The sequence below is a fragment of the Sorex araneus genome, chromosome X, assembly GCF_027595985.1.
Source record: "Sorex araneus isolate mSorAra2 chromosome X, mSorAra2.pri, whole genome shotgun sequence".
Lineage (NCBI taxonomy): Eukaryota > Metazoa > Chordata > Mammalia > Eulipotyphla > Soricidae > Sorex > Sorex araneus.
Window position 1 is genome coordinate 178,711,459 of NC_073313.1, and position 72,089 is coordinate 178,783,547.

General features: G+C 37.8%; 1 pseudogene; it reads right to left on the bottom strand.

Annotated features, from left to right (window-relative positions):
* Positions 1-44,772: 44,772 nt before the first annotated feature.
* On the bottom strand, positions 44,773-44,903 carry LOC129400294 (U2 spliceosomal RNA; annotated as a pseudogene).
* Between the last annotated feature and the right edge of the window lie 27,186 nt (positions 44,904-72,089).

The window sequence follows — 72,089 nt, forward strand, 5'->3', positions numbered from 1 at the left end:
GTGTTACATGTGGTGAAGTTGGGAGGATATACTTCAGGATACTTGAGGTTCACTTTTGGATATTGGATACTTGATCAAAACTCTCATGATAAATCGAAGTTATACTTTAAAAAGCCCCCAACTGTTCTCTTTATCAGCCATAACAGCAAGTCTAAAATCAAAGATGCCAACATTGAAGCACAAAAATTATGTGAAGTGCTGAGTGATAACTCAAATTGTATAGCACATGTTTATCATGTGAAAAAACCCGTGTTTAATCCTTGTCGTAACATGGGTCCAACATACAAATGGGATTTCTTCTTCCATCCAAGTGTGTCCAACTTGTGCCACCACTGAGCTCTTTGTTAAAGTGGACCTAAGAACCAGAGTACCGGCAGTTGTGGTATCCATTAAAATAATAATTATTATAGATGTATATTCATATATGTAAATATATAGGTGACGACTACAACCAGCTTATCCCAGATGGAAGTAGAACAGATCCCTGTTATTTATCAGTAGAGAACAAATATGGTCAATTTTGAAAACCAAAGAGAATAAAACAATTTTTACAGAGAGGATAATCTGGGAAATTGGAGGTAATCGGTATAGACTCAGTTAATACCTAAGGGGGAACTTCTAAAAGAATTTCTGCTTTAGGAAATAAATTGGTCTGGATGTCCTTAAGATTTATAGCATCTCTCTGTATGAATACAATTACATGAAAATTCATGTAATCTAGAATGTATACTTGCTTTTAAAAAATTATAAAAAGAAGTATTTTGGAGTGTATAGATGCATATCTTTGGTACTTAATAAAATCATATTTTATTTGACAATCTGATTTTCTTTGATCTTTTATAATAGTTTATCAATAACACGGCAAAGAGTGATGGAAGATATGAAGAGAACCCCAGCTGACATAAGTGATATTTTGACTCTGTGATTAGTACCTAAACAGAACTAAAACTGTCAAGAGACAGAAAGTTCAACATGAACCCAGGTATGATTGGTAATTCTCAACATGTACCCAGGTATGGTTGGTAAATCTCATCAAAAGTAAAAAAGGGCTAACCATTTAGTTAAAATAAGAAGTATATGAATACCCAGAACCCAAGATAATAACAATGTGAAGTTTTGCAAAGGTTTAAAAATGTTGTATAGCAGGGCCAGAAAGAGCACATCGCTAAACCTTACCTGGCACAAAACACACCCCACTTCAATCCCAAACACCTCATGAGTTCTTTCAAGCACTGTTTGTGGTCCCTGAGCACAGAGCCTGAGCATATCTGGGTATGACCCAAACCCCTCTATTCTTATCCCTCAAAAAATCTTTTGCAAAGAATAGTTAACTTGGATCCAAAATTATGGATTTATAATATTTTTATTACAGATGTAAAGTTTTTGTGTGTGTGTGTTTTGCTTTTTAGGTCACACCTGGCGATGCACAGGGGTTACTCCTGGCTCTGCACTCAGGAATTACTCCCATTGGTGCTTGGGGGACCATGTGGGATACTGGGGATCAAATTCAGGTCGGCCACATGCAAGGCAAACATCCTACCCACTGTGCTATCGCTCCAGCCCCAGAGATGTAAAGTTTTTTGGATTGAGACTAAGGATGATGAAAATAACCAATATCCATAAACCATAAAGTATTTTTTACTAAAGAATGGAAGAATAATTATTTAGTGACCTTTGATGTTGAATGAATGGTTTTAGTCCTTCTGTACGTTAGGCTGTCTTTGACTTTGTTTTAGGCAGAGAAGCTAAACCCTGTACTGATTAACAATGACTTTGAGGAGCTATTTTTATTTGCTTTTTATAAGTGCTGTCCAATATCCACTCTACACCCGGTATATGCTTATTTTTGTATATTTATACAGTGTAAGGGTTCTAATTCCAAATCTTATATAGGCATGATAGCTACACTTGAGTTCAGATCTTGAGCTTTTTTTCTTTTCTCTCTTTCTCTTTTGCAGCCAAAGTAAATACTATAATAAATGTTCATATGATCATTTCCAAACTCATAAGATGAAAGAAACCTATTTCTTTTTACAGTGTTTTATAAGTACTTTAGCCTCTGAGGGAGAAATAATAGGGGAAAAATGCACTATGGTGTTTTTTTTTATGGCATTTTGTTATTGAGATGTTAAAAGTTCTGTTTCTTTTCCCCTCAACATTCCCCTTTATTGTTTCTGTCCATCAATTTGTTCTTTCTCTTTCTTCTACAGCTAAACTTTAATTTAACTGGAATAGCCATGAAGTACCTAGTTTATTTTTCTTTTCTACCGCCTTTTACCTGTGTGTATGATGCCTGTAAACATAAAGACCTGAACCAGTAGAGCAGAAGCCCTCTCACTGCCAAGAATTTCAACTTATTCATTCAATATGAAAGAAACAAAACCTGAAAAAAAAGCAGTTAGGTACTTTCTTGTTACACTCAAACTACAAACAGCTATTTATATGTATAAAAATACATGGAAGAAAACGCAGATTAGTCTCAAAAAGACAATACCAACTGTGTATACAAATCAGTTTTTAGACTTAAACCTTCATGATGGCTCAGTATAAATGCTAACTGATCATTCACAATCACAGCTAACAATGAAGATATTTTAAACACACACACGTACACACAACCATGCACACATGCATTCATGTGCACACACAACTAATTTTTTGTCTGAAAATTAGCTCTCACATAATTTTATTTTCTGGTAATCACCATTTTGTTTATTTCTGATAACATTTTAGAACATCTTCCCCAGACTTACTAATGACCTACTAATGAACCGACACAGTCTGTACTTACGTAAATTACGGAGTTGCTGAACCTTGAGTTAAAGTTTGGTACATATCAAGGATATGAAATCAATCATCCTGATGGTTATAACTGTCACCTATCTGCCCTTCATATCCATGCTACTTCATGGTCTCTCCACCTTGATGTGTCATAGGTGACTTTAAAAGCATGATATTCTTTGAAGTAATTCAACTATTTTCTGTAAACACTGGTTTCTAAATTATTTCTCCAGGACAGTTGTTTGTGGTGTACAGACCCTTCAGGTATACAAACAAGGTTTGTATACATATGAATACAAACGTAGTCTACAGAATATAAAATAGAAGATGGTATCGGTCCAATCTGCCAGAAAAAAAAGCATGTCATGAAAATTATGAAGAAAATAGTAAGGAAAACCTAAGGCTTCATATGTCTATTCAAGCTACCAACATTCAGACATTCTGCAAGAACACCGTGAGTATCCACAACTAATGCCAGGAAATGTAAAGCAAATTGTTGGTTATGTGCTCAATCCATTTTTTTGAGACAGTCCAAGAGGTAAAAATAATTATTTTTACAAAGGGCTTTTAAAAAATGTCAATATAATGCTAAAATTAAAGAGGCATGTAAAATAAAGAAATATTTTCCCTTTGTCCTACATTAATTGAGTCATTGGAATTATCACTAATAAAAACACAAAAGAAAATAGTATGAAGGAAAAATTACCATAACACAAGCAGGTCATTAACCAAAGGGAAAAATTATTAGATAGTAACATTTCTATTCCTCAATAGTATCTGGCAACTTATGAGAAAATGTCAATAAGTTGTAATAGATAAGTTTATAATACTTTTGTGTTTTCCAGTTTGACTGCTTCACCCATTTAACAACATGCTGCAGTTAATCAAGACAAAGAATTCTAGAACCAGACAGGAATTTCTTAATATTTCAACTTCAGTTTTCACAAAGCATCATGTGCATGCTCTTTCTGTATGTCCTCTCTCTTTTCTTTTCTATCAAAATCTAATTGTTTTTAGATTTTCATGTGAATTATATTTCGAACTCACTTTTTAAAAACTTCCCATTAGAGTAAGAGGGATGAATATAGATTAGAAGACAAAATAAAATATGAACTGTGTAACCCATAATTAAATTGTGAAAAGGATCACCTTTAAAATATTTTAATTATTTCCCAACAAACAATTGAGACACTCTCCTATCCCCCACCCCGAGGACACACACATGCAACCAAAATCCCCCTTCCTTTTGAGATCAGGTTGCTGTCCTTGGAACCAGTTTTCACTACTGCTCCTAGAGTTCAATTCTCTAGTTGCTTTTCCTGTTTTTACACCCTGGGCTAAGAAATGATTTCAAAAATTTGGAAAAGTTAGTTATGTATGCATACCGGCTTATCAATATAAGAAGTCAGCAATATAAGAAGTCAGGGACCAGAGAGAATGCATCTTCTATCCCAGAACCCAGTCAGGAGATCTGGAATAAAACAAATGGAACACTTTAACAAAGCAAGTGGAAGTCTGCTAGTCACAGGCTTTCCTGTATTGATACTCTTCTCTTTCTCAAACACATTGGTAAATCAGAAGCTATAAATTATAGGGGAAGAAATGTTTTTACATAAGAGATGACCAACAAACTCTTTTCTTGTGGGGAAGAAAAGCACAGTTCACTTCCTAATGTTGCTAGAATATATAATGCAGTATATGAAGATGTATATAAGAGATAGAAAGGTCATCATCTTCAAACATGTTGCTATGTTGACTATATGTCATTGAAATTTATATTATGCATTGACTTATATTCTGCATGTAAATTCTAGGCTACATTTGAGTTATAAGAAATATTGTTCAGTTGAGGGTGGCACCCAAGGACAGTAGATACGAGGGCCAGGAGGATTGCCCCATAGCTGGAAACCTGCTTCATGAGCGAAGGGGAAAAGACAGATGGAACAGAGAAGGGATCACTAAGGAAATTATGGCTGGAGGAGTCAGTCAGGATGGGGAATGTGTGCTGAAATAGAAAATGGACCCAACATGATGAAGTCTCAGTGTCTGTGTTGCAAACCATAATGCCCAAAAGTAGAGAGGGTATGGGGAATATTTTCTGCCATGGAGGCAGTGGGAATATGGGAAAGTGGGGGAGTGTACTGGGGATATTTGTGGTGGGGAATGTGCACTGGTGGAGGGATGGGTGTTTGATCATTGTGTGGTTGTAACTCGAACATGAAAGCTTGTAACTATCTCACAGTGATCTAATAAAATTTTAAAAAAGAGAAGAAATATTGTTCTTCAGTAAGAACAAGAGGACCCTTTGTTTTTTATTCTTAAGATCTTTAAAACTTACTTGAAAACAAGTTATTTGGTATCATCTAAGAATTAGATGTGCCTTGTGCTGTGGGTACAAAGATTATAAAAACAAGATTCTCATACACACAGCCATCTAGTAGGAAGAAGAGACAAAAATATGAGATAATAAAAAATTGCAAAAATATTTATGTGAAACACTGCTGAAATACAAAAGAAAGAGCAAATAACTACTCCATGGAAACCGGAAAATTTTGAAAGTAAGATGTATTGAGTTGAATAGCAATAGCTCTGCTCAAATTCTTGTCTGGAGAAACCTATGAATGCAATCTAATTTGAAACTAGTCTCTGCAGATATAATTAAAATGTAAGTCACAGTGGATTAATGTGGGTTCTTATTGTAATAACTGTATTTTACAAGAACATAGAGCCACAAAGGCAAAGATCCACAGAGAAGACCCCATGGGTGAAGATAGAGCTATACAGACCCAGAGTTGTGGTCCCAGACACTGACTGATGCAACAAATACCAAAAACTGGAAGAATCAAAGGAAGAATTATCTGCTTAAATTTCCGGAGGGGGGGCAATAGCACAGCATGTAGGGCATTTGTCTTGCATGCGGCCAACCCGGGTTCAATTCCCAGCTTCCATATAGTCCCCCGAGCACCGCCAGGAGTAATTCCTGAGTGTTGAGCCAGGAGTGATCCCTGGGTGTGTCAGAAAGAAAAAAAAATTCTGGAGGGAAAGTAGCCCATCCAGTATGTGTTTCTGTAACTGAGAAAACTAAATTTCTCTTGTAGCAAGTCTTCCAGTTTTTTTACATAATCCAGTTCATTAATAGACAAGTACCTGAGAGAGTAGAAAGGTTTGGGGGTATGTTTTGCGAATCTTACACAGAATTTTGTTTTAGGAATGAAGAATGGTCACTGCAAAAGGGGGATAGGATGTTTAAATCATAAAGCTGAAAGCAATGTGGCCTGTGTAAGGAACAGAAGTGTCTTGGCTAAGGCTGTGCCTGGCGTTCTTAGCTATAGAGGTGGACAGACATATGCTCCACTATTGGCTCTACATGAGGAGTCACAGTAGATGGACATGTGTTTCAAAGTGCAAATGAAAAATCAAAACTCTCAGCGTTACTTCCTGTATTACCTAATTGCCCAGGAACATTTCAATTCATCCTTTAATTATTATTATTTGTGTTGCTGTTGTTGTTGCTGCTGCTGTTGTTGTTGTTTTTATATTGATTCCTTCATATCATACTGTTTCTGTTTTTTTCATGTTTTTAGTTTTTTACTTTTTGTTTAACTGATGTTTCCAGTGTCTTGGATACTGAATTCTTCCTTGACTTTATGTCTTCCTTTCAAGATATCCTTCTCCAGTTTGTGTCTTATTCACTAAATTCTGAGCTGATACACACATATTCATATATGCCCTTTATAGACCATAAAAGTCCCATCCTAGTTCCGTAGGAATCATGCCGATTCATATAAGTTCAATGTAAAAGGATACTACAATGTAGAAGGATGGTTAAAAAAGGGGAAGTGGAGGTGGCAGGAAAGATAGAGAGGAAAACATGTTTGAAACAAATTTTCAGACGTAAAGACATTATGTTCACCTAGGAATCAGTTCTATCACTCAAACTTTTTCCACTTTAGACTTCTTTTTATCAGAATTTTTTATGAGACCCTGATCATTATAAAGTCTGTAAAAGAAACATATAAATACACTATTTCCTGATAATAAATCATAAGGTTTTTTTTTAAGTTATACAGCTTATGAAGTTAAGAGTTTAAGGCAAGAAGAGTAACATTGAGAACTGATCTAGTAAGACATCCTTCAAAAGGAACAGGATTCCTCTAAGGGCTAAAGGAATAGAAGGTGTGAATGACAGTGTCATTTATAAGACCTACAGTTCCCATTTATCTCTGTTTCTCCTTCTTAAATAAGGTTTGATGCAAGGAATATAACACAAGATTTTTAAAGGTGAGAAGTGAATCATGGTGAAATTCTAAAATGTGGGTTCTATAATCCATAAAGACATCCCTCTTGACTTATGATTTGAAAATTTTTGGAACCTCTTGATTTTGTAGCTCAAGAAATGACTCCATCGTGGGGAATTTTGAGCTTCCAGTGAGGTAGAGTCTGAACTTTCCCTGTTCATAGCTGTTCATGTAGTGCTTTTTGCCTTTGGTAGTCTAATTCTTATGTGAATTACTAGGAGGTTAGTTCAGGTAAAGTTGTTCCCTGATGAGTTTATTTTATGGTCCCGTGCTCAAGAAAAACTGATTAAAAGTATTTAAAAAAAAAAAAAAAATCTCCAAAACCATTTCATATATTGGTCTCAAAGTTTTCCTGGCATTCTGAAGTATTTGAAAGCTTAATGGAATTTGGCAAGTTTAAATATTTTATAAGTATAAATACATATTTATTATATATTTATATTTATTTGTGTGTACAAATATGTATATTTGGTATATCAAAGAAGTAAAGTTGAACATTTTTCTTTTCAAATAAAAATGGACTCTTCACTGAGAAATTAAAAAATTATACACTCTCAGGTCTATTGACAAGTTCCAATAAATACTTGGTATACTGATATTAAAGATTGAGACAAATAAAATTGAAATATGTTTGCTACAAAATTCCTAGTTTTTTAATTTTCTTTATCTTGCTACTATTTTTAAAATTACTACTTGTTTATTTACTACTATTTGTTTCATTTTACATTTTTCAAAAGTATATTGGCTATTAAGAACAGATAATGAAAATGTATTTAATGGCCAATCAAATCTTGTTTTGTAATTATCCATGCTCTTAATAGAAACAGTTTTGAGGGCACCACATGCAGGAATGCTCAGGGCTTACTTCTGACTCTAAGGTAAGGGATCACTCCTGGTAGAACTTATGGGGTGCTGGGGATCGAATGTGGGGCAGCCACATACACAGAAAACACTTTACCTACTATACTATCTCTTAGGCCCTCTTCATAATAAATTTAATATAAAGCCTCAAGTAATAAAATGCTTTATATCTTAAATATTTATTTTATCAATTTGTTTCTATAATTACAAGTATTGAAGCAGAATTTCATTCCTCTAAAATATATTCACCCTTGTCCTCGCCCCAAGGAGACCCAGAGTTTTAAATGGCTCCTCCGGCTCTTGAACGGCCATGATCTCAGAGGCACACAAACCAATCTTGAAATCCAGCAGCTTCTGGCAGAAATGCATCTGGACTGTGCATTAAACTGTGGCGCCATGCCACCCACCCCGGGTGGAGAAAGGTGCTGTCCCTTCCGCCTCCCTCCTCCAAACCCCCCCGCTGGCACAGTGGCCACCATCTTTCAGAGCCTAAAATAAAATAAAATAAAATAAAAATATATTCATACTATCTGGTTCTGTATAATATTTCCTAGATTGAAGAATAACAAACTTTAAGTGATCATGGAGTGTTGAGATTTAAAACAGTGGATTTTTTTCAGTATTTGAAATTTAAATTTGAAAAATATTATAAAAGAGCCACACCAAAGAATTCATTTTACACAAATTGAAGAAAACTAAGAATGATAATAAAGTGGGTAGGGTGCTTGGCTTGCACAAAGCCAACTCAGGCTCAATCCCTGGCACCCCATATGGTCCTGCCAAAAGTGATCCCTGAGAGCAGAGCCAGGAGTAACCCCTGTGCACCAATGGTTCTAGCCCCCAAACCAAACCAAAGAAATAAACCAAACTAATTGTAAATATTCCGCTGCTTCTTTATATTTTTCAGAGAAAACTATCACTGAGACAGATATTTATAATTTCAATCATATAATGGTGTACATTTCTTGATCAATCTTTTCCAAACTCCCCGCTACAAGGACAGTGTGCAACAAGCCTTTCTCAGGGGTATAGTGAGAAAATGTCCTGTGATTAGAGTTGCAGGGAGAAGACATTCAAATGCAGGAAAATGGAAGGAAGAATGTTAAATGAGAGAGCTTAGACACATCCAGAAATATTCAAAGATCTTAAAAATAGAAAAATTTCCATTGTTTTTTAATAAAAGTAAAATGTTTTATTTGATCCCCAAAGCGTAGTGAACTTAGGCATGGTAGAGTTAGAGGTGCATACTTTTAGAAAGACACTGCAAGAAAAAATAATTAGAAAACTTTATCATTTTAAGAAAAACAAACAAAACAAAGAAAAATCCCACTTTCTTCTAGCTTTTCACATATTCCAAAATATTATGTAAAAGAATGTACAATTTAATCTTCTCCTAAATTATATTGTGATACCATTGAATCATTAGTATCCTTATGCTTTCCAGTCACACCACTCGATTTATATAACTACATAAATAATGATGTCTATAGGTCCCAGCATTTAAATGACTACTATGACTTCTTTAGCAGGTCGCTCTGAAATGTACTGTAGTTTCCTTCACCCTCTGGGAATCTCTAGTTTCTCACTCTGATGATGCATTAATAGGGCCTGACCGATAGTATAGAGGATAGGGCATTTGCCTTGCTTGCAGCCTACCTGGGTTTTATCCCCAGAACCCTGTATTATCCTGAAGTTATCACTGAGCACAGAGCCAGGAGTAATCCTGAGCACTTTCCGGGTCAAAACCATATAATAGTAATGAAATCCCTGTTACACTCCACAAGAACATTGGAAATTTAGAAGAAATAAAGTAACAGCTAAGCAGATTTTTCAATTGCTTCTCAGATGTTTAAATTTTAAGTTATCTAGATATCTGTAAGCAAGAGGTGTGATAGTTACATAAACTGAGAATAGGAAGCACAAGAGAGAAAATGATAAAAGTGAAATGGAAAGATAGAAACTGAAAATCACAAAATAAATAAACACCAATCATGGTTAAAGGCATGTGAGAAATCTGTGAGTAAATGGACAGTTTAGAAAAACTTAGGGTACCATGACAATGTTGCAAAGGGTGTTGTTATTGTCTAGTTTCTGCTCAGCTAAATCTAACTTTTCAAACTTAATTTCTACAGATCTGTAGTAAGGTCTATTTGACTCAAACTTTGACCAAAATAGAACCTACAAGCATCATTTTTCCCCTCCATTCACTAAAATACCTCTTAGCATCTTTTTGCTTTGTTTACTTGGGCCACACCCAGAAGTGCTCAAGGGTTACTCCTGTCTCTGTGCTTAGGGATCAATCCAGGAAGAGTTTGGGGAACCATGTGGGATACTGCAAAATTTAACCTGGGTGAGCTGTTTCCAAAGCAAGTGTCCTACCCACTGCATTATTGCTCCAGCACCACCCCTGTCGCCCAACACGCCTGAGCATCTTCGTAATCATCTGGAAGGATACCAGGAATAGTGCCTCCTTTGTTGCGTGAATATTCGTTCAGGTGGAGGCGCTGAGACAAAAAACTCGAAATAAATTGATGTGACAAAAGTAGAGAGCCCTGAACTCTCCTTTTATTACCATCCTACAGTTCACAGGGCTCAATACAGTGAAGTCAGCAACAAAGGAGTTACAAGAAGATCATGCAAAGTTCTTCTGCATTCTAGAAACAATGTAGGATCTGCATACTGACAATAAACAGGTTAAGTAGAACCAGGGATCTGTGAGAAAAGGAAGACTCACAATTTTGGTATAATTTAGGAACTTATTTACTAAGGCAGCCAAAAGAAGCTGTTCAGCCTCATCCAAGCCAGTCAGGACACAGGAAAAATCTCACCCATTTTCTTGGGTCCCTATGTTCCTGCCCTTGTGTGGAGCAGTTTACATGGGCTCATCTCATACCTCAGTCCAGCCCCAACATCTCCGTATTCTACAAAAATTAGAATGAATATTTATAAATTCCAAGACAGAAGGTGCTCTCTGGACTCTGTCACAATTCCAGAAATAAAAGTGCCCTTCTCAGACCTTTGTAACCCGCTCTCTAAGAACAATCTTCATACCTAGTATCATTCCTGCTGGATCTTTTGTACCTACTATTCCATCTAGTCTTATTGAAACCCCAGAGTACTGTTCTAGAGTTTTCAACTGGTTCCTTGGCTTCTTCGTAGTAAACTACAGGAAGTTCTGGAAGAAAGACAAGCATCTGCAATCTTTTAGAAACATTAGTATAGCCTTTAATGGGAGAGTAAAGTAAAACGGAGAAATTAGTTATAAAGTGTGCAATCACCGGGCAGCTAGGGAACCCTCCTGCCACCTGTGTGCAGTGGGCTTGGCCACTCGCCTACCCGGGATGGTGATGCCATGAGTGGACAAAGGAGGAAACGAGGAAGTCAGGCTGGTTGGTGATCAGTTGCCATTTATTCATTCTCCGCATGTAGCTGTTTCAGTCTCACTAAGCTCCCCATTCTAGTCACACACTGCCCCTCATTCTCATCTCCTATCTCTCCTGCTCATCTCTCCACACTCCCTCTCACAGCCACGTCTCTCATCTCTCCACGCGTCTGCTCCTGCATTCTTCCCCTACATTCTTCTCCCTCTGTCCCCCTTGCTAGTCTCTCCGCAAGCCATCTTCCTGCTCTGGTCTCTCTCTAGTCTCTCACTATCTCCCCGCATTGGGGCTAGACAGAACACGCCTGTCAAGTAGCAAAATCAGCATATAAAAGCCCTTCTTCATGTGGATCAGGCTCAAGGGCAGAAATACCACCTAGGGGTGTTTCTCCTCTCCTTAGTCCAATAACTTGATCAAAATCATAATTAACATCTTAATTCTACTTCTTAATATTAGTTATTTTTGTATAGACACAGTAAGAGATACACTGAGTTTGTAGGGTGGCTCTCCTGGGGACATCTTGCTGTAGATCTCAGACTACAGTGCTCAGGCCAAATTAATCTTTCCTAACTCTAACAGGGTCCTAATGTAGTTGATACTTTTTGGATCATGACAGATTTTGTCCATGACCATGCTCTTAACTTGTAGTTAAGTATTATGGGGCTTTGGCCAGGCCCATTTTGATGCCAGGGTAGCTCCCAGTTTTCCCTGGGTCCATCCAGTTCCTCGTCACTGCTTTTGGAGTGCTAGGAAGTAAGGGCAACTGAGGCTTAAGTCGAGAGAAAAGATGTGGAGGATGAATATCATTCAGAGTCAATTAACTTCCAAGTCACGAAAGCATAGCATTAACTGTCTTCCTGCGTCCATACAAAAAGGACATTGCTCTGAATAAACTATCCAAAGGACTTAAGGAGAAGAGAAAAGAAGTATTTACAAATTAACAGAGCACAAAGAAAGAGGTTATAAATAAACACAGAGGAATGGGAGCACTGTGATGAGAGTAACCCAATAAACCGAAGCTCCCTGTGGTGAGGCAGAAAGTACAGCACAATGTTATCCTACAAAAAGTAATAATAAATTAAATTTAAAGATGTGTAAACAGTCTTGCTTTGAAAGAATTCTGACTATCTTTCTTCCCTCTCCCGCAAAGAATTCTATATAGGTCATTTTTAAAGTACATTTTTACCTAAAATGCAATCCAAATAATTAGAGGTATCTATATGAGTTTAAAAGTATTAACAGAATAAAATATCCATTGACTTGTACTCATGTTATCAAGAATTTTTTTAAGTACAGTGTTAGCACAGCGGGTAGGGCGTTTGCCTTGCATGTGACTGACCTGGGTTTGATTCCTCCATCCCTCTTGGAGAGCCTGACAAGCTACCAAAAGCATCACACCCACATGGCAGAGCCTGGCAAGCTACCCGTGGCATATTCAATATGCCAAAAACAGTAACAAGTCTCGCAATTAAGATGTTACTGGTGACCGCTCGAGGAAATCAATCAATGAACAATGGGACGACAGTGTTACAGTGTAGTCAAATTTCTGAATATAGTAATTTCATACTAAAGATTATAGGTTGCCTGTGTTTAGCTTTCTCTCTCTCTCACACACAAACACACACAGACACACACACATACTCTACACACACAAACATACACACACACTCACAGAATTTGCTCGGTGCTCTCTTTGATATATGCCTTCTTGAAGTGAACAAAGTATCTCAAACTTCCAACCCTGGACAATTCCAGTATTTCTGCTTAGAAAAAACTCCTCTACACAACTGCATAAACAAATTATTATTAACAACTCCATGAAATATTCAATGGAAAGCCTTAACGAATAATTCATAGTTATGCCAAAACATTAAACTGAGTTCTTTTTCTTTTTATTTCTCTTCAATCTTTTAATCTCCTCTCCATCTTTCTCCATATTTTTAAACTATTAAGTCAAACTTTCTATGTATAATGAAAGATTAAATTGAGTTGTCTTTATTTTCCTGTAAGATTCTATTACAAAATGTGTGCTTGCATCTGTATTGTGCATGTATATTTGTTTTTATGATCATTGTGCTATTTATAGAGGATACATTTTGATGTAATTTATTGGAATGCATATGACATTTCTAGGCCATGGGACCCAATGTGGAGTTCTTTGGGTGACCTTCTTGGTCCTATCTTGCCATTAAAATCACCGACAATAATCTTGTAGAAAGTGCAGCCTTCTTTCTAGAACTTCTCCAGCTCCATGTAGAACTTCTCAGGTTCTTCTTCATTGTAGTTGGATGTTGGTGCGTAGACAACGAAGATGAAAACTGATGTCAGTGAGTCACATCTATTCAAGCATAATTGTCTGATTCGAATTGTTCAGCATTTGAATGAATCAATGCTCATGGCCAAGTTTGTGTTGATAAGGAAACTGACGCCACTGACGCCTCTATTGTCACATGTTCTGAGGAACAGTTTTTCTCCAGTGTTGAAAATGGCATGATGTGATTGATGCCTTCTTGTTTCCGTCAGACCAATGATGTCATATTTGATCTTCTGCGCTTGTACCATCAGGTCCTTGATGGATGCTTCCGATGCCAGCATACATAAGTTGAAAGTACAGACAGTCATTTTAGTCCTTCTTGGTTTTGGCAGTCTAGTTCGTCCCTGAGATTTTATCAGCCTTTCCTTGCTCATCCTTCTTAATGCTGCCATATTGGTGGCTCTTTCGGTGTCAGGCAAATGAGGCTCATTGTTGTTACTGTTTTTGGCATATTGAATATGCCATGGGTAGCTTGCCAGGCTCTGCCGTGCGGGCAGGGTACTCTCAGTAGCTTATTGGGCACTCTGAGAGGGATGGAGGCTTTCAGGGAGGCCTCCAATAGCCCTTACCATATTTGAAGCCCATCAAATATGGTGCAAAAATTATGTAAAATTGGTATTAAGACCTAGATAAAGGAAGACCTCAAAGAGAGAAGAGCAGCAGTGTTGGCCGATGCGGTAGAAGCCAGGAAAGGTATTCGCAATGCTCACCTGTCCTTTGCCAACTACAAGACCAAGATGACTGCCTTTCGATGTCCTGATGGATCTATCACATCTTCCAGAGGGCAATAGAGAGGATTATTCACAACTTCTACTCAGATCTCTTCGACAGCCATGTCTACCTGCCACATACCAAATTCCGCAAGATGGATATGTCATTCCCAACATCCTCCTTTCTGAAATCTGACAGTCCATTTTTTCGGTAAAGACGCATACAGCACCCGGTCCTGTTAAGGTCAGACCCAAGCACCTGAAAATCTACCACCAGTACTCATCAATACACTGGTTCGAGTCATCACACGGTACCTGTCTAAATGCGAGGTTCCATCCCAATGGAAAACCAGCAGGACCGTTCTTTTGTACAAGAAGGGAGACATCCACAACATTGAGAACTATTGCCCAATCAGCCTCTTGTCCATCATCTACAAGTTGTTCACTCGAGTCATCCTGAATAGAATAGGCAGAACACTAGATGGAGGACAACCATGTGAGCAAGCTGTGTTCCGAAAAGGATTCAGCACGATTGACCATATCCACACAGTGACCAAGCTCATTGAAATTTCGAGAGAGTTCAAGATGCTGCTCTGTCTAACATTCATCGATTTTTTTTTTCTTTTTGGGTCACACTTGGCGATGCACAGAGGTTACTCCTGGCTCTGCACTCAGGAATTACTCCTGGCTGTGCTCAAGAAACATATGGGATTCTGGGAATCAAACCCAGGTCGGCCAGGAGCAAGGCAAATGCCCTACCCGCTGTGGTATTGCTCCAGCCCCAAACATTTATCGATTTAAAGAAGGCCTTTGATTGTGTTGAGACTGAAGCTGTCATCAAAGCCCTAGCCAAACAGAATGTTCAAACTCAGTACATAAAGATCCTCAATGAGCTGCATTACGGATTCACCACCAGGATCTCACACTTCTACAAGGAAGTGATCATCAATGTAAAGGAGGCGTTTGGCAGGGTGATACCATTTTACCAAAACTCTTCAGTGCCACCCTCGAGAACGTCATGAGATGATTGGAATGAGAAGGAATGGAAGTGAAGATAGATGGTCGGCAAGTATACCACCTCTGTTTTGCTGATGACATCATTCTTATAATGCCAAACATTAGCTAAGCGGCACAAATGCTGGCCCACTTTGACTCTAGGTGTGGAAAGGTTGGACTGCAGCTGAATCTCAACAAAACAATGTTCATGAAAAACGAACTAGTCCCTGATTTATTCTCAATAGAAAGAACATCTCCGAATGCAGCAGCTATGTGTACTTGGGTTGAGAACTGAACATGAGGAACGACTTGGCGCCAGAACAGAGCAGGAGGAAGAGAGCAGCATGGAACACCTTCAAGAGCGACGAGGAAGTGGTTAAGTGGACGAAGAACTTCCGGCTCTGGGCACATCTTTTCGACTCCACCATTCTTCCTGTACTAACAAATGCCTCAGAGACCTGGACCCTAGGCAAACAGGATGAGAACGCTATTTGGGTATCCTAAAGAAGAATCAAAAGAGCTATGCTTGGAGTATCACATTTCACTCAAGTGAAACAAGAAATCTGGAGTTCCAACCTTCGTCCATGATCAAGAATCAGGGACACTGTCTAGTTTGCCAAGGCGTCAAAAATCAGATGGGCAGGACACGTAATGCGATTCAGAAACGACCGCTGAACTTGAGCTATTACAGAGCGGATTCCACCGGACATCAAAAGACCGCATGGCCACCCACCAATGAGATGGTCAGACGTCTTCGTCAAAATCCTCAATGAACGGTTTGAGGCTCTTCCTATTCCTGGAGCAAGTAGATATCACTGGGCTACACTAGCACGTGACAGGGAGGAATGAAGATATTACTGGTGCCTGCTCAAGCAAATCAAAGATCATTGGGATGACAAGTGATACCAGTGATGTATGACATTTATGTCTTTTTTTCCATTTTAAAATATACTAAAAATGAAGACCTTCAGAAAGTATTATTATCTAATTAAACGTTTATTTCTTTATACTTTTAATATGCTAGTATTTCCATGTAGTTTTATCTCTCCAATATTTTAATTGGGTATATGATCCATGAATAATACAATCTCACTGAAGAATAAAAAATACATTATTATGAACACTGTAGAATGAATGCTAGAAATATTTTCAGTATGTTGTCACTGAAATATCACACACAAGTTAGATATTGTGTAATGTGTATGCCAGCTTAGAACCATATGTTTGGAAGTTTAGAAAGTATAATTTCTAAGTTCAACAGAATAGAAATAAGATATCTATTTTCTGAGTGTAAATATATTTCCTAACACTGGCAGAGTGACATATATTAAAATGGAATCTGTATTTCCAAAGTGACAGTGCAGGATAACATAAAAGTTTGAAAGTCAGGACAATTGAGCAGAAGATCTGCCAATTTGCCTTGTCTTATGGTTTATTTCAATATGTTTTGCCTGCTATTTCTATTTTGCAGTTTTGACAGGTTTTAAAACCAAAGTGTGGTAAAAATATGTTCCAATTGTGATTGTGGTTGTATCAGAATAAAAATAAATTTTATTTCCATTTTTGCTTTCATAGAAAGAGATTGCTGAACAAATAAGTTATAGTAATGGCTATCAAATACTCACCTGTGCAATTTGATAAAATCTACTGTGGTTCAGTATTTCTTATATAAGAAACCTATGTATGTTATGTTTTTGACTACAGCCAGATTGTATGGAAGAGAAGACAATGAAATGTAGATTCAAATCTGACACCAAAGTACATGGTATTTTTTTCTGCCATAATAGCTATAATTAATTTCAGTTAATATAATAACTCAAAAGTGAATATATGCATATTAAGACTTCTTATTGATGTCTAAATCATACGAATTAGAAAATCCTGTCATCAAAGCTATTCTTATCTATATTCTGCTGGATGATGAATCTGAGAAAGCTATCACTAGTTAGCCAATGAAAGATTCTTTATATTTCCCTTTATCCAATAAGACTTAATTCCCATTATTCCCTCTATAGTGGAATTGAATCCTAGCTCTATTATTATAGAATAAAAATTTTATGTGAATTTAAAAGATTAAATAGAAATTATCTGGTACTGAGGAGTTTTTAAAAATCTATAAACACTATAAAATAATTTTAATTTTACCGTATAAGATTCTGAACATTCAAGGTTTCCAGCATTCAAAGAAAGTTTTCAAGTACTGAACTATATCCATGACCTCAATGTCAGTAGGTATTAATATTTGATTAATAGTTTTAAGTAAAAAGCTGTACATGAATCTTAGTATGAAAAGCATCATATGATGTAATAATTAGTTTATTATAATTTAATAATGTCATTTGCAGCATTAAAATTATAAAACATACATTTAAGTAGACAGCAGAAATTTTAAGTGTGTATGCATTGTCTAACAGTATATTTTCCAAATCAATCTGTATAATAAAGACAATGCAAAACAACAATAAAATATATCAGGCCAGCAAAATAGTAGAGGGGTTTAGTTTCTTGCATAACACTAGGCTGATCTTGATTTAATCCCTGGCTCCATATATGGTCCCCTGAGGATGACCAGGAATGATCTCCAAGCATAGAGCCAGGACAAGCATCTGAGCATAGTCAGATGTGACCCGAAAACCAAGAAGAGGAAGCAAATACTAAAAAAATTAAATTTTAAAATTAAATTTAAAAATTAAGGAAACACAAAGAAAACCAAAAACTAGAATGCTAAAACCTTAGATTTATAAAAACGAAATGTATTCCATTGTGTAAATATACCAGAGTTTCTTTAGCCAATCATCTGTTTTCGGGCACTCTGGTTTTTTCCATATTGTGGCTATTGTGAACAGAGCGGCAATAAACATGGAAATGCAGATGTCATCTCTACTATACCTTTTTGCCTCTCCGGGATATATTCCCAGGAGTGGTATTGCTGGGTCAAATGGGAGCTCAATTTCTAACTTTTTGAGAATCGTCCATATTGTTTTCCAAAAGGGCTGAACCAGTGAGTTTTTGTTGAAATATTGTATGCAATCAAAGTGAAAGTAAAGTGAAATTTATTAGTTACACAGGCGGGGGGGGTCTTAGGGTGGGGGGGCTAGGGGCGTGGGGGGGTTTGGGGTGTGAGGGGGCGGGGTGGAGCTATACTGGGATTCTTGGTGGTGGAATATGAGCACTGGTGAAGGGATGGGTATTCGAGCATTGTATAACTGAGATTTAAACCTGAAAACTTTATAACTTTGTAACTTTCCACAATAAAAAATTAAAAAAAAAATTAAAAAAAATAAAAAGATAGCTTGAAAAAAAAATAAAAAAAATAAAAAGCCAAAAAAAAAAAAAACGAAATGTAAAGAACATCAGATCAGATAAGCTCTGTTAAAAAGAATAATATGAGGCCGCCTGGACTCCCCGAGACCTTCCAGCCGCCCCAGCCCGTGTCCTCTGCGCCCCGGCTCCTCCCCGGGCCCCCTAACTGCGGCCCGCCCTCTCAGGTACCTTCCCGGACCCTCGGCCACGCCCTCCCGCGCCCCGCTTCCCGCCGCCTGGACTCCCCGAGACCTTCCAGCCGCCCCAGCCTGTGTCCTCTGCGCCCCGGCTCCTCCCCGGGCCCCCTAACTGCGGCCCGCCCTCGCAGGAAGACACTGGGGGCGTGTCCTGTATGTTAGTGGGTGTGGTCTAAAGTGGGCGTGGCCTCCTCTCAGAGTGGCTCTTTGTTACCTCAGCTCAATCAGTACTTGTATGTTTTTGAAAATTCACTTTTGCAATCTCTAACACACAAAATAGCCATTAGCTTAGTCTGACACTATAAAAGCTCTCAGTTAATAAGGGAAGTTTAGCACGATCAGAAAACCTTCTTTCCACAAGAAGGAAAAAGGAACAAATAACTACAGAGCTCCAACTCTATACTTCCGTAACAATATGAAGAAGCAGCGAAAATCCCCTCCACCAAGAGAGGGAGAAGAAAAAATTCCAGAAACATCAATGGGGGCTACTCACATCTATGACCTCTCAGATAAACAATTTAGAGAGGAGATCTGGAGGAGAGTCGACCTACTCCAAGCAACCATGGAACAGACATCCAATAAACTAAGGGAGGAGATGAATGAAGCGCTGGAACGGTCTACCAAGAAAATTCAGGAAGAAATGAGAGCAGAAATGAGAGCAGAAATTTCAAATCTTCGAACGGAAATCTCACAAATAAAGGAATCGGTAGATGAAATAAAAATCTCACTAGATGCCCTCAACAGTAGAATGACTACAGCTGAAGAAAGAATCAGCGACCTGGAAGATGAGCTGCAGAAAGCTTATAGACAACAACAAATCATGGCCAAAGACCTCAAAATGGCTATAGAGCGAATCAGAGCCCTGGGGGATGACTTCAAGAGAAACAACATAAGAATCATTGGAGTACCAGAACCACAGGGAAGTAACCCCAATGAAAAAAACACAGTCAAAGACATCATTGCTAAGAAATTCCCAGAGCTGGAGAAGGCAGGCATCCAGATACAAGGAGTCCGAAGAGTACCAGCAAAAAGAGACCCGAATAAAAAGACTCCAAGGCATATCATAGTCAGAATGACGGATGCTATGGATAGAGACACAATTCTGCAAGCAGCAAGGTCAAAGAAGGAAATTACATACAAAGGAGCACCCCTCAGATTTACAGCAGACCTGTCAGAGGAAACCCTCCAAGCCCGAAGACAATGGTGGGACATAGTGAAAAGACTCAACGAAATGAATGCCTCACCAAGAATACTTTATCCGGCTAAACTCTCACTCAAACTCGAAGGAACCATACACTACTTCTCGGATAAACAACAGCTCAGGTCCTTCATAGACTCAAAACCAAACTTGAAAGAAGGTCTCAAGGGGCTACTGTAAGACAAGGTGGAGCCACATAAAAACAACAAATACCACAGAAATATGACACAAAATCCTATCACAATAATCTCTCTCAACGTCAACGGCCTAAATGCACCCATCAAGAGACACAGAGTGGCAAAATGGATCCAGAAATTAAACCCATCATTCTGCTGCCTGCAAAAAACACACCTGAACAAACAGAGTAAACATAGACTCAAAGTCAAAGGATGGAAAACAATCCTGCAAGCAAACAACCCCCGTAAAAAAGCTGGAGTGGCCATCCTAATATCCGACAACATAGATTTCAGGTTGAAAAAGATTAAAAGGGACAGCGAAGGTCATTTTCTGTTTATCAAGGGATATGTTCAACAGGAAGAAATCACACTCTTAAACATATATGCACCTAATGAGCGACCAGCTAAATATTTAAAACGACTCCTAGCAGACTTCAAAGAGGACATCACTAACAGCACAATAGTAGTCGGAGACTTCAATATGGCCTTATCGCCTCTAGATAGATCGACAAGAACAAAACTCAACAAGGAAACACTGACTCTGAAAGAAGAAATTGAAGAGAGAGGCCTAATAGACCTATACAGGGCCTTACACCCCCAAAAGAAAGAATACACATTCTTTTCCAGTGCACACGGAACATTTTCTAAAATAGACCATGTACTGGGCCCCAGAACATACCTCAATAGAATCGGAAAAATAGAAATTGTATCAACCATCTTTTCAGACCACGATGCGCTGAAGATAGAAGCTAACCACTCACTGACACGGAGAATCAAGTCAAACACTTGGAAATTAAACAATTCAATGTTGAACAATGAGTGGGTCAGGAAGGAAATCAAGGAAGAAATCAAAAAATACTTAGAAACAAATGAGAATGAAGACACGAGCTGCCAAAACCTATGGGACGCAGCTAAAGCCCTGTTAAGGGGAAAATTTATAGCTCTCCAAGCATTCCTCAGGAAGGAAGAAAGGGCCCACATAGACAGCTTGACTTCACGACTCAAGACCTTAGAAAAGGACCAGAAAAGGGAACCCAAACCAGATCGAAGGAAAGAAATAATAAAAATTAGAGCAGAAATTAATGACATGGAAACCAAAAAGACAATCCGAAAGATCAATGAAACAAAGAGCTGGTTCTTCGAGAAAATAAACAAGATTGATAAACCGCTAGCAAGACTCACAAAGAAAGAAAGAGAAAGAACCCTAATAAATCGAATCAGAAATGAAAAGGGGGACATCATAACAGAAACCAGTGAGATTCAAAAGATCATTAGAGACTACTTCGAAAGTCTATATGCCACAAAACAGGAGAACCTAAAATAAATGGATGGATTCCTCGATTCTTACAATCTCCCAAGACTGAACAAAGAAGACTTGGAATACCTGAATAGACCCATCAATGTTAAGGAAATTGAAGCTGTGATCAAAAACCTCCCCAAAAACAAAAGCCCAGGCCCAGATGGCTTCACTGGCGAATTCTTCCAAACATTTAAAGAAGACCTGCTGCCTGTTTTCCTCAAACTTTTCCAGGAAATTGAAAAAACAGGAAATCTCCCAAACAGTTTCTATGAAGCACACATCTCCCTAATACCAAAAGCAAACAAAGACATCACTAAGAAAGAAAATTACAGACCAATATCCCTGATGAACACCGATGCGAAGATCCTCAACAAAATACTGGCAAATAGGATCCAACAACTCATCAAAAAGATCATACATCACGACCAAGTGGGATTCATCCCAGGGATGCAAGGATGGTTTAACATTCGGAAATCAATCAACATAATCCAGCATATCAACAAAAGTAAAGATAAAAACCATATGATCATATCAATAGATGCAGAGAAAGCATTTGACAAGATCCAACATCCTTTCATGATGAAAACCCTCGCCAAAATGGGGTTTGGAGGAACTTTCCTCAAGATAGTCGAAGCCATCTAACACAAGCCTACGGCAAGCATTATCCTCAACGGGGAAAAACTAAGGGCCTTTCCTCTGAGATCAGGCACAAGACAAGGATGCCCACTCTCACCACTCCTCTTCAATATAGTACTGGAAGTACTTGCGATAGCTATTAGACAAGAAAAAGAGATTAAGGGCATCCAGATAGGAAGGGAAGAAATCAAACTCTCACTATTTGCAGACGACATGATACTATATCTAGAGAAGCCTAAAACCTCTACTAAGAAACTCTTAGAAACAATAGACTTATACAGTAAAGTTGCAGGCTACAAAATCAATACCCAAAAATCCATGGCCTTCATATATGCAAACAATGAGGCAGAGGAAAGGGACATGAAAAAAGCAATCCCATTCACAATCGTGCCCCAGAAAATCAGGTACCTCGGAATCAGCTTAACCAAGGAAGTAAAAGACCTTTACAAAGAAAACTACATAACGCTACTCCATGAAATCAAAGAGGACATGAGGAAATGGAAACATATACCCTGCTCGTGGATAGGGAGAATCAATGTTGTCAAAATGGCAATACTCCCTAAAGCATTATACAGATTCAATGCGATCCCTATAAGTATACCCATGACATTCTTCAAAGAAATGGATCAAGCAATCCTAAAATTCATATGGAATAACAAACGTCCAAGGATAGCTAAAACAATTCTTGGGAAAAAGATGATGGGAGGCATCACCATCCCCAACCTCAAACTTTACTACAAAGCAGTAACAATTAAAACAGCATGGTACTGGAACAAAGGCAGAGCCGTAGACCAATGGAACAGGGTGGAATATCCCTACACACAACCCCAAATGTATGACCATCTAATCTTTGATAAGGGAGCAAGAGATGTGAAGTGGAGCAAGGAAAGCCTCTTTAACAAATGGTGCTGGCACAACTGGACAACCACATGCAAAAAAATGGGTTTAGACCTTGACCTGACACCATGCACAAAAGTCAGATCAAAATGGATTAAAGACCTCAACATTAGACCACAAACCATAAGGTACATTGAAGACAAGGTCGGCGAAACCCTCCACGATATTGAAGATAAAGGTATCTTCAAAGGTGGCACGGAACTAAGCAATCTAGTAAAAACAGAGATCAACAAATGGGACTACATTAAACTAAAAAGCTTCTGCACCGCAAGAGATACATTGACCAGAATCCAAAGACTATCCACAGAATGGGAAAGGATATTTACACAATACCCATCAGATAAGGGGTTGATATCAATGGTATATAAAGCACTGGTTGAACTCTACAAGAAGAAAACATCCAACCCCATCAAAAAATGGGGCGAAGAAATGAACAGAAACTTTACCAAAGAAGAAATATGAATGGCCAAAAGGCACATGAAAAAGTGCTCTACATCACTAATCATCAGAGAGATGCAGATCAAAACAACCACGAGATACCACCTCACACCACAGAGACTAGCGCACATCCAAAAGAACAAAAGCAACCGCTGTTGGAGAGGATGTGGGGAGAAAGGGACCCTTCTACACTGCTGGTGGGAATGCCTACTGGTTCAGCCCTTCTGGAAAACAATATGGACGTTTCTCAAAAAATTAGAAATTGAGCTCCCATTTGACCCAGCAATACCACTGCTGGGAATATATCCCAGAGAGGCAAAAAAGTATAATAGAAATGGCATCTGCACATGTATGTTCATCGCAGCACTGTTTACAATAGCCAGAATCTGGAAAAAACCCGAATGCCCAGAACGGATGACTGGTTGAGGAAACTTTGGTACTTCTATACAATGGAATACTATGCAGCTGTTAGAAAAAAGGAGGTCAAGAATTTTGTAGTTAAGTGGATGGGCATGAAAAGTTTCATGCTGAGTGAAATGAGTCAGAAAGACAGAGACAGACATAGAAAGATTGCACTCATCTATGGTATATAGAATAACAGAGTGGGAGACTATCACCCAAGAACTGTAGAAATAAGTACCAGGAGGTTGACTCCATGGCTTCGAGGCTGGCCTCACGTTCCGGGGAAAGGTCAACTCAGAGAAGCGATCACCAACTACATTGTAGTCGAAGGCCATGTGGGGGAAGGGATTTGCGGGCTGAATGAGGGCTAGAGACTGAGCACAGCGGCCACTGAACACCTTTATTGCAAACCACAACAGCTAATTAGAGAGAGAGAACAGAAGGGAATGCCTTGCCACAGTGGCATGGTGGGGTGGGGGGGAGATGGGATTGGGGAGGGTGGGAGGGATGCTGGGTTTACGGGTGGTGGAGAATGGGCACTGGTGAAGGGATGGGTTCCCGAACTTTGTATGAGGGAAGTATAAGCACAAAAGTGTATAAATCTGTAACTGTACCCTCACGGTGATTCTCTAATTAAAAATAAATAAAATTAAAAAAAAAATCAAAGTGTTGACTAGACAACTACCCCTTGGAGGAAATATATATATATATATTTATATATATATATATATTTTGCCTCTTCTTCCCTTCTATTAGCAGTGACTAAAATTTTTTACTTCTGGCTATATTATTCTCATCTAAGCCAATGTTATTCTCTTCAGGTGTGAATATTATTTTCTTTTTATAAGGACCCCAATCATTGGATTAGAACTTGCCTTATATTAATGTAATTGCTTGTACAATAAACATTTTGCTTAATTAAAAAAAAAAGAATAATATGATTAGTAATATGATTAGTAAAACAGTTCTAGAAACAACAGGAATTATACCGCTTGTATAATTTTTATACAACTTACATAATTTTTTTTAAAAAGAGGCAAAGAATAATGCTAACTGTATTGAAAGACAGCAAAGAAGCACCTGGTAGATGTTTTTGTTCTAGGCTGTGTTCTGTGTCTTGATACACTTGGTTGCAAAGGTGCATATACTTCTTCAATATTAATTGATTGTTGTAATTTTTATGAAAACAAAATCATAGTGTATATGTATGTTTCATAAAATATTTTTAAACGGCAAACATAGTTGTGATAAAATCAAATTAATAGAATGTTTATGAATCAAGTCAGAAATAGTACAGTGGTCAGCACACATGCAACACATTGATTCCCAATGTCATGGGGTGCCCGAAGCACCCCTGGATTCATGCCTGTAAGTCTCCTGCAACCTAGGGCCTAAGCAGCACAACATCCTCATTCCCTTGCACTGGATCACCTCCCTCCTCAGCAGAGAATCATTGGTGAGCCAACTATACCTCCAGAGCACTGCTTGGGAGGTCTCCAGGATATCATTCATGAATTACCATAAACATTACAAAAACTACGTAGGAATTTGGAACAAAGCAATAAAAGCTTTGCTAAGCATGTAAAAACTTGAATAATTCCCTGTTCGTGTGATTGGATCTATGTTACCAAATTGGGTAAAATACAGCATTTTATCTCAATGGACATATTAAGGAGCCATAATAACTTCCAGATAGCATCATGACTTCCAGAAAACATATGAAATTAATAACAAAAGGAGAAGTGAAAAAATGTGAAACTGACTTAAAAACCAAGTTCTTAAACAAATAATCAGCTTTAATGGCACACCACTCTCACTCTGAGTATGGCAACTGTTTGACACCAAACTCCATGGTAAAATTGTTTCAGTTCCTTATCTATGATGTGTGTGTGTGTGTTTGGGCCACACCTGATGATATTCAGGGATTACTCCTGACTCCACACTCAGCAATTAAACTTGTGGCTGTCCCTGGGCAACCATGTGGAATGCCAGGTATGGACCCTGGTTGGCCATGTATAAATCAAGTGCTTTACCTGTTGCACTATCTCTCTGGCACCAGATGTTCTTAGAAAGATACTACAATCATCATGCACTGAGAATTTGTGTTCTATCCTATTCATATGTTGAAACCCTATCTTTTTTCCTCCATGTTTGCCCCTTATATGATATTTGGAGGAAATATATTTGGGTTAGAATTACATGAGTCATGATTGTAGAACCATTATGAATTAGATCAATGTCCTTATCAAAGGCAAAATTTTTTCTACTATCCTTTTTGCTCTGCTGTGTGATGATAATAATTGATGATTGGAGATCTGAAAAAAGAGCTGTCATCTGAACCTGTGTTGATTTTCAGCCATGGATATTTAGCTTTCAGAAATATGAGAAGTGACTATATATACATATACATATATATAAGCAAGAGCTATAGCACAGAAAGGGGCAGGGCGTTTGCCTGGCACCTGGTTGACCCGGGTTCAATTCCTCTGCCCTTCTTGAAGAGTGGAGCAAGGTATGGAGAGTATCTTGCCCACATGGCAGAGCCTGGCAAGCTATGCGTGGTGTATTCAATATGACAAAAACTGTAACAAGTTTCACAATGGAGATGTTACTGGTGCCCGCTCAAGCAAAAAAATGAGCAATGGGATGATAGCAACAGTAACAGTGATATATATTATTTAGTCCCGTTGATCTTCAATTTGCTCGAGCGGGGGCCAGTAACGTCTCCATTTGTCCCTGTCATGAGCTAGTGCAGCCCAGTGATATCTGATTGCTCCAGGAAGAGGAAGAGCCTCAAATTGCTCATCCAGTGATTTGGCGAAGAAAGAAGACCAGGTAGTTGGTGAGTAGCCACAAGGTCTTCTGACGTCCCGTGGAATCCAGTCGGTAACAGCTCTAGTCCAGCGGTTGTTTCTGAATCACATTAGATGACCAGCCCATCTGATTTTTGATGCCTTGGCAAACAAGACAGCATCCCTGATTTTTGCCCATCGACGGAGGTCAGAACTCCAGATTCCTTCTCTCACATGAGTGAGACTTGATATTCGTAGCATAGCTCTTTCAATTCCTCTTTGGGATACCCTAATAGCATTCTCATCATGTTAGCATAGGGCCCAGGTCTCAGAGGCATATGTTAGTGCAGGAAGAATGGTGGAATCGAAAAGATGTGCCCAGAATCGGAAGTTCTTCGTTCTCTTAACCACTTCTTCAATGTTTTTGAACGCATTGCACTCTGCTCTTTTCCTCCTGCGCAGTTCTGGCAACAAGTCGTTCTTCATGTTGATTTCTCGACCCAGGTACACATAGCTGCTGCATTCGGAGATGTTCATTCCATTGAGAGCAAATGGAGCTTCAGGAAACAGTTCGTTTTTCATGAACATAATCTTGTTGAGATTCAGCTTCAATCTGACATTTCCGCACTCGTGGTCAAAGTCGGCCAGCATTTGTACTGCTTGATTTATGTTTGGTGTTATGAGAATGATGTCATCAGCAAAGAGGAGGTGGTGTAGTTGCCGACCATCTATCTTCACTCCCATTCCTTCCCATTCCAGTCGTCGCATGATGTTCTCGAGGGAGACAATGAAGATTTTCGGTGAAATGGTACCACCCTGCTGCACCACTCTCTTTACATCAATGATCACTCCCTTGTAGAATGGTGAGATCCTGGTGGTGAATCCTTAATACAGCTCGCAGAGGATTTTGATATACTGAGTTTGAATGCCCTGTTTGTCCAGGGCTTCGATGACCGCCTGAGTCTCAACAGAACTGAAGGCCTTCTTTAAGTTGATGAATGTTAGACAGAGCAGCATCTTGAACTCTCACGAAACATCAATGAGTTTGGTCAGTGTGTGGATATGGTCTATCGTACAGAATCCCCTTTGGAACCCGGCTTGCTCGCATGGTTGTCCTTCATCTAGTGTTCTGCCTATTCTATTCAGGATGACACGAGTGAACTTGTAAATGACAGACAGCAGGCAGATTGGGCGATAGTTGCCTATGTCGTGGATGTCTCCCTTCTTGTATAAGAGAACAGTCCTACTGGTTTTCCACTGAGACAGAAACTTGCATTCAGATAGGCAGCATGTGAAGATCTGAGCCAGTGTATTGATGAGTACTGGCAGCATATTCTTCAGGTGTTCGGGTCTGACCTTGTCCAGACCAGGTGCTATTCACGTCTTTACCAACGAAATGGTGTGTCGGATTTCAGAGGGGAGAATGTTGGGAATGACATATCCATCCTGTGGAATTTGGTATGTGGGCAGGTAGGCATGGTTGTCAAAGAGATCCGAGTAGAAGTCGTGAATGATTCTATCCATTGCCTTTCTGGAAGATGTGATAGATCCATCCGGACGTTTGAGGGCAGTCATCTTGGTCTTGTAGTTGGCAAAGGACAGGTGAGTGTTGCGAATACTTTTCCCGGCTTTTGCTGCACTGGCCAACACTGCTGCTCTTCTCTCTTTGAGGTCTTCGTTTATCGCATCTCTGCACAACTTTGTGAGCTCGGACATTATCTATGGTTGCCTGAGGCTCTCGCCAAACCACGTTGATGAATGAGCTCAAGAGTTTCCAAAGATAGGCGTCTGTTTGTGGCTTTCTCACTCTTGGCAGTCTTCGCACAGACATGGAGGTGCTGAACCAGTTGATCGTATTCCTCATCGATGTTGTCTAGGATGGCATCTTCCCATGTTGTTGCAGTAGTGCCAAAGAGCTCCCAGTTGGTGGTCATTCTGGAAGTTGCCTTCTTAGATTTAAATTTTGCAAACTTTTCTCCCTGCTCTGTGAAGTAGAATTTCGCACGAAGTAGACAGTGGTCCGATCCCTTTTGGAATTTTGGGACAACAGTGACATCGGTCAGACAAAACCTTCGATTGAATATGATGTGGTCAATTTCACTACATCCACTACCCAACCACCGCCATGCTCCAGGCCGCTCTCAGGACCGTGTGGCCACTTCGTGGCTGCGAGACACACCATAAAATACTTAATACCCATTATTCCCGCATCATATTTGCTAGGGTTCAAATTTGGTGTTACCATGCTAACACCTCTAAGGGCAATTAGAGGCCTCCCTAAAAGCCTCCGTACCTCTCAGAGAGCCCAGCAAGCTACCGAGGTTATCCCGCCTGCACGGCAGAGCCTAGCAAGCTCCCCATGGTGTATTCGATATTCCAACAACAGTAACAACAATTGGCCTCATTCACCTGTCACCGAAAGAGCCCCCAATATGGCAGTGTTAAGAAACATGAGCAAGGAGAGGATGAAAAAATCTCGGGGACGAACTAGACTGCCAAAACGAAAAAAGACTAAAATGATTGTACTTTCAATGCACTGACACTGGCATCAGAAGCATCCATTGAGGACCTGATGGTGCAAGTGCAGAAGATCAAGTACGACATCATTGTTCTGACCGAAATGAGGAGACATCAATCACATCACGCCATTTTTGACACTGGAGAAGAATTGTTCCTCGGAACATGTGACAACAGAGGCGTTGGTGGCATTGGTGTCCTGGTCAACACGAACTTGGCCATGAGCATCGATTCATTCGAATACTTAACAACCCAAATTGGGCGATTATGCTTGAATAGATGTGGCTCACTGCCTGCAGTCACTATCTTCGTCATTTACGCACCAACTTCCAACTATGATGAAGAAGATATTGAGAGGTTCTACAGTAACTGGAGAAGTTCTATAAAGAAGACCACACCTCTCCAAGATCATTGTTGGTGATTTTAATGCCAAGATAGGTCCAAGATAGTCACCAAAAGAACTCCACATTGCGGGGCCGGAGCGATAGCACAGCGGGTAGGACGTTTGCCTTGCACGCGGCTGACCCGGGTTCGATCCCCGGCATTCCATATGGTCCCCCAAGCACCGCCAGGAGTAATTCCTGAGTGAAAAGTCAGGAGTAACCCCTGTGCATCACTGGGTGTGACCCAAAAAAGCAAAAAAAAAAAAAAAAAAAAAAGAACTCCACATTGGGACACATGGCCTAGAATGGAACAATCAGCGTGAGAGACTGTCTGAATTCATCATGTCGACCAAAACCATCCATGGTAACTCACAGTTCCAGAAGGCCAAATCTAAACACTGAACATGGGAGTCTCCTGGCGGACAGTTCCACAATGAAATATATATATATATATATATTTATATATATATACATTTATATATTATAAACCACCTAGACAAGGCATTTCATTTGTGTTATAGCAACACAAACTAAGACACCAACTAACTGTAGCACTATAGTCCTGTGGTCCAGTTGTTCATCAATTTGCTCGAGCAGGCACCAGTAACATCTCCATTATAAGACTTGTTATTACTGTTTTTAGGCATATCTAATATGTCATGGGTAGCCATGGGTAGCTTGCCAGGATCTGCCGTGTGGGTAGGATACTCTTAGTAGCTTGCTGGGCTCTCTGAGAGGGACAGAGGAATCAAACCCAAATTGGCTGTGTGCAGGTCAACGCCCTACCCGCTGTACTACTGCTTCAGCCTAAGACACCAACTCAAGAGGGCATTAAATCAGTATTTAACCAATACTATTCTACTCTGCTATTTAACATGCATATGATAGTCTAACTCAAACTTTCCAACACCAAGAATTCTAGAATCATATAAAACCCTTTGCTTACATAATCACAAAGATATTTTTTAACGTAAAGATTACAAATCTCTGGCCTAGAAATGGCTTGCAAAATGTCTGCAAAGCAATGTTTTCCCCAGTATGTTTACAACAGGACTCCCCCAAATACAGCACATTTGTAATCATGAAGGTTTGGTTCCACTGCTGTTCAAGAGTCAAGTAAGAGGCCTGGTGACCGATCAAGGAAGGTTTTACGAACAATAATCTGATAGGCTGGAAGATAGTGGGCCCATTTCTCCCAAACAACAATCTTGTCTTCAAGGTCACAAGTAGAAGTTTTATAGAAAACGGTAATACTATAGCACATTTTTTAGGAAGTGTAGATTTATCCAGCCTGCTGAGCACCCGAGTGATTAACAATTCACTCTGGGGATAATCTGCTGAGGTACACTGGCAATGTCACTGCAAATAAATATTTCTGATTAAGGCTTGCAGCCTTTATCCATTAGGATAATATAAAGGGGGCATTCTCTTTTATTTTTAATTATCCTAAAGCAGACAGCTATTTTGATTTTAATATTTAATGCAACCCTCAAATTATATGGACTGGCTTCATTTTGACATGTGGTCTTTTTCATATGGTGATTGCCTAGTTTATTCAGGCTCATCAGAAACTTTCATCACTCCCTTGACTGATGGAGCTAATGGAAATTGATGATCTTATCCAGAAGAGTTTTAGCCAGAAGTAACCTATATAAAAATATATCTGTATGATAGAAATTTAATTATCAAGTATATGTTCTTTATTATGTAAATCCTCCTCTCTCTTTGGAGTTACTTGCCCTGATTCTGTTCCATACTTTCATATATATGGACAGATAATGTATATGTATATACTCTATCATTGCTCTTTTTGATCCTTTGGTTATTATCCAACACCCTGAAATTTGCCTGATTTTAATTTGAATAATCAGACAGCCTAAGTCAACTAGCCCAGGAAGAATCCAGGGAAAATTTCCTCACCAGACTCATAACACATTTTTTTCACCATTTAATACTTACCTTGTCCCATTAAAATGTGTTCTCCAGGGGAGTGGAGGAGTAGATGTTGTGTTCATAGGTAACAGGTCCTTTTTAGAATATAAATGATCTCCAAGATTTTATGAGTTAAGGTTCCAAAGAAACAAGTGAAGAAATTGCACTTGTATCATGATCCTTATTTTGAAACACATCCTTTACTTGAGCTTGTTGCACAATGCTTGTCCTCCATTCAGATTACAAAGAAGGGTTCAATAGTTTTAGTCAGTTTCTTTGTTTTGCATAATAATAGCTTGACTAAAAATTCTGTTCCATTTTTTTAAAGCTATTTCCCTCTGCTAAGCTAAGAAACAATACTTGTAGTATAATGTTTGATAATGAAACAATAGACTCAAGGTTAAAGTCAATAATTCTCTGACACCAATACTTAAATACAGGGTGACACCAATACTTAAATTGTCAAACCTTTTTCTTTTCATCCTTTTCAATAGTATTGAGCATGCAGGTGTTAAAAGTATGGAAACAAAGCTGCAGGGCTCTAAAGGGCACAAAATAATCAGTTGATGTAACAAAAGAAAGTCAATCCACTGGAGCTTTGACTATAAACACATGATGAGGGTCATTTTTGTTTAATGAATTTAATTCACAAGGTTATAAAAATGCAGACTTTCTTAAGTAGCCCAAGGCATTAGCCTAGTTCTTTCTTAGCTGATAGTCATTTTTTTCTATTAGAGGTCAATAAGTTTATGCTCAGACTCCTCCACTGATGAGGTGCCATTATCTTTGGCATTGTCATTTTGGCCAGACTTAATTACAAGAAAAGCTCTATAAAAGTGAAAGAAAATGATTTTCATCCCATAAGATTCCAATTTTCATCTAACATTTTCCAGTTTGAATCACAAAAGGTAAAGTTAATGACACTTTTGTATGATAGCTTCCAAATATTATTCACAAAACAATCTCTATAGTGACCATTATCTTATTTCAGATTTAAATACTTTAAGTTTTATGAAATATTTTAGATGTATACACACATTTAGGAGTTAGGTAGATTGGGTTTTAGAACAATAAGAATTGTGCAATTGAATTATGAAATAAAAAATGTACACATAAAGTGTCTTAGATTGCTTTACTCATTTCTCTAGGCAATATTTAGAATATAATAGACTAGGTTTGTGGCTGAAATGGTTCCGCCTGCACCATAGACAGATTTGCCACTAGGGTTGGGGAGAAGGGAGAAATATGGCAATGATATGATTGCAGATCATTTGAAAACAGATTTATAATTTTTAGAACAAAATTAGAAGCTCTAGCTTGACTTTGGATCCTAATTCTCTGTTAGCCACAACTTAGTGGACAGAATTTACAATAGACTATGGTACTCATGTGATCAACATCATTTTTAATTTTTTCCTGCCTGGCTAGTGAGGAGTTAGAGTTTTTGACTGCATAGTATAGAAAACATAGTGCAGTGATCACTACTCCAGACCTCGGTCAATATGAAGCAAGCAGGCAGGAAGATAGGGGAAGAGTCCCCATGGCAATAAATTCTTGGGAAATAATAAAATCAACTAGCCTTAAGACCGTCAGGACCCACCATCTGGACACAGAAATTAAGTCCTGATAAGACCTTTACCTGGTGCCAGCACAGATGCAGAAATAGCTGGACATGCCCTCCTAGAGAAGCTTCAGCAGGAATAAAGGCCAGGAAAGGAATAACAAAGTGGACCATCAACTATTCCCAACTCTATCCCCTTGGCAACTACTCTTTCAGTGGACTCTTACCTAGGGAGAGAGCCCCATGTGAGGCAGCTTGGGGAAAACTCTATAAAGACCAACTTGAAGCAAGGAAGCGTAGAAGCATATGCTGCCTAAGCCTATGTGCTGCCTGTGTGTAAGTGTTGCTGCCCAGCACAGGTGGTGCCCAAGCTCATGTGTCACCTGCATCTCCCCTCTTGAGACGTGTACGTTCATATCTAATTCTGGGATGTTTACTGGGGCTTCCTCTCCACTCTAGAGATGCCCTTGTTCTGTTCTCACTTGAGCACATTATTTTCTCTCTCTTTCTCTCTTCCTCTCTTTCTCTCTCTTTCTTTCTCTCACTCTTTGTCTCTTTTTTTCTCTCTCTTCTCTGTCTCTCTCCATTGGCTTCAAAATTCCCACATAAAATCTGTTAAACTTCCTGCTCATCTTCTAAAATTCTTTTCTGTGAGGGAAAGGCAAAGAACCCCAGAGGCCTGTGTAAGGTCTAGGATTGCCTTTACCTTCATGCCAACAGTAAGGCCCACAGCAGACTCTTATCAATCTAGATTTCCCCAGGTGAATAGAGAAAATGGCAAATCACCTTCTTGAAACTTCCACCTCTCTCCTGACATAAGCCACCCAAGGACCCCACCAACATCATATCCCTAAATAAATGGAAGTCTCTTGACTAAACTTCTGTGCATTTACTCTGATTATCTTAATTAAGTGTTTCTGTGTATACAATTGGTTAAACTTTATGGTCTCTAAAATGTAATTGTCTTCTTTCTAAATAATATTTACCACTTTAAAACTATAAATAGTAATTTTTTTTCTTTAGACCTATCAGCAAAGACATATCTTCGATGTACTACATTTTTGGAATATACCTAAGCATGTGGAAGTATAAATCAAAGTTCTTATAGCCAAATGTCTCCAAGTGAAGTTGGGCCTGTGCACACTTTCACCTTGAGATTTGTACCTTGGATGGGTGGGCATTTACTGCCCAGCTACTGCTAATAAACTGGTAGCTCTTTTATAGGGACTCAGTATTAAAATAGTCAAATTTATCATGACATGGTTGTAAAATTTTATTTCCTCAGTATTGACTTTTGGGTCATATTTAGCTATGCTCAGGGCTTACTACTGGTTCTATGTTCAGAGATCACTCCCAGAAATGCTCAGGGATCACTCCTGGAGATGCTGAGTGGTACCAGGATCAAACCTGGGTGAGCCCTATATGATGTCAGTGCTGCTTTTCTTCTTTTTTCAAAATGCCATGTGGGCTAACAAAGAAAGATGTAGGTCATGTATGTGCTATGGGTTTTCAGAACATAAATTAACTACATCATTTTTTAATACTCTACTTAATTCTCTCTGTACTCAATTTCTTGAAATTGTCACAGCTGTCCCATGTTTTAGAAACTTTGCTGAAGAAAACCTCTATCTAGATTGATTTCAATGATATAATCACATTGTGATAGGAGAAAAACAGGCAGAATGAGATCAGGAAAAAAAATACTTCCAAGGAAAAATTCCTGAAAATGGGCCACAGGATATAGAAAAGATAATTTTTTCCTCTAAAACATCTTGCTTTTCCTCAATTCCCTTATTTTTCCATCTTAGATATTTTAAGCCTAATTCAGACTGTTTATCCACCCTCCTAACAAAAAGAACAACGAGGAATTTTTACTTTTCTTGGGATACATACTTAAGAATACCTCATTTCCTAGCTTTGCGCCTTTCCCCCTCCTTTTTCTCAAATTTTTTTCCTGAATTAGTTGATCTGGTCTCCAACACCCTGCTTTCATTCTTGACTGCTAGAGGACAAGAACCTGAGTGGCTATAATATTACAATCAGCAACATTAACATAACTTGTGGATTTTTGTTGAAAATGAACATTCTTAAATTTATATCCTACTCCTCCTGGGTCAGAAACAGGAAGGCTCAATATCATGTATATTTTAAAGTTCTATATATGATATTTGGCTAGGCTCTAGAGGTCTTCGGCTGCCAGAACTCTCCTCTGGGCGGGGAGGGAAGCTGGAGCTCACGCCCTCCTAGAGGCCCCGTGGAAGACAGCCAGGCTAGAGGGCAAGAGACCCTCTGCAGCCTAGCCACAGCCATGCTCAAGGCTCCTCTCCACACGCTTAGATGAGCCTCACGCATGAAGGTATAAAGGTACCAGCAGAGGAACCCAGGTGTGTGGGAACCGGGATTGAGACCTCCAAGCCTACGTGGATCAGGACTGGGCCTCTTCCGCACAGATTCCCCATTTTCCAGTAGCTAGGTGTCACACCCAAGGACTGCCCCCAGCTCCATGTAGTCCCACCAACGGCCAACACCCAGAGACTTAAAACCAAGCTTATGGAAGCGCTCGGCCATTCGACATCTTATAGCCTACTTCTCCCTCAGGGAGAACCTGGCAAGCTAACCGAGAATTCCTTGCCCACATGGGAGAGCCTCGAAAACTCCCTGTGGCATATCATATGCCAAAACCAGTAACAGTGCTGGGTCTCATTCCCCTAACCCTGAAAGAGCCTCCATTGTGGCATCATTGGGAAAGACAAGAAAAAAGAGGCTTCTAAAATCTCAGGGTTAGGACGAATGGAGACGTTACTGGGATTGCTCGAGAAATTTGACGATCAATGGGATGATGATGATGATGTCTGGTTCTGAATGAAGAGATTATTTATGATGGACTTAGGGAATAAACCTGGGTAGGTTGTGTGCAAAGCTGTACTATTATTGTTACTCAGACCCTAACATACTTGATATCTTAGCTAGGTAGACACTAGTCTACTTGTGATATATTACTAAGACTATATATAACTGTTAGAGACAGAGATAAAAATATGAGATGTCGGCAGGGAGAAATGATACATCTGGCAGAGCATTTACATATAAATGATCTAAGTTCGAACCCCAGCACCCAATATGATTTCCCTAGCACTGCCAAGAGTAATCCTTGAACACAGAGAAAAGAGTAAGCCCTGTACATTGTATGTATGGCCCTAAAACAAATATACCAAATATGTATGTAAATATGTATATATATGTATATATATAAAGTAGTGTATATATACATGTATAGTGATCTTTTATTTTCAAAATCTAGCAAATATAACTAATAGACTGGTAATCAGGAGAAAAAATAAATAAATTGAGAAAAGTCAATAAAATAGAAAGCTGAGAAGATATTTAAGAACAGCAGAAGCACATAATAAACAAAATTCAAAAGCAATTAATAGAAAATTTACTTGTATATCAGCAAAATGTTTCATGAATCCGAATATACTTATATTAAAAAAGTGTCAAAAAATTATGTTATTTCACCACATATTTATTTAAATGAGAATAACAAGAGCATACATACAAAAATATGAAAGTAAACATCTTATTTTATTTCTTTCTATTTATTTATTGCTTTGGTAACCATACCCAGTGGTGTTCAGTGTATATATCAAAAAATATTTGCGATTAAAATTGTATTGCATAATTATTAACTAGCTTGATATAAAATCTGAAGTCTACATATGTTAGAGAATATAATTTCATTTCATGTTTAGTGAGATGCTTTCTAAATGTAAAGGAATTCCTCAAATACACTAAATGTTTCTTGTTTTGTGCCTGCCCTCTTTCCCTTTCTCTTTCCTTCTATTCTTCCTCCTTCCTCATCTCCTTTCTTTCTTTCTTTTTTGTCCTTCCTTCCTTTTTCCTTTCTATCTTCCTTTCTTTCTCTTCTGCTCATTCTCTTTCTTATTATTTTTATCCTTTCTTTCTTTCCTTTCTTTTCCTTCCTTCCTTCCTTCCTTCCTTCCTTCCTTCCTTCCTTCCTTCCTTCCTTCCTTCCTTCCTTTCCTTCCTTCCTTCGTTCCTCCCTTCCTTCTTCCTTCTTTCCCTCCTTCTTTCTCTCTTTTTCTTTCTTTCTTTCTTTCTTTCTTTCTTTCTTTCTTTCTTTCTTTCTTTCTTTCTTTCTTTCTTTCTTTCTTTCTTTCTTTCTTTCTTTCTTTCTTTCTTTCTTTCTTTCTTTCTTTCTCTCTCTTTCTTTCTTTCTTTCTTTCTCTCTCTTTTTTTTAAGAAAATGCTTTCTACATTTTATTTATTTTTTTAATTATTTATTTTTAATTAGTGAATCAACGTGAGGGTACAGTTACAGTTTTATACATTTTTGTGCTCGTGTTTTCCCCATACAAAGTTCAAGAACCCATCCCTTCACCAGTGCCCATTCCCTACCACCAGTAAACCCAGCATCTCTCCCGCCCTCCCCAGTCCCATCTCCCCCCACCCCACACTGCCACTATGGCAGGGTATTCCCCTTTGATCTCTCTCTCTCTGATTAGGTGTTGTGGTTTGCAATAAAGGTGTTCAGTGGCCATTGTGTTCAGTCTCTAGTCTATATTCGGCGCGCATCACCCTTCCCCCGCATGACCTCAGACCACATTTTACTTGGTGTTCCCTTCTCTGAGTTGCCCAGAATGAGAGACTAGCCTCCAAGCCATGGGGACAACCTCCTGGTACTTATTTCTACTAATCTTGGGTGTTAGTCTTATAGTCTATTATTCTATGCTCCACAGATGAGTGCAATCTTTCTATGTCTGTCTCTCTCTTTCTGACTCATTTCACTTAGCATGATACTTTCCATGCTGATCCACTAATATGCAAACGTCATGACCTCATTTTTTCTAACAGCTGCGTAGTATTCCACTGTATAGATGTACCAGAGTTTCTTCAACCAGTCATCTGTTCTAGGGCATTCGGGTTTTTTCCAGATTCTGGCTATTGTAAACAGTGCTGCGATGAACATATAAGTGCAGATGTCATTTCGACTATACTTTTTGGCTTTTCTGGGATATATTCCAAACAGTGGTATTGCTGGGTCAAATGTTACTCCAACCTCTAATTTTTTGAGAATCATCCATATTGTTTTCCAAAAGGGCTGAACTAGTTGGCATTCCCACCAGCAGTGTAGAAGGGTCCCTTTCTCCCCACATCCTCTCCAACAGAGGTTGCTTTCGTTCTTTTGGATGTGTGCTAGCCTCTGTGGTGAGAGGTGGTGTCTCATGGTTGTTTTGATCTGCATCTCTCTGATGATTAGTGATGTAGAGCACTTTTTCATGTGCCTTTTGGCCATTCGTATCTCTTCCTTGGTAAAGTTTCTGTTCCATTTTTCACCCCATTTTTTTATGGGGTTGGATGTTTTCTTTTTGTAGAGTTCAACCAGTGATTTATATACCATTGATATCAACCCCTTATCTGATGGGTATTGTGTAAATATCCTTTCCCATTCTGTGGATAGTCTTTTCATCAATGGAGAAAAACTAAGGGCCTTTCCCCTAAGATCAGGGACAAGACAAGGATGCCCACTCTCACCACTTCTCTTTAATATAGTACTGGAAGCATTAGCAATAGCCATCAGGCAAGAAAAAGATATTAAGGGGATTCAGATCGGAAAGGAAGAAATCAAGCTCTCACTATTCGCAGATGATATGATACTATACCCGGAGAAGCCTAAAAGCTCTAGCAAGAAACTCTTAGAAACAATTGACCTGTACAGTAAAGTTGCAGGCTATAAAATCAATACACAAAAATCCATTGCCTTCATATATGCAAACAATGAGACAGAGGAAAGTGACATGAAAAAAGCAATCCTGTTCACAATCGTGCCCCAGAAAATCAAATACCTCGGAATCAGCTTAACTAAAGAAGTAAAGGACCTCTACAAAGAAAACTATAAAACCCTACTCCATGAAATAAAAGAGGACATGAGGAAATGGAAACATATCCCCTGCTCATGGATAGGGAGAATAAACATTGTCAAAATGGCAATGCTCCCCAAAGCATTATACAGATTCAACGCGATCCCTATAAGGATACCCATGTCATTCTTCAAAGAAACGGATCAAGCAATCCTGAAATTTGTATGGAACAATAAACGCCCACGGATAGCTAAAACAATTCTTGGGAAAAAGATGATGGGAGGCATCACCCTCCCCAACCTTAAACTCTACTACAAAGTGGTAACAATTAAAACAGCACGGTACTGGAACAAAGGCAGAGCCGCAGACCAATGGAACAGGGTGGAATATCCCCACACACAACCTCAAATGTATGAACATCTAATCTTTGATAAGGGAGCAAGAGATGTGAAGTGGAGCAAGGAAAGCCTCTTTAACAAATGGTGCTGGCACAACTGGACAACCACATGCAAAAAAATGGGCTTAGACCTTGACCTGACACCATGCACAAAAGTCAGATCAAAATGGATTAAAGATCTCAACATCAGGCCACAAACCATAAGGTACATTGAAGACAAGGTTGGCAAAACCCTCCACAATATTGAAGATAAAGGTATCTTTAAAGATGACACGGAACTAAGCAATCTAGTAAAAAACAGAGATCAACAAATGGGACTACATCAAACTAAAAAGCTTCTTTCTCTCTTTATCTTGTTATCTCTTTCGCTCTTTCTTTTTTGTAGGATAACAGCCTCAGGTAGTTTAGGTCTATTGGGTTACTCCCATTACAGTGCTCCCATCCCTCTCTGTTTATTTGTAGCTTCTTTCTTAGCATTCTGTTGACTTGTAAATATTGGTTTTCTCTTCTCCTTGAGTCCTTTGCATAGTTTATTTAGAGCAATGTCCTTTTTGTATGGACATAGGAAGACTTTGCAAATGCTTTGCTTTTGTAACCTGGGAGTGATTTCACTCTACATGATATTTTCCTCCTGGGCATCTGTTCTCTCCACCTAAGCCTCAGCTGCCCTTACTTCCTAGCACCCCCAAAAGCAGGGTCCCAACGAGGACGGGACAAAACCAGGGCAAGCGGTGCTACCCTGGCATTGAGATGGGCCTAGCCAAAGTACCTAATGTTTAACTATAAGTTAAGAGCTTGGTCATGAACAAATGCTGTCATGATCCAAATAGTGATAACCAGATTTGGACCCATAGGATTCGGAATGATTAATCTGGCCTGAGTGCTGTAGTCTGTGGCAAGATGTTACCAGGAGAGCAGCCTTGCAAGCCTCAATGTATCTCTTCCTGTGTCCATACAAAAAGGACATTACTCTGAATAAACTATGCAAAGGACTCAAGGAGAAGAAAAAAACAATATTTACAAGTCAACAGAACACTAAGAAGCTACAAATAAACACAGAGGAATGGGAGCACCATAATGGAAGTAACACAATAAACCTAAACTACCTGAAGCTATATTATTCTACACTTTCTTTCTTTCCTTCTTTCCTTCTCTCTTTCTCTTTCTTTCTTTCTTTCTTTCTTTCTTTCTTTCTTTCTTTCTTTCTTTCTTTCTTTCTTTCTTTCTTTCTTTCTTTCTTTCTTTCTTTCTTTCTTTCTTTCTTTCTTTCTTTCTTTCTTTCTTTCCTTCCATTCTTCCTTCTTTCCTTCTTTCTTTCTTTCTCTCTTTCTTTCCATTTTTTGACTTTCATTCTTTTAGTCTTTTACTCTTTCATTATTTATTTATTTCTTCCCTGCATGTACTATCAGGGAAGCAGTTCAGGTTAATTTTAGAATTTTGTTTATCTTTTATCTATTAGTATTTATTGAATTATAACCAGAAATTTTCATGTAGTGTGAGTAATCTGTTCTAACTATAGAACCAGGATTCTATATGTCACAAATGGTGAAATTCAGAATATATTGAAGAGAATTCTCAAAATCCCAAAGACTTTTAAATAGCACTAAAATGTGGGAAATATATTTATGTTTATGTGTGATACTTTTATTTTAAACTTACTTTTCCTGTTGGTTGTGATTTTCTTTAGCACCTTTTATTTGGGAAATTCATTTTAACACTAGACAAAAAAAAAGGATTAAATATGAAGAGGCACCATGAAAAGAAGCTCAGGGCCAATGCAATGGCAGAGTAACTCTCAAAAAAAATAATATTCTGGTTCCTATTAGCATCATTTATATTCAAACACAAGCTCCCTACACTCACATTTAATTTCAGATCCTAACAGCTGATTTTCAGATGCCTTTTGCTAGTTATGTTTGAAATATTGCTCAAATGTTTTATAGACTCTTCGTTCTCTTTAAAATGTTTTATGGAGGATTTGGATAATAAATATATTTATTTTCTATATAAAGAAATATCTACAAAGTTTGAATACTAAAAGCTAGAAGGTATTCTATAGGCAAACATTCAACAGGTGTTCTAAGTAAAATATCTTTAATGTTGTTTACAAATAACAGTAAGAACTGAAAAGACAACTCAGTGGGCTGGAACAAATGATTTGTATGCTGTGTACTAGGTTCAGTCCATAGTAGTACATGATCTTATAAGCACTATCAGAGCAAATACCCCCAGCACCCAACAGACACTGGGTGCCACCAGGTGAGGCCTAAAGAAAAGAAAAAAGAGCAAATAGAGGAAATCACTTATTATTTGTTTAAACTATGTTTCAATATTATATACTGCTAACAACTTTTTCAATTTTCAATTTTATATTTTATCATTCACTAGTAGATTACTGTAGCCTATCTATTTGATCTGAATGATAGCACAGCGGGTAGGGCGTTTGCCTTGTATGCGGCTTACCCGGGTTCAATTCCTTTGTCCTCTCTGAAAGCCCAAAAAGCTACCGAGAATATCCTGCCCACACAGTAGAGCCTGGCAAGCCACCTATGGCATATTTGATATGCCAAAAACAGTAACACAAGTCTCAGAATGGAGATGTTAACTGGTGCCTGCTCGAGCAAATAGATGAGCAACGGGATGACAATGAACAGTGAATTAAATGTATATGAGGATCTCTATGTGATCATTTTAAAAGTATTTTTCACAACACACAATGTCTTTTTCCATAAAACCATCTATAAATCACTACTGATTGGTTGTTTTAAAATATTTTTTAATTCTTTAGAAAATAAACTATGTGCCTGTAAGACATCACATTTTAGGTCCTTTATTCTTTGCAAGTAAGTGTGTTATGTGTCTAAAGTCATTGATCCAATCTTTAGGTTAATTGTATTAACTTAAATATCAACATTTCTCTGTTCCCTCCATTAATTCCCAAAGGGTAGCAATGCAATCAAATCAGAAACTTTATGAGAACTAAGGAGATGATGTATAAAGGGGAAAACAATTAAACTTCAAATGTTGAAAAATGAACCAATAAGTGAGAGCAAATTCATTTTCCATTTTTAAAAACTTAGTTAAGTGAATATTGCAATAATAACAGTTAATTTATAGTTTTATAATTTATAGTCTTAAGGGACATATGCAGATCTGACCATTAGATAATACTCCTCAAAAGAGCAAGGGAGAAAAAATATAGAGAATTCTTGTCTCCAAGATAAGTGGAGAAGCTACTGAGTTTGTTTTGTCTAACCTTTATCTGAATTTTGAGATTTTTGAGTAACCTATTATAGATGCATCAACTGAAACTGATATATAAGCTGTAATTGAGGAGTAATGTTTAATTGATGAAATGCAGTTTCACCAGGGAAAAAGGAACTACCCGAGAACCTCTAAGAGGGCTGCCTGACTAATGAGATAAAAACAAAGACACCTTCAAGATGACTTTCCTGGGACACTTCTCACATGATGACTAAAATCCAAAGAGGAATCATTGTAGTTCTTAGATTATGCCCCAGGGAGTATGACATGTCTGCTAGCTGTCAATTTGTATGTTTTTGGTTTTGTTTTTTCCCCTGCCCTATACTCTCTTTTAACCTAAGTAAACCTGGTACTTGGTAAACTTCACTGTGTCTCAGGAATTTGATTAGCAATATAGCAATATCAACTTAAAACCTTCATGTCAGATCAAGCAAAATTAATGTTACAGGCTAAAAGGAAGCAAGAACAGAAGTTGATTCATGCCATAGCTTACCAGAAAGTCTCACAAATGAGAAACACTGCTTCTGAGAAGTAATAACAAAACAAAATATTTTCTAAAAGTTTTAAAGATTATATTCATCCCTGTTCTTAATGGCTTTGCTAATGTAGTTTTGAGAACAATTTTTCTCATACACATTTATAGAGATGGTCTACAGGTTTACTTTCTGAAGACAAAATATTCTAATTATTTGAAAACAAAGACATGTCCAATAATTCAGAATAAAAACTGCTGATACAAAGATATTTCCACCGCTTTGAAACTTTGGACACCTAAAACAGATTGTGGGCTTGAAACAAGGAAGAAATAGTATTGAAGGTAAGGTGCGTGCTGTGCACCTGGACAACCCCAGTTCACTCTTGGACTCTGCATATGGTCCCCTGAGGACAGAGCCAGAAGCAAATCTTGAGAACTGTGAGGGCGCAGTCTCACACTCTCACCCACCTGCCACCCCTCGAAGCAGACTAAGGCAAGAATGGGGCACAATATTTTTTTTAAAAAATTAAAGTTTGTGTATAATTTTACTCTACACTATGTAATTTAATCTTATTTAGTTTTTGAACTTTATAATGTGAGATCATGCCTGAGATTGGGAGATGGACAAAAAGGAACTGTGAGTTCTCTAATAAAGCAAACACATCTCTTAAGATCATCTCACTTCTGTGGCTCACTAACTGAAGAACTCTAACCACAATTAGAGACGTTTCTAATCACTTTCAAATGAGAAAGTTTTCTCTAGATAAGTCTCAAATAAGAAACAACAAATTTCCTCAAGTATGTGAAAAACAGGGCAATGAATCTGGTATAGACAGTGATCAGTACTGAGTGGAGAAGAAAAGAGAGAAGCTAAGGAGAGAAGCTTTCAAGAGGGTGAAAAAATATATATGTATATATACACATATATACATACATACATATATACATACATACACACACACACACACACACACACACACACACACACACTGCAGAGCTCTGACAGCCAAAGACCTCTGGAACCCAGCCACAGCCATTCTCAAGGCCCCTCTCCACAAGTTCGGACGAGCCTCACACATGAAAGAAGCAGCAAAGAAACCCAGGTCTACGGGACCCGGGGCTGAGATCTAAGCCTGCTCAGAAAGGGACTGGGCCTCCTCCACCCAGACCCCCATTTTCCAGTAGCTTGGCAGTCACACCCACAAACTGCATGCAACCCCCGCCACCCTTCCCAGCACCTTGTAATCCCATCAATGGCCAAGATCCAGAGACTATAAAACAACACTCCTGCCCATATGGCAGAGCCTGGCAAGCTCTCCATGGCATATTCGATGTACCAAATACAGTAACAATGATGGGTCTCATTCCTCTTACACTGAAAGAGCCTCCAATACAGCATAGCTGGGAAGAACAAGTAAAGAAAGACTGCTAAAATCTCAGCGCTAGGATAAATGGAAACATTACTGGTGCCCGCTCAAGCAAATCGATGATCAATGGGATGACAGTGATACTGTGATCTATATAAATTTTAAGCTTTAGAAATTTGGAACTTTCTTAAAAGTGAATGCTTCCTTCAGCACTAAGTTTTCATCTTTCATTGTAAATTCTTTATTCACCATCTCTAGATCTTAACTCAGTTTATCACTTCCTGTTCTTAAATCAGATTTTTTAACTTGCTAGATCTTAGATGCATCATATGAAGTAACTTAGTAAATATACTTCATAGTGCTATTAAGAATACAATAAAATCATACGTATGGAAAACTTAGCATAATGTCTACACTTGATCTTAGCCAAAAGGCCGAGAAGCGATACTTAGCATAATGTCTAGAATGTCTCAGTTCTATTATGAAAACAGTTATGAATTTTGTGCGATTGCATAATTTCTAATGTGAACACACATAAAATATTTTACCCTTGTATTTTTATTTACTAAATGTATAAAATATATAGTCTCTATTAGGAAAACACACATCAGATATTTTTAACATTTTTGCTTTTGGAGTTTGGGGCAATATACATTTTTGTTTTCTACCCTCAGTGAGATGTTTCTAACACGTTGTGAAATGCTTCACTGTATAACACTATACCCACTCTGACAATAACATTTGAAATTGAAAAGGTAGATCCAATTATTTGACAATTCTAATATTCTGTTATATAATAATACATAAAGGTATGATATTTTTTAAGACTATGGAAGTCAATACCAAAGAAGTAGCTAAACAAGTTTAAATATTTGTTTTTTGTGAGTTTCTCAACTGTAACAACCAATGTCTTCAGATATTGCTCAGTGTTCTAAGGAGTATGTTAAGTAAATAAACAAATAAATGAGCAAGTAAACCTTTTAGGGAAGAAAATTGACATATATCTTCTTCAAATTACTCAATGGCTAGTATTACCTTCATGTGAAACTATCAATATTTTTTAACTATTTACAGATAACTGAATTTTTTGTTCCTTGATTTATGTAATTATAAATACTGAAAAACAATCTGGCTTAAAACATAATAAAAGTACTGTACTGAAAATTATTTTACATAAATATTTGCCCATGCCTTAAAATATGTGTAACAATATATACATAATAAAGGCTATTTAAATATTGTCAGTGAGTTTAAAGTGTATAAATATATGAATATGCATGTCATATGTACATGTAAATGTATATATGTGCATATATTTATAGAAAATTTTATTATCTTTAAATCTTGTTTCTTTACACCAAATCTTTTTTCAAATAAAATAAAATCATCTGTCATTTGTTGCAAGTGTTATATAAACTTGGAAGCAAGCACTTTATTTGAGAAAATATTGTCTACTAATTTTCAGAATTAGAAGTGAACCATAAACATGCTCTTGAGAACTTTTTCCTCTGGAAAGTAAAATTTAGGATATCTGCTTATGGATTACAAAAAAGCTGAGAAATGTCTACTCTTCAAATATAGAAATCTATTGGGACCATTAAGATAAATTTATTGTTTATGAGGGGCTCATATTTTAGTTCAGAAACACAGGTTTCAGAATTGAAGTTTACTTTTTTTTTTCTCTAGGAAAATCAACATGTTGATTTACTTTATACAGTTAAGTTTTTGAGATGTTTTAATTATTGGAACAGAAAAAGTACATTGCTCTAAACTTCCTTGTTTAGGGACATGTGAGTAACAGGAGTTTTATAAATAAATTAATATAAACAGCATGATAGAATAAAGCAAGCAGATGGATAGAAACAGCTTAAAGAGAAATGCCAGCAAAGGCATTTCTTTTCTATTGCTCAGACAATCAGAAAGTTCAGATATTTCCTTCCAATTAACAGAAAACTGCCCAGATGTTCAAAGCCATAAAAACACATACAGTGTTAATGAGACTGAGCAAGTACAGGTAAGTTGTCTCTGTCCTGAATATTTCATGATCTGTCACTATAGACAGTGTCAGAATTTACCTTTATTGCAGTTCTATTTCCAAAGATGTGATAAAAAGCATGCAAATAAACATTTGGCATTTGATGGCAATTTCAGCAAATATGTCCAAAGAAACTTTAATGATTTAAGGATCCATAGAGAAAACTATGGTTCGAGATAGCTATAGGTGCATTGGCTTTGTTTATTTTTCTTTCTCCACTCTCTTAATTATGCTTTCAAATTGTTTGCTTTACATGTGTCAAATGCTCATTTTCTAGTTTCTCAAAATATCTTGAGATAGCTCACTATCATCTATACTACTTATTTAGTCTGCACTTTTTTTCTGGGAGATGTCAGAAGATGTCTAGGCCATATCAACAGTTCTCAGGACTTACCTCTGTCTCTATGGTCAGCAGTCACTCCTGTGGAGCATAGATAACCATAGGTAGAGCTAGGGATTGAAGCAGTATCAGCCACATGCAAGGCAAGTGCCTTAAAATCTCTATGTCTTTGGCCACTCCACTTTCTCTGATAAATAAGTGTCTTATATAGTCTTTTACTTATCTACTGTGTCACACAGGAACAATAGAATTTTATATCAAATAAGAATGATTTTGTTACAAAAGTGATATTTTTGCAAGAATTTCGAGAATATTGATATAAGAAAATAATAAAAATGCCATATTCTTACCATCAAGAAATTCTCACCTTCTTTTTGGTTTACACTTTGATATACTATACCCTTTTGATATGCTTCTTATGCTTATATCTATTTGCGGGATTGAAACTATATGAAAGAACTAAATAATTAAAAATGAAAGTGCAGTAAATTAAGCAGTTCTACATGCTGTTTCATACATGTTTCTTCTATTAATCATCTCTACTTTTCTCTGACAATATTTTGTATATTATGCAGATTTCCATAAGCAAATTTTGCAAATTTTCTTTATATCTGGTAAGTTCTTGAGGCTGGAGCGATAGTACAGCTGGTTGGGCATTTGCCTTGCACTTGGCCAAAATGATTTGATCCCCAACATCTCATATGGTCCCCAATTACCTCCAGAACTAATTCCTGAGTGCAGATCCAGGAGAAGCCCCTCTGAATCACTGGGTGTTACCCAAAAAGCAAAAAAAAAAAAAAAACCCAAACCCAACGGATTAGTTCTTAAACTAATCCATTCTATAAACACAAAAGCCATGTGAGGTTTCATCTACCTATATCCAACAAAGCTGCTTCTATGTCAATTTATATTTTTTAGTTTTCTGTTTCAACTATTTTATATATTTAGAAAATGAAATAGATTAATGAATTCTACACTACACTGTATCAAACATCAACAATTGTGAGCAAATGCTCATTTTTTTCTCCTATACTCCCAAGAATTCTCATCTTCAAAAGAAATTTCATACATAAATATTTTAGCCTAATTTTTTTTAAGAAAAAACTCTTAGGATTACTATAAAACGATTTTATACCTAAAATTATATCAAAAATTATTTAACACATATTATTTTTCTAGTTTTTAATTTCTGACTGATTTTCAAATGTCATGTGTCTATTTACAAATTATTTGTTTTATATATTAATTTATTAAATCACCATGAGACACATAGTTGCAAAGTTATTCCTGATTATGTTTCAATTATACAATGTTCCAACACCCATCCCCTCACCAGTGTACATTTCTACCACCAATGTCTTCAGATTCCTTCCTACCTACAGATCCCTAGTTGGCCTTTACAAAGGCACTTGTTGTTTTAAAGAAGAAAATCCCCAAATTAACAACCTAGACACACTTCTTAGAAACCTTAGTGCACATAAAGCATCCAAATAAAGGACAAAAAAGTCAAATGCCTGGGCCCCAAAACGGACAAATATCAAAGGTGATTAGTACTCCTCTTTAATATGTTTAAGTTCATAAATTTTCTTCTGAGATTTTTTTTTTATCTTGAAAAACTTTTCTTTTGGTTTCAGACAATCTCTGGCTGTGCTTCCTGACTATATTCAGGGATTACTCCTGGTGGGCTCGGGAGGCCACTCGGATACAAAGGAACAAAATCAGGTATACTGCATGCAAGGCAAGTTCCCTACCAGCTATACTATCACTCTGGTTCCTTTAACTGTTTAATTGGAAAAAAATCAATTTTGTGTTTAGAATATATCCCACATTCTGAATTTTATTGATTTCACTTGTATATTTTTAATTAATCACGTTAGCTTCAGTATGTTTGGCAACATGGTCCTATAATTTTCTTTTTTGGAGTCACATTACATTTATCTATCTTATATCTCTCCTATTTCTGTCTCTAGCTGTTTCTAATCAGCCTTTATAAATGGTGGCTTTTAGATGAAGATTTCAAAAACTCTCCTAGGTTTTCATCTGATTGTCTCACTATACTAAAATAAACATGGTAATATAACTAAATAGTATAAACTAAAATAAATAGTAGTAAGTGAGGAAGGCAAATAATGCAAGCCAGTAATAGAAGGAGAAAGCTGGAATAGCCATACTTTGACAAAATAGCTTTCAATCTAAGTAAAATACTTTGAGCTTTGGAAGGATATTCTTATTTGGGAAGGGAAAAAATAAATCAAGAAATACTAATTATTATCAACATTCACCAAATGAAAGTTCAGCAAAATATAAGTCAGGAGTTGGTTTTTGAAAGACTAAACAAGATAGACAAATCTTTGCATAGACTCAGGAGAAAACTAAGGGTGAAAAATAATTCCAAATCGGGAAAGGATAAACATGAGAAAGAAGGTGTATCAGAGGCAGGGTCTTCAGTTTTACCAGTGACATGGGAGAGTGATCTAGTTAGTATATCCAAAGCACAGATTTAACAACACTGAAAACATGAAACCTAAACTGCAACCACAGGAACTTCTTAATGACTCTGTCAAGGTGCCAGGCAGGGGTTGGAGTGAGGGTAGAGATGGATTATTGAAACATTATATGGCTAAAATTCATTTAGCAGTAACTTTGAAAATCATGCTCTTTTACTAAATAAAAACATTATTTAGAATATAGAAAAGAAAAACTACCCAAATAAACTGGATTAGATATGGAAAGAAGGAGATTAGAACAGACACCTCTGAAATTCAAGATACCGTGAAAGTTTACTACAAACATGTCCACTCTCTTAAACTGGAAAACTTAGAAGAAATGAATCAATTTGGGAGAATCATGCAGTCTCCCAAAAGTGAATGAGTTGAAAATAGAAAAACTGAACAGGCCAAACACAAGCAAGAAAATGAAAACAGTAATTAGGAATCACTCCAAGAAAAAAAGCCACAATCTAGGTAGGTTTTATCCAAAGAAGGCTTGCTACTTTTATTCCTCAAGATTTTCCAAAGTATTGACAAAAAAGGAATTCCTCCTAACAGTTTTTATGAAGTCAATATTATACTAATATCTTAAGCAGATAAAGGTATGCTAAAATAAAATTTCAAATTAATTTCTTTGATGAACATTTAGGCAAACTCTTAGGAAAAAAATTGAAAAAGAATTCAATGTTATAGAGAAAATACAGTCACCACCAAGTAGAATTCATTCCAGGAATGCAAGGAGCATTCAATATATGCAAATATAGTAACATAATATACTCTTATCAATTTAAAGAAAAGATAAAATTTTTGTGATCCCATAAACTGATGCAGAGAAAGCTTTTGACAAGATCAGCATCCATTCATAATAAAAATCCTATAAAATATATGGGTAGAAGAAACCTTCCTCAGAATAGTACTTTCCATCTGTAAAAGCCAATACCTGGTATTATTCTCAATGGTGAAAAACTCAGCCTATTTCTTTGAATATTAGACACAAAGCAAGGATGTCTACTACACTCACTATTGTTCAGTATGTTATTAGAAGTCAATATGCTATTAGAACTACAGCAACCAGACAAGACAAAGAAATTAAAGGGATTCAAAGTGAAAAGGGAGAAGTCAAATTATCACTTTTTTCAGATGACATAATGATATACTAGAAGACCTTGAAGAGTCCATTAAAGCATTCTAGAAACAACAAAACAAGACAGTGAATTATCATTTGGTGTATTGGTTTATAAAGCAAGGTCAACACACAAAAATCTGTCATATTCCTATATGTAAATCACTGTCACTGTCACTCCATTGCTCATCGATTTGCTTGAGCGGTCACCAGTAATATCTCCATTGTGAGACTTGTTGTTACTGTTTTTGGCATATCAAATATGCCACAGGTAGCTTGCCAGGCTCTGCCGTGCAGGCAAGATACTTTCGGTAGCTTGCTGGGCTCTTCGAAAGGGGCAGAGGAATCAAACCCGGGTCGGCGGTGTGCAAGGTGAACACCCTACTTACTGATTGCTCCAGCCCACATGTATATAAGTAATTAACTAAAAGAGAAAGAGGCTAATGAGTCTAATTCATTCTAAATAGTGTCCAAAATATCAAGTACCTAGTAATCAATGTTATGTATATATGTATATGCGTATATGTACATATATATTATGAAAACTATAAAATGTTTAAGAAAGATAGAAGAAACCTTAAGAAATGGAATGATATCCATGCTCTTGAATTGGAGTAATGAATACTTTATTTATTTTTTAAATTTAAATTTTTATATATTCAGAAAGAGGGGAGTTTTCAATCATAATATGAACATCTTTTTTTTAATAATAAATTTATTTATTTTTAATTAATGAATCACTATGAGGGTACAGTTACGGATTTATACACATTTGTGCTTATGCTTCCCTCATACAAAGTTCGGGAACCCATTCCATCACCAGTGCCCATACTCCACCACCAGTAAAACCAGCATCCCTCCCATCCTCCCCAATCCCATCCTCCCCAACCCCACCCTGTCACTGTGGCAGGGCATTCCCATCTGTTCTCTCCCTCTAATTAGCTGTTGTGGTTTGCAATAAAGGTGTTGAGTGGCCACTGTGCTCAGTCTCTAGCCCTCATTCAGCCTGCAACTCCCTTCTCCCGCATGGCCTTCGACTACATTATAGTTGGTGATCCCTTCGCTGAGTTACCCTTTCCCCAGAATGTGAGGCCAGCCTCCAAGCCATGGAGTCAACCTCCTGGTACTTGTTTCTACAATTCTTGGGTGTTAGTCTCCCACTCTGTTATTCTATATGCCATAGATGAGTGCAATCTTTCTATGTCTGTCTCTCTCTTTCTGACTCATTTCACTTAGCATGAAACTTTTCATGCCGATCCACTTAAATAAAAAAATTCATGACCTCCTTTTTTCTAACAGCTGCATAGTATTCCATTGTATAGATGTACCAAAGTTTCCTCAACCAGTCATCCGTTCTAGGGCATTCCGGTATTTTCCAGATTCTGGATATTGTAAACAGTGCTGCGATGAACATGCATGTGCAGATGCCATTTCGATTATACTTTTTTGCCTCTCTGGGATATATTCCCAGCAGTGGTATTGCTGGGTCAAATGGGAGCTCAATTTCTAATTTTTTGAGAATCGTCCATATTGTTTTCCAGAAGGGCTGAACCAGTCGGCATTCCCACCAGCAGTGTAGAAGGGTCCCTTTCTCCCTACATCCTCTTCAACAGCGGTTGCTTTTGTTCTTTTGGATGTGCGCTAGTCTCTGTGGTGTGAGGTGGTATCTCGTGGTTGTTTTGATCTGCATCTCTCTGATGATTAGTGATGTAGAGCACTTTTTCATGTGCCTTTTGCCATTTGTATTTCTTCCTTGGTAAAGTTTCTGTTCATTTCTTTGCTCCATTTTTTGATGGGGTTGGATGTTTTCTTCTTGTAGAGTTCAACCAGTGCTTTACATACCATTGATATCAACCCCTTATCTGCTGGGTATTGTGTAAATATCCTTTCCCATTCTGTGGATAATCTTTGTATTCTGGTCACTGTATCTTTTGCGGTGCAGAAACTTTTTAGTTTAATGTAGTCCCATTTGTTGATCTCTGTTTTTACTAGATTGCTTAGTTCTGTGTCATCTTTAAAGATACCTTTATCTTCAATATTGTGGAGGGTTTTGCCGACCTTGTCTTCAATGTACCTTATGGTTTGTGGTCTAATGTTGAGGTCTTTAATCCATTTTGATCTGACTTTTGTGCATGGTGTCAGGTCAAGATCTAAGCCCATTTTTTGCATGTGGTTGTCCAGTTGTGCCAGCACCATTTGTTAAAGAGGCTTTCCTTGCTCCACTTCACATCTCTTGCTCCCTTATCAAAGATTAGATGATCATACATTTGGGGTTGTGTGTAAGGATATTCCACCCTGTTCCATTGGTCTACGGCTCTGCCTTTGTTCCAGTACCATGCTGTTTTAATTGTTACTGCTTTGTAGTAAAGTTTGAGTTTGAGAAATGAAAAGGGGGGCATCATAACAGAAACCAGTGAGATTCAAAAGATCATTAGAGACTACTTCGAAAGTCTATATGCCACAAAACAGGAGAACCTAAAAGAAATGGATGGATTCCTCGATTCCTACAATCTCCCAAGACTGAACAAAGAAGACTTGGAATACCTGAATAGACCCATCAATGTTAAGGAAATTGAAACTGTGATCAAAAACCTCCCCAAAAACAAAAGCCCAGGCCCAGATGGTTTCACTGGCGAATTCTTCCAAACATTTAAAGAAGACCTGCTGCCTGTTTTCCTCAAACTTTTCCAGGAAATTGAAAAAACAGGAACTCTCCCAAACAGTTTCTATGAAGCACACATCTCCCTAATACCAAAAGCAAACAAAGACACCACTAAGAAAGAAAATTACAGACCAATTTCCCTGATGAACACCGATGCGAAGATCCTCAACAAAATACTAGCAAATAGGATCCAACAACTCATCAAAAAGATCATACATCACGACCAAGTGGGATTCATCCCGGGGATGCAAGGATGGTTTAACATTCGGAAATCAATCAACATAATCCACCATATCAATAAAAGCAAAGACAAAAACCATATGATCATATCAATAGATGCAGAGAAAGCATTTGACAAGATCCAACATCCTTTCATGATGAAAACCCTCGCCAAAATGGGGTTTGGAGGAACTTTCCTCAAGATAGTCGAAGCCATCTATCACAAGCCTATGGCAAGCATTATCCTCAACGGGGAAAAACTAAGGGCCTTTCCTCTGAAATCAGGCACAAGACATGGATGCCCACTCTCACCACTCCTCTTCAATATAGTACTGGAAGTACTTGTGATAGCAATTAGACAAGAAAAAGAGATTAAGGGCATCCAGATTGGAAAGGAAGAAATCAAATTCTCACTATTTGCAGACGATATCATACTATATCTAGAGAAGCCTAAAGCCTCTACTAAGAAACTCTTAGAAACAATAGACTTATACAGTAAAGTTGCAGGCTACAAAATCAATACCCAAAAATCCATGGCCTTCATATATGCAAACAATGAGGCAGAGGAAAGGGACTGAAAAAAGCAATCCCATTCACAATCGTGCCCCAGAAAATCAGGTACCTCAGAATCAGCTTAACCAAGGAAGTAAAAGACCTCTACAAAGAAAACTACAAAACGCTACTCCATGAAATCAAAGAGGACATGAGGAAATGGAAACATATACCCTGCTCGTGGATAGGGAGAATCAATGTTGTCAAAACGGCAATACTCCCCAAAGCATTATACAGATTCAACGTGATCCCTATAAGGATACCCATGACATTATTCAAAGAAATGGATCAAGCAATCTTAAAATTCATATGGAACAACAAAAGTCCAAGGATAGCTAAAACAATTCTTGGAGTAATGAATACTTTAAAATGACCATTCTACTTAAATTACTACATAGAGTCAATGAAATCCCAATTCAAATCTGATTGTCAATCTTCAAGGACTTAAAACAATCAATAATAAGGTTTGTGAAGACAACACTAAGCAAACTTAACAGCAAGAGTCATACTGAAAATTAAGAATTTGGGAGTTTTTATTGTCTAATTTAAAACTATATTATAAAGCTACAGTGACCAAATAAACAGCAGGTATCAGAATAAAGACAGACTTTCTGACCAATGGTTTGAAATCAAATATCCAATGACAAACCCCATATATATGCTCAACTAATTTTCAACAAAGGAGCTAAGTACATGAAGTGGAGTAACTATAGCCTTTTCAGCAAATGGTGCTAGAAAAACTGGCTAGCCATATGTAAAATAATGAAACTGGATCCATAGATCAAACATGTTTTATGTATGATCCATAGGTCATACATAAAATAAATACCACAAATTAAAAGAGGACCTTAATATCAGATAAATATCCATAAAATTTAGTAAGGAAAACAGAATGTTTCAAGATTTGGACCTCAAAGGTGTTTTTAATGATATGGTTCCTTTGGCTAAGGCAACAGAAACAAATATAAACAATCACAAATCACAAAATTCCATTGACTGTTGAATTTCGAGCGGTCTCAGTAACTTCTCTATTCGTTCTATCCCTGAGATTTTAGAAGCCTTTCTCTACCCAGCCTTCCCAAACATAAAAATAATGGACTTCAATAAACTAAAAAATTTCTGCATGACTAAGTGATCACATAGCAAAACTATGAAGCACCCAACTGATTAGGGAAAATATTCATAATTAGCATATCATATAAAGGATTGGTATAAAAGATATATTTAAAAAACTCTGAAATATAAATAAAAACAAACCCACATACCCTAACAAAATTTGGGAAAATAAAATTACCATACACTGTCCTAAAAGAGATAGACAGATGGCCAATGAACTAATGGGAAAATGCTTACAGATGGCCAATGAACTAATGGAAAAAATGCTTATCATCACATATTATCAGGATAATCCAAATCAAGATGGAGGTTTCTCAGAAAAGTGAAATTAGAGTTGCTATATGATCAATTAATCCACTTTCAGTATCAACTCCCAGACACAAAATGTTTATTCGCAAGCATATATTCTACCACTATTCATTGCAGCACGCAGCACAATAGCTAAGATGTGGGATCGATATAGGTACTCCAAGACAGATGATTGAATACTTTGCAGCTGCAAGGAAATGAAATAATATAATTTGCTGCAAATAGGATAGAACTGGAGATTATTAGTTTTTTCTATATAAATTTATTTATTGAATCACTGTAAGAACAGTTACAAAGCTTTCGGGTTTAAGTCTCGGTCACACAATGATGAAACACCTGTCCCTTCACCAGTGCACATTTTCCAGCACCCAAAACCCCAGTATAGCCCCATCCCACACCCTCTCTCCCCACCTGTGTGGCAGATGATTTCCACATTATTCTATCTCTACTTTGATTACATTCAATATTTTGACACCAGAGCCATCATTAATATTTGGGGTTTTCCCCCAACACTCAGACCTACTGAAAAGGCAACATTAGACAGTTTTTATATTGTTGATTATGAATAGCATATGATGTCACATGGTTGCATGCAGCTGCATCACTTTGGAATTCTGAAATTTTAATAATTAAATCTGGAGGGATTTCTGCCAAAAGCCGCTGGGTTCCAAGATTCGCGAGTGTGTCTCTGGGATCATGGCCATTAAGGAGCTTGATCAGTAGCCAGAGGGACCATTCCTGGGCGGCAACTCAGGATCTCCTTGGTGTGGGAGAGAACGAGGGCCAGCTCCACCCCCATCCTGGGAGGCCCTGCGTGTCTCACCACTGCTGACCCATACCTGACTGTCCAATGGCCACTGGAAGATGGCGGCCACTGATTGCCAGGGGAAATAGGCAGAGAGTTTTCTCAGCTGGGGTGGCCCGGTGCCAGTAATCTAATGTTGTTCTGTAACACTGTTGCCCCACTGTTCATAGATTTGTTTGAAGGGCACCAGTAATGTCTCCATTGTGAGACTCCTTGTTACTGTTTTGGCGTATTGAATACGTCACAGGTAGCTTGTCAGGCTCTGCTGTGTTATTGGGATACTCTCAGTAGCTTGTCGAGCTCTCCAAGAGGGATGGAGGAATTGAATCTGGGTCGGCTACATGCAAGCCTTACCCACTGTGCTCAAAAGAAGATGGATAAATAGTGGATTAATTCATTTATCTGTGGTATAAAAGAATAACAGGAGAAGGGAATGCATGGTTTCAAAGAGGGTGGGAAATTAAGTTTATCCTGACCCTTAGCCATAGAAATAAAAAAGATTGGGAAGAAAAGTAAAGGAGGGGTAAGAAAAATGAAAGGAAGATATCACAGGGGTAAAGGCCATGGGCATCAATCACATCCATGGTATGGTAAATGTGTGCAATATTTACATATATATACATACACACACCCATATATATTTATTACATATATTTGAATGTGTGGGCTAGAGCAATAGCACTTTGGGTAGGGCGTTTGCCTTGCATGTGGCTGACCCGAGTTCCATTCCTCCGCCCCTCTCAGAGAGCCTGGCAAGCTACCAAGAGTATCTTGCCTGCACAGTAGACCTAGCAAGCTACCTGTAGCCTATTCGATATGCCGAAAACAGTAACAACAAGTCTCACAATGGAGATGGTACTGGTGCCCGCTTGAGCAAATCTATGAGCAATGGCATGACAGTGGTACAGTGATACAGTGATACGGATGTGTGTATACATATACATATTTGTGTTATAGTGATATACACATAAATGACAGAGCTAATAATACTATAAGCATGAAATACAAACTGAAACAACCAAATATAAAAACTTGCCTATCAATGATGCAGCCTGGGATATGGGTGAAAACCCAACAATATTTGTGAAGGGAAGGGAAAACTGATGGTGGGATTATTGCTGAAACAGTGTACTTCTGAAATTCAACTGCGAATAACCATAGCTGAATCACCGGCCCTAATATTTCATTTATAAAAGGAGGAAAGAAAAATAAAATCTAAATACAGAGATAAATGTTCTATATATTCACATGTACTGATTAAAAGGTCCAATATGCATTTGACCTTTGTATAATTCTCACAAACTGTAACTGCTATAAATATTGAAGATTTTCATTAAAAATATATTTATAATATGATGACACTAGAATAATAGAAAAATTGTATAACATTTGGGGAACACAAATAATGAAAAATACACAAATGAAAGTTTCTGTAACCTTACAAATAAATCATAAATTCTGTTCAGTTGTATATAAAAGATTTTTTGTATAAATATGTAATAAAAAGATTGATTGCAGGTTTTTCTGATATTATTACATAATTTCAGTTAACTTTATTTTCTGAAACATTTGTAAACCTTCCTTATAATACTTGATTAAACTGACTTGTATAATTAAATTAAACATTACTCTATAATTAAATAATTATAGTTTTTCACTATTGTAGCCAATATTATGGAAAACCTACTAAAGCTTTTATAAAGACATGTCTGGATATTCTTGAAGATTAATTCTGACAAGTGAATTTAAATGTTGATGAATTGGTTATTACAGTATTATGATTAACATGAAATGCTATTTTGATTACTCAGGTGACAAAAATGTTTCTAATATTTATTTATTCTTCTAAGGCTCCTGGTCACAATTCCAGAAATCTTGAGATTTTTTTGAGTGATAGAAAACAATGGACACATCTTTTATATAGTAGTTGATCTCTTGTCCTCAGTTTATGAAATAATTTCAGAACCCTAAAAGTGAAATGTGTCTTCCTATGCATAACAAACTCCATCCCATAGCAAGAGATTTTATGTTAATGGGATAACCTTTGCCAGAGGAAAAGCGTTGATTAGAGAGTTGAGGATTTCTTTCTCACCTGCCTGAACTCTTGGAAAGGGGATAGGGTCTAAGGTCGAATCAATTGTTAATGACCAATTACTTAATCAAGCTTTTGTGACGGAACCTCTATAAACCCTCCAATAACAGGGTTGGGAGAACTTCTGGCTTGTTTAGCATACACATATTTGAGAAAAGCAGCTCAAGTAGAAATGGAATAAAAACTCTGTGCCCCTTTGCCATAATTTGCCCTGTGTATCTGTTCCATCTGGATATTCCTATCTTCTATCTTTCATAGTAAGTCAATTATATAATAAATGCATATCTAAGCTCTATGAACTGTTAAAAATTTACAAAACTCAAAAAGTACATTGCTGGAACTTGCCATCTGTAACAGACTGATTATAACCACAGTTCATAGCCTGGACTTGGGGCTGACATCTAAAGAGAAAAGGATATTTTCTAAGATTAAATACTAACTTTCAGGATCTGATTATATATCTAGGTAGAGAATATGAGAATTGCACTAAATGCTTGAGCAGAATCCTGGTGAATTTGTTCACAGCTATCAGAGAAAGCTCCATACCTCAACATTTTATCATTAGTAATCATAATGTGTTTTGACATGCATAGTATTTCAACAAAGACTGTTAATTCTTTACTAAATTTGACTCTACTATATACATGACACTGAAGGAAACAAGTAGTTGTTTATGAGCTATTGCCTGTAACCTGTCTTATGGCTTAGCTCTATCAGTACAAGTAATAGATCGTGAACCTCTAGAAAAAATCTGTAAAGAAGGCTGACATTATTTTCACTGCTCCTATTATCTTTATCTTTGGAATTTGATGACTAGAATTTCTTCCCAGGACCAAAGTTTTGGCAACTGTTTTGAAAAATTAAATTGAAAGCTAAGAACAGTTCTATATATGTTCCCACAAAAAAAATGTGAAGAGAGAAAAAGAACATGAGGATAAGTGTATATGAAGTTGCCATAATTTCCCTGGACTTTTAATCATCAGTTTTCTCACAATATGTGAAAATAATAATTTGAATGGTTTAAGTCACCACTTAGGCACTTGAAGAATCTGCCACCAGTACTCGTCAATACACTGGCTCAGATCTTCACATGCTACCTGTCTGAATGCAAGATTCCGCCTCAGTGAAAAACCAGGAGGACTGCTTTGTTGTACAAGAAGGGAGACATCCACAACATCCGTAACTATCACCCAATCTGCCTATTCTTTGTTGTCTACAAGTTGTTCACTCAAGTCATCCTGAATAGAAAAGGCAGAACACTAGACAAAGGACAACCATGCAATCAAGCTGGGTTCTGAAAAGAATTCAGCACCATCGACCATATCAACACAGTGACCAAGCTCATTGAAGTTTGCAAGAGTTCAAGATGCCGTTCTGTCTAACATTCATCGACTTAAAGAAGGCCTTTGATTCTGTTGACTGAAGCTGTCATCGAAGCCCTAGCCAAACAGGGCGTTCAAACTCCGTACATCAAGATCCTCCATGAGCTGTATTACAGATTCACCACCAGGATCTCACCATTCTACAAGGAAGAGATCATTGACATAAAGAGAGGAGTTCAGCAGGGCAATACCATTTCAGTACCACCCTCGAGAACATCATGCGATGACTGGAATGGGAAGGAATGGGAGTGAAGATCGACAGTCAGCAACTACACCACCTCTGCTTCACTAATGACATCATTCTTATAACACCAAACATTAGCCAAGCGGCACAAATGCAGGCCGACTTCGACCGCAAGTGTGGAAAGGTCAGAATACAGCTGAATCTCACCAAAACAATGTTCATGATAAACAAACTAGTCCCTGGTGTGGAGAGCCTCCATGGGACCGTGCTTCGTGGACACCTGTTTCTTGTTAATTGCACCGTGCTTCGTAGACAACACCTGATAAGGAAACAGGATGTCTTGTCATGCCCACGAGCTGTAACTAGTCTATCAGCTGCAGACACTTGGGCGTAAGCAAGCAGCAAGGGGTATATAAGGGGGGAAGCTGCCTAGCTAGTCGGTTCCCCCTCATTCCTCCTCCTCATTTCTCCTCCTCGTTTCTCCTCTTTCCTGTTCCCCTTCTTCCCTAATGCATGAGAAGGTCCCTGAATAAATCGCTGTAAGAAGAATCTCTGGGTTGTGTGTTTCTTCGCTGGTCTAAGCGGCGCGCAACACCCTAGTGTTCCATTTGCTCTCAATGAAACAAACATCTCTGAACGCAGCAGCTATGGGTAGCTGGGTCGAGAACTCTACATGAGGAACAAATTGGAGCAAGAACTGTGCAGGAGGAAGAGAGCAGCATGGAACGCCTTCAAAGAGCATCGAAGAAGTGGTTAAGAGGATGAAGAACCTCTGGCACTGGAAACATCTTTTCGACCCCACTGTTCTTCCTGCACTAACATACGCCTCAGAGACCTGGGCCCTACGAAAACAGGATGAGAATGCTATTCAGGTATCTCAAAGAGGAATCCAAAGAGCTATGCTAGGAATATCGCATTTCACTCAAGTGAGAGAAGGAATCTGGAGTTCCGACCTCCGTCAACAATCAAGAATCAGTGACGCTGTCTCATTTGTCAAGGCGTCAAATATCAGATGGGCTGGATATGTAATTCGATTCAGAGACTAGAGCTATTATGGACTGGATTCCTAGGAGATGGTCAAACTTCTTCGTCAAAACCCTGAATGAATGGTTTGAGGCTGTTCGTGTTCCTGGAGCGAGCAGATACCTTTGGGCTACACTAGCACGTGCCAGGGATGAATGGAGACATTACTGGAGCCCACTAGATCAAATCGAAGATCTATGGGATGACAAGTGATACAAATGATACAAATGATAACTCACCACTATTACAGTTTTTGTTATGGATAATTTAATTTATAATTGGTCCAAAAATGGAAATGCCTTCCAGAAAAGTATGTTCCCACAAGTCTCATATTAGTCTATTCACTGTGTACTTCCTAACATATTTTGTTTCATTTTATTTTATTTTATTTTTATTTAAATTTATATAAAATATAATTTATATTTATTTTATATTTTGTTTCATGTACCTTTTCATTTAATAGTTTAGAAATAATTTTCATTTAAAATTAAATTTATGTAATTAATACAATGATTAAAAATAAGCATGAATATTGACTATTTGCATTTGATCTTTTGAAATTATATACCTTCTACCTATTTTTCTTCCTTTCTTTATGAAAGTTATTTGTAAATTAGACTGTTTACTTCTAATCTTCCATATATGTTGTAGATATTATTTTTCTATTTTATCATGTATTAGGTCTTGGTTATTTAATAAATGATTTTGAAATTTATATTTTTGACATTTTTTATGTTTTTTTATGTTTTTCCACTGAAATTTCACTAAGTTTTAGTGATTTATTATGCAAGAAATTGTTGATTTCTCTCCCCAGAATCACATATTGACCTTTCTATTTGATTTTGTATTAATGCCATAAAGTTTTATTTAAAACCTTCATTTAACTAAATCTACTTTTATATAAGGAAATTACAACTCAATATTCCATGACAAAATATTAGTCCCCATATTACTTATTAAATAAGTTGAGTCATTAAATAATGACTTATTTCCCATTTTTGTTTAATTATTTTAATGCTATATTCTCTTTTTTGACTTACAAAATAATGTTATTGGAGATGTCCATTATGTATCAAAATTTTTTATGAATAAAATTATAAGCCAAGTCTATTTCCTGAAAAGAAATTTGAAATTTATTTTGGAAATGAACAGTCTTTAATTTCATTATGATTGTATCCATATTGACAAAAAAGATGATCTCAGGGTTTTCTTTTTTATTTTGATTGTTATATGCGTAAAATATTAAAACAATGTTTCAAACCCCTCATTGTTTAGATGTCAGAAATTATGTATATTACATCCTTCCAGATACTGAAGCAGACTATACTTGATTTGTTTGATATTACTAATAAATTATGAGGGCAGTAGTGTCCACTAGGACCTACCTTTGTGGGAATTTAATCCTCTGTTTTTAAACGTCATTGAGCTCTGTTCCTGGTCCCACAAAGATGGGTACCCTATTGTCCTCTAGAGTTCTCTGTAGAATTCATCCATATGTCACTAGTTCAGCTAAGTCACCCTGTAGAATCACCTATAATATTTGAGACACATAAAGGTCATCAGCAGGAAATGCCTTGAAAGGAACGTGGCTCCCCAGAGGAGGAATGTAACCATGTCATCAAAAGGTTCTCTACAGGCTCATTTTCAAGCAAGATACAAAATCTGTCAAACTGTCAGAAACCCAGCATGAGATAAGTCTGTGTGAAGCCAAATCACAGTGCCACTGTCAGAGGGAAGCTCAATTCTCCTTGTTCTTTTACTTAGAAATAAACAAAAATAAAGCTCTCTGTCCTATTGCCATATTCCCTAACTACAATATCAAGTTTGCCATCTCATGATCAAATTAACTTAAACTTGTATTTTTAAAGTAGATTGTATGTTTGTAGAAACCAAGTAGACATCACTTTGTGGGCTAAAATGAAGACTGAATGGCATCACCATAGCTATATTTTATATAAAATTAGCCCAAGAAATTATTTCAGTATAAGGTAGACTTGGCTAGGCTCCAGAGGTCCTTGGCCATGGGAGCTTTGGTCAAGGCGGAGAGGGAAACTGAGGCCCAATCTCTCCAAGGGGCCAGGTGCAGGGTCAAGAGACACTCTGCCCCTTGGACGACCCTCATGCATGAAGGAACTGGCAGAGGAACCCAGGTGTGTCGGATCCAGGGCTGAGACCTCCAAGTCTGCTCAAATGGGGACTGGGCAGAAGAGGCCCAGATTCCCCATATTCCAGCAGCTAGGTGGTCACACCCAGAAACTGTCCCTGGGCACCACTGTGTGTGTAATCCCATCAATGGTCAACATCCAGATAGTATAACAACAACTACCTCTTCCTTTGGGAGAACCTGGCAAGCTGCTGAGAATTTCCTGACCACATGGGAGAGCCTCGCAAACTCCCCATGGCTTATTCATATGCCAAAACTAATAACAATGATGGGTCTCATTCCCCTGACCCTGAAAGAGCCTTCGATGTGGCACCATTGAAAAGGACGAGTAAAGAGAGGCTTCTAAAATCTCAGGCCTAGGACAAATGGAGACGTTACTGAGACCACTCAAGAAATTTGACAATCGATGGGATGATGATTATGATGATGATGATGAAGGGTGACTAGGAAAATTTCAACACTGGGTCTCAAAGAAAAAAAGCAGTACAAACTATTGCCAGTTTTATTTCTGAGAGTATAATAATACTTACATGAAAGTATTTTCAATCAATCCCAAAGATACATATATAGATATATATCTATATATATATCATGTATATATATAAATATCTATATCTATATATATCATCTTAATAACATTTATCTTATGTTTGTCCCTGGCCACCTGTAGGATAACATTGATTTGTCCTTTCTGCTTGCCTCACGGAGCTTGGGTTTATTGGGTTACTCCCATCACAGTGCTCCCTTTCCTCTGTTTCCTTTATAATGTCTTTCTTTGTGCTTTACTTCCCCCACCAGTAAATCTTCTTTTTCTCCTAATCAGATTCTGTTAACTTGTAATTATTGCTTTTTTCTTCTCCTTAAGTCCTTTGTATAGATAATTCAGAGCAATGTCCTTTTTGTATAGACACAGGAAGATAGTTAATGCTATGCTTTTGTAACTTAGGAGTTAATTGGCTCCAAATGATATTCATTTCTGGGCATCTGTTTTCTCAACTTAACCCCCAGTTGCCCTTAGTTTTTAGTACCCCAAAAGCAGTGTCCCAACGAAGGACTGGATGGACCCAGAGCAAGCTGTGAGCTATCCTGGCATTGAAATGGGCCTGGCCAAAGCGCCATAATACTTAACTATAAGTTCATAGCATGCTCATGGACAAAATCTGTCATGATCCAAAAAGTATCAACTATATTAGGACCCTGCTAGGGTTAGGAAAGATTAATCCAGCCTGAGCATTGTAGTCTGAGATCTATAGCGAGATGTCTCTAGGAGAGCCACCCTACAAGCTTAATATATCTCTAACTGTGTCCATACAAAACAACTAATATAAAGAAGCAGAATTAAGATGTTAATTAAATTACTGGACTAAGGAAAGGAGAAAAACCATAGGCAGCATTTTGCCCTTGAGCCAGATTGGCGATCAGGAAGGACTTTCATATGTTGATTGTCCTACCCCAATGCAGGAGAGTTTTAAGAGAGACAGAGAGAGAGCAAGGCAGGGAGTGGGAGCACGAAGAGATGAGTGGAAGAGACAGGAGGAGACAGGTATGAGGGGCTGTGTGAGACTAGGATGCAGAGCTTAGTGAGACTGGAACAGGCACCTGGGGAGAATGGAATAAATGACAACTGATCATCAGCCAGCTTGGCCCTCATTTCTTCCCTCGTCCACCCATGGCATTGGCCACCCTGAGTGGGAAATGGCTCAAGACTACAGGTCAAAGGCAGAGAGAGAGAGAGCGCCTCGGAGTTTCCCAGTCGCTCCATGATTACACAGATTTCTTAGCCACCTGGAGAATACGCAGCCACCCATAACTTTCTTATTCTGCTGGAGAAGACTGTATCACACAGAGACAAGGAACATTCTTTTCTGCTCTTACATTCATATCTGACCATGTAGGTGGTATGTATGAACTCATCTCAATAATTCTGATGCATTTATACTATTTCCACTATAAAAGGACACTCCTGAAATTTTTACTATGTCTACTAGGATACCACTTAATGGTCCCAAAAATCACACACACACACACACACACAATACATATACTCTATACATTTCATTATATAAGAAATAAGAACAAGGAAGCCACAGGCATTCCTGCTATGTTACTTGTGTTGGTATTGAATGAAACTCAGAAAATAAAGAATAGAGAATAATATGTATTAAAAGAATATTCCAGAGGTTAAAATGGAGTATATCAAACTGCTTCTATGGATTTTACACGTTAATTGTATATAACAGTTAAAACAAAATTTTATGGAAGCTAGCACTCAGCTTTGAAAGGGACATAGTAAGAACACCTGGAAAGGTGACATAGGAAGAACACACCTGCCAGCCAGATCAACCAACACAACAATGGTGGTCAATGAGGTGATAGATGTCAAAGTCAGATCACCTCACATCCAAAAGCTAATGAACATTACACAATTAATCTACGTCTCAGATAATGCATATAACTCACGATAATATATATCACCCATATTACATGTAACTTATTTTTAAGATAGTACAGTGGTGATATTCCTATGACAGAAAAGTCAGTTAAGATTTATGTTCTTTTTTTCTTGCTTTTGCTTTTACCCCATTAATTGTTAACTAGTCTCTCCTGTAATGATTACCTCTAAGTAGAAAATGCCTGTCCTTGTCTATGGGTTTGGTCACCACATAAACACAAAGTCATACTTCCATGGTACTGTTACTCTTGTCTGATTTTGCTCCTTTCATGTCCAAGAGAATCATGAATTCATTATTTTTTAATGAATTATCATAAGATACAAAGTTACAAAGCTGTTCATGGTCAGGTTTCAGTCATACAATGTTTTATCACCCAACCCTCCACCAGTGCTCATTTCTCAGCACCAATGTCCCCAGTTTACAAACACACACACACACACACACACACACACACACAGACAAATACCATAAGGACAGGCACTTTCTTTCCCTTCCTTCCTTCCTTCCTTCCTTCCTTCCTTCCTTCCTTCCTTCCTTCCTTCCTTCCTTCCTTCCTTCCTTCCTTCCTTCCTTCCCTCCCTCTGTCTCTCTCTTTCTTCCTTTCTTTCTTCCTTCCTTCCTTTCTTTCTTTTTTCCTTCCTTCCTTCCTTTCTTTCTTTCTTTCTTTCTTTCTTTCTTTCTTTCTTTCTTTCTTTCTTTCTTTCTTTCTTTCTTTCTTTCTTTCTTTCTTTCTTTCTTTCTTTCTTTCTTTCTTTCTTTCTTTCTTTCTTTCTTTCTTTCTTTCTTTCTTTCTTTCTTTCTTTCTTTCTTTCTTTCTTTCTTTCTTTCTTTCTTTCTTTCTTTCTTTTTCTCTCTCTCTCTTTCTTTATTTCTCTCTTTCTTTCTTCCTCCCTTCCTTCCTTCCTCCCTTCCTCCCTCCCTCCCTCCCCCCCTCCCTCCCTCCCTCCCTCCCCCCCTCCCTCCCTCCCTCCCTCCCTCCCTCCCTCTCTCCCTCTCTTTCTCTCTTCCTTCCTTCCTTCCTTCCTTCCTTCTTTCCTTCCTTCCTTCCTTCCTTCCTTCCTTCCTTCCTTCCTTCCTTTCTTTCTTTCTTTCTTCCTTCCTTCTTCCTTCCTTCCTCCCTTCCTTTCTTTCTTTTCTTTCTTTTCTTTTTCATTTTTCCATCTGTCTTTCCTTCCTATGTTTGTTGCTTTACCTATTTTCAGCACACAGTTCTTACCAGAGTGAGCATTTCCAACTATCTTTATCATAGTGTTCCATTCTCTATCCTGCAGCCTTCTTCCCAAGCACTTGAGGCAGGTTTCCAGCCATGGGCCTACTCTCCTGACCCTTGTTACTACTGTGCTTGGATATTAGTCTCACATTTATATTCCACATGAATGCAGTTTGTCATTCTTTGTCAATTCTATGTTTGTCCCTCTGCTTCTGACTCATTTCACTCAGCATGATACCCTCCATGTCCATCCATTAATAAGCAAATTTTATAACTTTATTTTTCTCTAACACCTATGCAGTACTGTCTATTGTGTATATGTACCATAGTTTCTTTAACCAGTCACCTGTTCTGGGCACTAGTATTGTTTCCAGATTCTGACTGTTGTGAATAGAGCTACGGTGAACATAGAAGTGCAGATAGAATTTCTATTGTGTGTTTTGGGACCCCTTGGTCCCACAAGTGGTATTGCTGAATCATATGAAAGCTCAATTTCTAACTTTTGGGGGAATGCCCATATTCTTTTCCAAAAGTGCTGGACCAGTAATCATTCCCACTAACAATGAATGAGAGTTCATTTCTCTCTGCATCCACGCCAGTACTGGTTGCTCTTGTCCTTTCAGATGTGTGCCAGTCTCTGTGGTGTGAGATGATATTGCATTATTGTTTTGATTTGTATCTCCTGATGATTAGTAAAATAGAGCATTTTTTCATGTGTCTTTTGGCCATTTATATTTCTTCTTTGAAGAACTTTTTGTTCATTTCACTTCATTTTTAATGGGGTTTGATTTATTTTTCTTGTAAAGCTCTTCCAGTGCTTAATATACTTTGATTACTAAGTCCTAATCAGATGGGTATTGGACAAATAATTTTACCTAATCGATGGACTGTCTTTGTATCTTGATCACTGTTTATTTTTAAGGTGCAGAAGCTTCTTAGTTTAATGTTGTCTCATTCGTTTATCTTTGCTTCCACTTGCTTGTTCAGTGGTGTTTCATCCTTAAAGATGCTTTTAGCTTCAATATCATGAAGGGTTCTGCCCACATTTTCTTCCATGTACATTATGAGTCAGACATAATATTGAGGTCTTTGATCCACTTTGATCTGACGTTTGTGCCTGGTATTAGAAAGAGGTCTGAATTTATATTTTTTGGTAGCTGTCCAGTTTTTCCAGCACCATTTGAGGCTTCCCTTGCTCTACTTTGTAGTCATGAACCCATTCTTGCTTCCAATTCCATGGATCTTGAATCTATGGAACAGTTTATGAAATTTAAAAAAAAATCACCTTTAAATATTAGAAACCTTCACCAACACTCACTTTCACTGTTTTTATGTTATTTTCATAGAATGGTTCACAGTAATTGATTACATTGAATATCTCAACACCAATTCCACCACCATTACACTTTCCCACCACCATTATTTCGAATTTCACCACCACCACCTAAACCTGTCCGAAAGGATGATGCTATATAACTTATGTCTTATTGCTTGATATGAATAATTGACTATATATGATATGAAAAGTTTTCCTTAGAGGAAAGTGTGAAATTATTGTATCTAAACGTGGAGCCATTAAGTCCCTGTATCACTAACATATTGGATGGTGATTTTGGGGTCCAGAGGCATCTCTGTAGCATGTTCTTCTCTTCTGAGATATATTTGTGAGTCTCTGGGTCATGGCCATCAATGCGCTTATATGGTGTCCAGAGGTAGTTAATGGGCATGACTGCTGGGAAACTGGAAGCACAGGGAAATGGGAGGAAGGGCCCATTCCTGACTGCAGATGAGCCTGGAAATTTCACTCTTAAGTCCCACATACCTGGGTTTTTCAGCAGATTCATTCTCATAAAAGGGGGGTTCAGGAGGAGCTTGTGAAGGTTGGCAGTGATCGTGGCACTGACAGTGTTCTGTAAGTTTGTGGTTCTGGGGTTCTTTTGGGGCAGATAGAGAGACACACATGCCCCCCCACACACACACAAGGTGCCTGAATGAAATCAGCCTGGCGCAGGGTGGGAAGACATCTCTGCAGAGTGTTGCTCTCTTCCGAGATTCATCAGTGAGTTCAGAAGCAATTTCAAACATGAAAAAACCTGCTCTAAACCTATCAAGGGAAGTTCAGGATTATTAAAGATGCTCTTTCTAATTCTCAAGCAAGCCTGTGAGTGACTAAAAATGTATGGCTGCCTTGGAGTACAATTCTTGACCAAGAAACAAGAATCCAAGTAGCTAGTTGGCTAGGTTAATATATTTCCTGTCTCCCCCTGCTCATGGATAGGGAGAATTAACATTATCAAAATGGAAATACTGCCCAAGGCACTGTACATATTTAATGCAGTCCCTATCAGGATACCCATGACATTTTTCAAAGAAATAGACAAAACACTCCTGAAATTCAAACGGAACAATAACCCCCCACAAATAGCTAAAGCAATCCTTGGGGAAAAGAAGATGGGTGGCATCACCTTCCCCAATTTCAAACTTTACTACAAAGCAGTAGTAATTAAAACAGCATGATATCAGGCTAGAAAACAGAACTGCAGACCAATGGAACAGAGTTGAATATCCTGTCACAGACACCCAAATATATGGACACTTAATCTTTGACAAAGGAGCAAGAAATGTGAAGTGGAACAAGGAAAGCCTCTTCAACAAGTGGTCCTGGGAAAACTGGATAGCTACCTGCAAAAAAAATGAACTCAGACCTCTGCCTAATGCCAGGCACAAAAGTCTGATCAAAGTGGATTAAAGACCTCAATATCAGACATGAATCTATAAGGTACATAGAGGAAAATGTAGGCAGAACTCTCCATGACATTGAAGCAAAAAGCATCTTTAAGGATGAAAGAGCACTGACCATGCAAGTGGAAGCAAACATAAACAAATGGGATTACATCAAACTAAGAAGTTTCTGCACTTCAAAAGAAACAGTGACCAAAATACAGAAAGAGCCCACAGAATGGGAAAGGATATTTACCCAATACCCTCTGATAAGGAATTAACATCCAGTATGTACAAGACACTAGTAGAATTGTGCTTTTTAAAGAAATAACTCCAACCCCATCAAAAAATGGGGAGAAGAAATGAACAAAAGTTTCCTCAAAAAAGAAATACAAATGACCAAAAGGCACAGGAAAAATGTTCCACATCACTAGTCATTAGGGAGATGCAAATCAAAACAACAATGAGATATCATCTCACACCACAGAGACTGGCACACATTCCAAAGAACAAAAGCAACCAGTGCCGGAGTGGATGTGTGGAGAAAGGGACATTCTTTTATTGTTGGTGGGAATGCTGATTGGTCCAGCCTTTCTGGGAAACAAATTGGACAGTCCTTCAAAAACTAGAAATTGAGCTTCTATATGACCCCACAATATCACTTCTGGGAATATATCCGAGGATGCAAAAAAGCACAGTAAAAATGACATCTGTACCTATTTATTCATTGCAGCACTGTTCACAATAGCCAAAATCTGGAAACAACCCAAGTGCCCTAAAACAGATGACTGATTAAAGAAACTTTGGTACATCTACACAATGGAATACTATGCAGCTGTTAGGAGAGATGAATTCATGAAATTTGCTTACAAATGGATAGACATGGAGATTATCATGCTAAGTGAAATGAGTCTGAAAGAGAGGGACAGACATAGAAGGACTGCACTCATTTGTGGAATATAGAAAAACATAACATGAGGCTTACACCCAAGGACAGTAGATACAAGGGCCAGGATGATTGCCCCATAGCAGTAATCCTGCTTCATGCGCAAAGGGGAGAAGGCAGATGGAATAGAGAAGGGATCACTAAGGAAAAGATGGCTGGAGGAACCAGTTGGGATGGGAGATGCATGCCGAAAGTAGATAATGGACGAAACATGATGACCTCTCAGTGTCTGTGCTGCAAGCTATAATGCCCCAAAAGAGAGAGAGTATGGGAAATATTGTCTGCCATGGAGGCAGGGGGAGGGTGGGAAAGGGGAGGTATACCGGGGATATTGTGGTGGGGAATGTGCACTGGTGGAGGGATGGGTGCTTGATCACTGTTTGATTGTAACGCAAACATGAAAGCTTGCAACTATCTCGCGATAATTCAATAAAATTTATATCTAGATATCTAGATATAGATATAGATATAGATATGGATATGGATTTCCTGTCTCAAGCACAGGCTTCACACACCCACACCCAGGGGTTGCTGTGGGCCGAACCCTGGCTGCCTCTAGGCCTTGCATGATGGCTATGAGTCCCACTTCACTGCTTTTATCAGATATTCATATTATTGAAATCTGATTTTTTCTTTCATCCCTCCTCCTGTCATCCTTTTTTCCTTCTCTTGCTCTTCCTTTGTTCCCTTTTTCCATCTTTCCTTTCTGTTTCTTTTCTTTCTCTCTTTTGCTTGCTTTTCTTTATTTCCTTCCTTCCTTCCTTCCTTCCTTCCTTCCTTCCTTCCTTCCTTCCTTCCTTCCTTCCTTCCTTCTTTCTTTCTTTCTTTCTTTCCTTCTTTCTTTCCTTCTTTCTTTCCTTGCTTCTTTCTTTCTTTCTTTCTTTCTTTCTTTCTTTCTTTCTTTCTTTCTTTATTTATTTATTTATTTATTTATTTTTTTCTTTATTTCTTTCTCTGTTTTGTTCTTTCATTCTTTCATTCATTTTCTCATTCTTTCCCTTGAGCTTGTATTCGTCCATGTTTTAAATTATATATTGTCTCTAGCCTTTGTTTTCCTTTTTCAGAAACACTGTCATTTCCATCTATCACCTCGCTTCTGTTTGGTATTTATTGCTCCAATTTCTACCATAAGCTTGGAAGTAGCGAAGTAAAATGCTATTCTTCACCAGAGGATTCACCGGTCTCTTTATATTCTTCTATAACTATATAGCTGTCCAGCTGTCCTTTGTCCTTTCTTGGATTTATTGTTAGAGTCTCTATTTTGACTTTGGATTGGTATAACTATTTTCTTTTACTCAAATTTGAGCAGTAACCTATTTTTCCTATGACTTCTACCATTCCTATTATTATTCCTTATTACCTAATAACTTTTGTTGATTACTTACCAACTAGGAGTCATATTATTAATCATATAATATTAATTAGATAACTTAGTGTTTTTTAAATAAATGATAAACCGTTTTAGTTTTATCCAAAGACCCACATAAGGATTGATCCCTCTAAGGCCTAAAATAGTTTTAGAAAGAATTGTGAGCTAATTTTTATTTTACCTGAGGCCTGGAAAAAGTTCATCCTGGTTCCAACAGGTAATCATTATAGCTAACTTTTATTAGTGGTTTACTATATCCCCAGTGACATTTTCAGTACTTTTTACAAGTATGATTCAAGTTGTATGTATTCTTTCTTTTTTAACAACCCATGGAAGATAAAAAGCTTCTGTGTTCTATGGAGAATGAAATTTACACTACAGGGGAAAATAAACTTTATGTATATTCCTAGTTTCAATAATTTGACAATAAGTAGAATC